At 31.1% G+C, this 72,089-nt stretch overlaps 4 protein-coding genes, 1 long non-coding RNA gene and 1 other non-coding gene across 6 annotated transcripts; 1 reads left to right on the forward strand and 5 right to left on the reverse strand.

The window, feature by feature from the left end:
• Nucleotides 1–6,241: 6,241 nt before the first annotated feature.
• On the reverse strand, nucleotides 6,242–10,128 carry LOC126678587 (uncharacterized). The gene is made up of 3 exons (XR_007640710.2): nucleotides 9,904–10,128; nucleotides 7,111–7,196; nucleotides 6,242–6,495 (listed from the first exon to the last, which is right to left on the reverse strand). It is a non-coding gene; the product is annotated as an uncharacterized LOC126678587 (long non-coding RNA).
• Nucleotides 10,129–21,586: 11,458 nt separating this feature from the next.
• Nucleotides 21,587–24,026, forward strand: LOC126666293 (NAC domain-containing protein 2-like). Its single transcript, XM_050359307.2, has 3 exons — nucleotides 21,587–21,881; nucleotides 22,138–22,424; nucleotides 23,235–24,026. Exons 1-3 carry the CDS (start codon nucleotides 21,710–21,712, stop codon nucleotides 23,820–23,822), a joined length of 1,047 nt encoding a protein of 348 aa, XP_050215264.1. The 5' UTR covers nucleotides 21,587–21,709; the 3' UTR covers nucleotides 23,823–24,026.
• A 21-nt stretch (nucleotides 24,027–24,047) lies between these two features.
• Nucleotides 24,048–28,106, reverse strand: LOC126666294 (syntaxin-72). The gene is made up of 9 exons (XM_050359308.2): nucleotides 27,720–28,106; nucleotides 27,443–27,568; nucleotides 25,711–25,873; nucleotides 25,530–25,615; nucleotides 25,338–25,406; nucleotides 25,202–25,246; nucleotides 25,050–25,112; nucleotides 24,848–24,924; nucleotides 24,048–24,312 (listed from the first exon to the last, which is right to left on the reverse strand). The coding sequence occupies exons 1-9, from the start codon at nucleotides 27,873–27,875 to the stop codon at nucleotides 24,300–24,302; spliced, it is 798 nt and encodes a 265-aa protein (XP_050215265.1). The 5' UTR covers nucleotides 27,876–28,106; the 3' UTR covers nucleotides 24,048–24,299.
• Nucleotides 28,107–31,061: 2,955 nt separating this feature from the next.
• LOC126668763 (protein transport protein Sec61 subunit beta) lies at nucleotides 31,062–31,731 on the reverse strand. Its single transcript, XM_050361962.2, has one exon. It carries the CDS (start codon nucleotides 31,564–31,566, stop codon nucleotides 31,243–31,245), a length of 324 nt encoding a protein of 107 aa, XP_050217919.1. The 5' UTR covers nucleotides 31,567–31,731; the 3' UTR covers nucleotides 31,062–31,242.
• An 8,694-nt stretch (nucleotides 31,732–40,425) lies between these two features.
• On the reverse strand, nucleotides 40,426–49,157 carry LOC126666133 (MLO-like protein 6). The gene is made up of 15 exons (XM_050359086.2): nucleotides 48,792–49,157; nucleotides 48,636–48,693; nucleotides 48,169–48,419; nucleotides 47,239–47,355; nucleotides 46,580–46,640; nucleotides 46,346–46,434; nucleotides 43,333–43,407; nucleotides 43,076–43,170; nucleotides 42,746–42,795; nucleotides 42,543–42,583; nucleotides 42,156–42,329; nucleotides 41,997–42,032; nucleotides 41,708–41,775; nucleotides 41,561–41,621; nucleotides 40,426–41,272 (listed from the first exon to the last, which is right to left on the reverse strand). Exons 1-15 carry the CDS (start codon nucleotides 48,912–48,914, stop codon nucleotides 40,766–40,768), a joined length of 1,806 nt encoding a protein of 601 aa, XP_050215043.1. The 5' UTR covers nucleotides 48,915–49,157; the 3' UTR covers nucleotides 40,426–40,765.
• An 18,931-nt stretch (nucleotides 49,158–68,088) lies between these two features.
• On the reverse strand, nucleotides 68,089–68,160 carry TRNAP-AGG (transfer RNA proline (anticodon AGG)). Its single transcript has one exon. It is a non-coding gene; the product is annotated as a tRNA-Pro (tRNA).
• Between the last annotated feature and the right edge of the window lie 3,929 nt (nucleotides 68,161–72,089).

Below are 72,089 nucleotides of genomic sequence, written 5' to 3' on the forward strand. Positions count from 1 at the left end.
AATCTTTTTAAAAGTTGTAAATTTGTCTAATTTGACCGATTTGCTGAAAATATATTAAATTTCAAAAATGTAACAATTAAATGTATAATTATTTTTTAAATAAATTGAAAAGTTGGCAATTGAAATATTACATTATTCAGATAAATTAATTTTGAAAAAAATTAAACTGATATTGGAAAATTTAATAGATTTCCAGCCAATTAATCAAATTGAAATATATTTACAACTTTTAAAAAGTTTGGATAGATTTAAAAATTAAACTCTAAGAATTCTTGAACTTTCACTTAGTAATAAAATAAGTAATATATTTTGTTTCGTTTCTATTTGGTTGCCGAAGTTGTTATTTCATTTCATCGAAAGATTATATTTCTGAATGTTATTATTTAGTTTTAAGTATAAATCGAAAAGGGTCATCGAACAATAACTATAATCGTTTTTCTACACGAACAAATTCATTTATTTAAATAAAACTCTATTATTTTTATAGTGAAAGATAATGACTATTTTCTATTGTGCGGCTCATAGTTTTTTGAGTCTGCCTCTAACATATACATATCAACAATATTATAATATATTTTTATTTTTAACCAAAATGATAAATATATTCTAAAAATAAATCATGATGATTTGATTTATTAATTTATTAATTTCGTAATTTTTAATAAATATATTCAACTGTCAATTTATTAATACTTTCAGACATATAACCTTCATTTTAAACGCATATAATCCTTCTTAAACTAACATATAACATGAATTGTATAAAATGATTAATTATTTATAAAATAAAAAACTAAATTATAAATATAACAACAAATCAGAAGTACGTTCAAATTTAAAATTTTCTATACTTATCATATATCGCAAAATTGACGGAATATGTTTTTCTTGAGGATTGGGATGCAGCTGCTATATTTTTTAAAATTTTGAATTTTCCTTAATGCAGGCATAATACTAGCTCAATCTTGGGATGCAGCTGGTACAAATCAATAATAGACCTAATGTCCTTCATAATTATATAATTGATTAGCTGAAGCTTGTCTTATATATCCAATAATTAAAAAAAGCTGAAAAAACAAAATGTTTTGATGTGAAAAAATAAAACATGTATAATGGAGAAAGAAAAAGAGAAAAAGGGGAGAAGATCATATCAACATAGATTTGAAAAAGGAGCATGTCATGTGTGTAATAGATCGAGCTAAAGAAAAGTGTTTTGCCTTTACAGGCAGCACCAAAAAGATTTTAATCAATAAGTTTAGGAATGATTATGCCATAATTGCTACAAACACTATACAAATATGAAAGATTCAAAATTGTGAAATAAGAAAAGGAAAAAGATACAATTAGATCCCTGCACTTTTCCACTTTTAGCATTGAATCTCTTTATATTTATATACTCATATTGAATCCCTATTCTTTTTGTCTTTTAGACATCAGGTTCATCCATTACGGAAATAAAGTGTGTGTGTGTGTTAATGCATCTCGAATAAGTTTTTTTATTCTTTTCTATTTAGTCCCTGCATTTTTATCTACGTCGATTTTAAATTTTTAACTTTATTGTTTTCGGTTCGAACTGACATTGTTAAAACTTTTTGTTATGGAATGAGTTAATATCTACAATATTAAAAGTGCAACAAGGGTTTATTTTGCCCCCTTAATTTGATATAAAATATCAATTAAGAACAAGTTCATTACTTTTGACAAAAACACCTACATATTGGTTAACTTGAGTCATTTTACCCTCCAAGTTACGATGTCAAAAATGATTGGAGCATTATATAAAAATTAGAACTGGGCTGGAAAAAACTATTGGACGGGAGCTTAAAAGATAAAACGAGAGAAAATACCAATTTTAAAAATATTTTTGTTCAAAATAATGAATTTGGCCTTCTTTAATATTTTGTACCAAGTTGATATATGTAAAATATTCACGAGGTCGCTTGGATGATCTTGTGCATAAGTATATTAAAAAAAAAGTAAGTTTCAAGGGTTTCAGATAGAATGCCTACCACCCTGATGTTTAATTCTATTAGATTCTTTGATGAAAATAATGAATGTGAATAAATATATATATGGATCTAGAAAAACATTGTCTTTCGAGCGTTTGCTTGGTGGTGTTAATAAACACATGTAAAGTAGTTATTCGCTATATCGTGGTGGAGAAAGTGATTGATGGCTTAAACCCCGTTCACACGTTTTTTTGCGCATTGTGAGGTTTATCATAAGTTCACCAGATGTATGAGTGGTGAAGTTTGCTTAGGCGAGCTATAGGGGGTAAGTTTAAGGCGTTCTCAGGCTCGACCGGGGATCATATATTATTAGTTTAGCATCACAAGTGTGAGATTGATTGTTGATAAATAATGTGAAATATAGGACAAGTAAATGGACCTAAAAATTCTATATGCCATAAGAAAAAGAAAGAAAGATAGATGCAGCGTCCGTGAGTAAGAGAATGGACCCACCAAAGACTCGCAGAGACTGCTAAGCTACCCCACCACACACTCACTACTCAATTCACATTTTCTCTTGAAATTCGGGGTTGCTTTCTCACTCACAATTTCCACATTCTTTTTCTCTTTATTTTCGGATTTTTTTTCACTACCCATTTTATCCTTTTCAATGTATAATTTATTGTTGATATTTTAAGGTTTTGAATTTTTTATATATCTTTTTAGAGAAATTTTTAAGTAGACTCAGTCCATCACGTTATTCGTATACTAAACCAATCATACCTCATTAAAATGAGAGTATTCTTATAATATCATTATTTAAAAGTGTATGTAAATAACAAAAGAAATTACAAAAATACCTTCATTTTAATGAGATGTTATGATATGATTAATTTAGTCTACGGATGACGTGATAAACTGAGTCTACATAAAAAAAATTCTTCTTTTTATTCATCTGAAGAGGACTGATGAGCCGTATGCAATACAAAACAAAGCGTAGACTCATTCACTTATATTAAGGCTAAATAATTAAAAAAAGATCAAATTTTTTAAAATAGTTTTATAAAAGTAATTTTTTTTAATATTTTCCAATTTATTCTAAAACACATAGTTTAATTTCAATAATATCCAACCCTCAATTGACACACGCTTTTACTTATATGGCGCTAATATAGCGTGCCACACAATGTGCCACCATGACAATTACTAGGTTTACATGCAAATAAATTTTTAATGTTTAAAAAACTTACCAATTTTATATTTATAAATTTTTAACACATTCACCATCTTCTCCATTTAAATATCAACAATTAAATAATATTTAAAATTTATATATTTATTAAAACAAATTAAAATTCAGTTAAACTAATCGAAACCTAATTGATGGATACACCACCAGAATTGTACACAAGACCCACACAGGTGGTGTTGGTCACTGACTCAGAGACAAGTCCGAAGTCACTGACTCGGAGACATGTCCGAAGTCACTGACTCAGTACGCAATGTTAGCAGAAGACCAGATAACGCCCTTATCCCGTGAAATCAGGGATAAGGACGGATTTTACCTAATCTTAACAAGAAGATGAACTCAAATCAGTAACAAGACTCATACTACAATGCAATGACTATCTATTATATATTAATGGACCTAGGTCAGGTAAAGGACACTTTTATATTACTCATATTCACTCTAAACTCTTACAATTCAGTCTATCTGACTTAGGCATCGGAGGGTGTTTGAGCCAACACCGGTTCGAATCCTTCTAACCTATCTTTTCTGTGTAGATTGAAGATCACACTCAGACCGGCCACATCAAGACCGGATCCAGCATCACCGGAACCATCATTTGGCGCCGTCTGTGGGAACGATAATTCGTTCTTGAATAAAATTTAATTTTGGTCTCGGTGATAGACAACCATAAAAAAAAGATTGGATTTCACGAGTGAAAATCAACAAATTAGAGCATAGGTGGCTATCAAAAGTAATATATGAAGCTGTCGAATCAAGAAAGTTTAGTTCATCCAAACTTCTTCATCTCTCTATGTCATAGAAGGAACAGTTACCGTGTACTAGACGCAGATACCAGTGCAACATACAAAAACAAACAGATAAGTTTTTCCTTTTATATTACTAGTATTCAAAGTGGAAATCTTATGATGCTTGTTAGATAACGTTTAATTGTATCGATATTGTAGATCTACTCAATTATAGAAATTGAAGTAACGGAATAAAAAAAACATTACTTCATTATATTGCAGTTAAAATTTACTTGTTGAATCATTTTTACTGAAGTTTGCAATGATTGAAATGTTGCTTAATGGAATTTCAGAAGATAAACTATTGTGAAAGATAAACTACTGTGACAGTCGGAAGAGAAACCATTGTGACAGTCAGAAGAGAAACTACTGTGACACTCGGAAAAGAAATAGTTGTACCAGTCATAAAAGGAAAAAATGCACCAATAAAAAGAATTGGAGGACATGTGATCTCAAATGAAGATGTAGATTGACGAATAGTCCCAGGCGCAGACGCAGATCCTAGGCGCAGACGCAAAGATGTTACGAAAAGAACCGACGAACGACTAATCCCAGGCACATATGTAGATTGACGAATAGTCCCAGGCGCAGACGCAGATCCTAGGCGCAAACGCAGATCTTAGGCGCAGACACATAGATGTTATGAAAAGAACCAACAGACGAGTAATCCCAGGCACCAGAAGTAGATTGACAAATAGTCCCCGGCGCAGACACGGATCCTAGGCGCAAACGCAGATCTTAGGCGCAGACGCAGAGATGTTATGAAAAGAACCACCAGACGAGTAATCCCAAGCACAAATGTAGATTGACGAATAGTCCTAGGCGCAGACGCAGATCCTAGGCATAGACGCAAAGATGTTACGAAAAGAACCGACGAACGACTAATCCCAGGCACATATGTAGATTGACGAATAGTCCCAGGCGCAGACGCAGATCCTAGGCGCAAACGCAGATCTTAGGCGCAGACACATAGATGTTATGAAAAGAACCAACAGACGAGTAATCCCAGGCACCAGAAGTAGATTGACAAATAGTCCCCGGCGCAGACACGGATCCTAGACGCAGACGCAGATCTTAGGCGCAGACGCAGAGATGTTATGAAAAGAACCACCAGACGAGTAATCCCAAGCACAAATGTAGATTGACGAATAGTCCTAGGCGCAGACGCAGATCCTAGGCATAGACGCAAAGATATTACGAAAAGAACCGACAAACGAGTAATCCCAGGCACAGATGTAGAATGACAAAGTCCCAGGCGTAGACGCAGATCTTAGGCGCAGACGCAGAGATGTTATGAAAAGAACCAACAGACGAGTAATCCCAGGCACAGATGTAGATGGACGAAGTCCCAGGCGTAGACGCAGATCTTAGGCGCAGACGCAGGGATGTTATGAAAAGAACCAACATACGAGTAATCCCAGGCACAGATGTAGATGGACGAAGTTCCAAGCATAGACGCAGATCCTAGGTGCAGACGCAGATCCCAGCGCAGACGCAGAGATGTTATGAAAAAAACCGACGGACAAGTAATCCCAGAAATAAATGTATATTGACGAAGTCCCAAGCATAGACCCATATCCTAGGCGCAGACGCAGATCCCAGGCGCAGACATAGAGATGTTATGAAAAACCGACGGATAAGTAATCCCAGGAACAGATGTAGATTGACGAAGTCCCAGGCGTAGATGCACAACCCAGATGCGGAAGGACTGAGACTCTTCTCTGCGCCATCTCCACGAGAAGGCTCCATGACAGCGCCAACAAAACCAGAGGAAGGATGTAGACCAACTGATCCGTAAAACATGAAAATTGTTCTGAAAAAAAAAGGGGCCGGTTCTAATTAACATAAGAGCCCCAAAATGAAAGAACAAGAGAATTGTTGTCCCACGAGGCAACACAAAATGTATTCGAAAGCTAGCTAAAAACAACATTTTCCTTTGGTAGGGTCGCTCCCTGTCACGACCCAAAATAGAGGGTCGAGACCGGCGCTAGGGAGTGGGAGTGGTAGCTCCGAAACCCGTAGCAAGCCTAAAAACGAGTAGAAATTTTTCGCAATTCAAACATATATCAATATGTAAAATGTTTTCAGAAAATTTCTTTATACAATACAATTATATAGATTTCAAAATATCTAAATTACTTTCTGAAAACCGATGCGAAACGATATTAGAAATCAGGGTCTTAATAAGCGATATCTCGCATTTAGCATTGCCCTGTTTCAACTTATGCCAATTCATAAAATAATAATCAATTCCATTCATGGATAATTGGTAAAGAAATAACACGAATAAAAAGCGTGATTTATATAAACTATGAACATACATTTATCATCTCAGAGTTAATAGCAAAATATCGTTTGACACAAAATATTATTTTTATACTGACATCTACTGACTACTGCAGCGCTAGGATTTGAAGCATACTTCAATACATATACTTAAAATATTGCAGACTTCCGGAACAAGAATGGAAGTCCTTGCCTTCAAAATACTATCACCTGAAATAAAACACTGTTGGGGGGTCAGACGACGCTGAGTGAGTTCATATAATACTGCAGACAATTAATAAAAACAAAACATATTTTTATGTATCCAAATACGGAACCGAATGAAACCCTAAGTTCATTATGTTTCTTATTCATTACATTTATTATTCATTATGTTCTTCCGATTACGATCATACCGATACAATTCAAAGCTTAGTTATTGGCCCAAGTCCCGAGATAATTCAACCGAGTTAAATGGGAGAGATACAGGTCCCGAGATAGTTCAACCGAGTTACCTTGTATCTCGATTAATGCAGTCCCGAGATAGTTCAACCGAGTTACTAGCATTAATCATTTTCTGATGCAGTCCCGAGATAGTTCAACCGAGTTACTAGCATCAGTCGATATTAAAGGATATTCTTTATGGCTTCATATCTTACTGAATATTCGTTTGTATTTTATGTATATTCAGTTTATTATGACTGGTGTACACACAGTTCTATTGTTGCCCAATAGATAGCTCGTTTCATCGGATCTATATAAAGGTTTTAAAACATTTAAATGCAATAAAACAATTTAAATAAAGCATTTGGTAAAATAATGCAAGTATTAAAAATCGACAGTATTAATATAAACTCACCACTTGCTATTCCTAGTTTCCAAACCGGATAACGCTATGTCACGCTCCTCAAGTTCCAGGTCCCGTCGGTAGTTGCCTCGCCGGGTCTACACAAATACGGTAACTAGACTCGATTAAAATGGATTCTAATCCGAAGGCGTTCTAGCTATATAATACTTAGCGAATAAATTCATTTCTATTGCCTCGGAATTAATCGACAATCTTTTAAAAATATAACTTCGTGTAATAAATAACATTAGTCCAAATGTTATTTATTAGTTATCCAATTTTGCTAAATTAAATTAATTATCGAGATAATCGATAATTAATTTAATAATTCCCTTTTCCATATTTTATAATCAACTTTAACTTAAAATGTCAAATTAATAATCAAATCATTAACGAGTTAACATTTTGTTAACTCAAATCTAGTTTTTCCAAAACTAGCTTAACTAGTCGACTTTGAACTATTAAAACGTTCCCGTAAAATAGCCCAAGTACCAAACAAACTTAACACTCTTATAGTCCGTAATCCCATCTACAATTTTCCTTTAGGTTCTAGACTGAAATAATAGTCCTAAGGTGTTGAAAATTTGTCCCGAAGTTGGTTCCCTAAAACTGTCATATTTGGCCGCAAAACATTCCACCATGGCTGCTGTTTCGGGCTAAGAAACAGAGCACGTAAACTGGTTTTAATCCTAAAAAAATTTAATATTCCTATAGTCCATGACGTCCTTTACAACTTTCATTTAGACCTCGGACTCAAAATCAAACTCGAAGGTGTCGGAAACTAGCTCAGAAGTTGCTTCCCCGAGCTGTTTTATTGACAGCAGAACAGCCCTAAGGGCTGCTGTTTGCAGTCAATTCTGCAGCTGTCTGGCCACTGTTGTGGCAGCGACTGTCCTGCAATTTTGTTCTCGGTTCCGTAACGAACACAACGACACCAAAACCAACTCATTCCGACATTTCGTTAGCTCGCAATCCTCTTTCAAAGTTAGCTCCTCGCTATGTACTAATCCTTATTTTAACTTATAATTTCACTTATATTAAAATTCTAACACTAGACTTAAACACCATTCTTATTATCAAATAACCAACTTAACTTAAATATATATGTTTTGTACATTTTTCTTGCTTTTAAAATTATCTCTTGAAACACCTCAACGCCAACTTAAATCGTCGTAACTATTCGTCGCGAAAGTGTTATTAAAAGCGCTCGCCTGAGCGCCTAAAGCGCTCAGGCGAGGCGCCACAGACCGATGGCGCCTCCAGACCTTCCAGTCGAGGCGCCTTCAGTAAGGCGAGCGCTTTATTTGCTTAAGCGCTCGCCTTGGCTCGCCTTGGAAGATGGAAAAAGCACGCTTTATTGAATTTTTGTTTTTTTACGTTTTTTAGGTGACTTTTACTCTACTCTAGACATTCCTATTTGATAGCCTTAATTAATGCCTTAATTAATGCTTTAAATGGATTTAACTTAGGAAATTTAAAAGTCTTTTAGGAAGTCTAAAAGTCTATTCAAGTCTCTATTTAAGTGTTTAGGTTTAAGTAAAACACAATAACTTCAAATTAAAATATACGTTCAGTAGAAAAAAAAGAGCAGAGCCTTTTATTCTTTTTTCTCACGCCATGGATAGCCAACCTCAACCATGCACTGATGGTTCAACACCCACTGAAAAGAAGAAGGATCCAGGATGGAAATACAACTACTTGATGATGAAGGCACTAATGGTTTGACATGGAGTGATGTAGCTAATGCAGCTGGAATTGGAGAAATGATTAGGAACACAAGAAGTCAAGCAAAATCATCTTCGTTAAGAGCAAGTTCAAGTGCCTCACAATCCCATATGATCAACAATGAAATTGATTCAGATGTGGATGAAATTGAAGGATATGAGAGTGGTGGTGGAGCTGAATTTGATGAAAATGTTGATGGATATTTTAGTGATTGACTTTAATTTCTTATTCTGATTAGTTGTAAGATCGTCTTTTGTTGAAAATTGAAACTCGTTTTGATTTTGGTATTGGATGATAAGTATTTAGGGTTAGGACTACTATTATAGATCTATTAGCTTTATGATTATGGTTTAAATTTAGAAATTTAAGAGTTTTATATTTATGATTTATGATTTATGATTTTTTATTAAATATATATATAAATATATATATTTAATATTTTTAGGTGTTGGCGCCTTACTTCGATAAGGCGAGCGCTTTTTTAGTGCTTCTCGCCTCGGGCGATATATGGCTATCTCGCCTTGAGAGCGCCTTGCGCCTTAAACAACACTGGCGAAACCTTTGAACAAACTCATATTAATCCGAACCAATTACCACTCAAATAGGGGCTGTCTTAGTGTCAAAATTACGCTCCCTACGACGGCCGAGGGCTGCGATTGCAGCCCTCTAAGAGCTTCTCAGCTCTGCTCGCAAGAGCAGAGCTGAATTCTGCTCTTGGCAGAATTCTGCCTTCGGCAGAATTCTGCTTGTGAGCAGAATTTTTTGCTGCTCTTGGTGAGCAGCAATTGCTGCTCTTGGTGAGCAGCAATTGCTGCTCTTGGTGAGCAGCAATTGCTGCTCTTGGTGAGCAGCAATTGCTGCTCACCGGAGCAGTTTCCGGCCGTCGGAGTGGGACTCCGACGTGCTCTCGAGGTCTAGCGAGATTCTTCCATTTACACGCTCCAAATCACAACAATCACAACCCTCAATCTCACCAAAATCAATAACACAACACAATACTAAAACCTACCAAAAACTCTAACATTTTCTATCATCAAATCACCAAAAACAATCAATAATTCCATGAATAGATAGTCTTACCTTTATCTCCCTTCAATTTTTGATGATTTGCCTCCAAACTTGATGAATTTGATTGAAAATTGATGGAGTATGGGGAAGGGTAGGGGTTCGGCTCTTAAGGAGAAAAATGAGGGTTTATGATTTCTTCTTTGGTCTAATGGAGAAGATGCTAGATAAGGATGGCCTAAATATTAAGACATTTAGTGGCAAAAGTGCTATTTTAACTCAAGCACCAAATGCTACTCTTTTTAACTCGATTCGTTATTTATCGTCCAAGCCGATATAAAACAACTTCGTAAATTTACAATGTTTTGACGATAACTCTTCAATAATAAATAACGGACTTCGCCATATTATTTATTCACCCGAGTCCTTTATTTTTATAATTCCCTTTATATTTCCTTTTGATAATTAAAATTCCACTTAATTAAAATCCCTTCGTCCAATTTCTATATAATTTGATCTTAGCTCCTTAATTTATTTTATGAACTTTATCGTAAAATTTATTAACTCGGGATTTATCATTTTTTTTTTAATTCATTGATTTCTTCTTAGTCCCGCTAAAAATCCAATTTATAAAATAATAATATCCACTTAAATTATTATTTTACAATAACTTTTAATAGACCCGCTTCCGTCTAACTTCTTATTTCTCGAACTTAATTCCGATGTCCTTTATTAAATTCTTGCACTTACGCCTCGTAGCATTTTAGTTGGTACTTTAAAAATACGGGGTATTACACTCCCTCCTCTGGACCATCAATATTCTCCTCACGAAGTTTTTCCTTCCTCGAAGGATCGTCAATTTTTCCCTTGGACTCTTCACTTTGGCAGAAGACTGAGCAAACACAAATGCTTGAAGTATACTTGTTTGAAAGGGAGGATGTAATGATGGATATGGTTCAACCATACCAGAAATATCTAAGACCAAGCAGAGTCCTACTCAAACAGGAATTGACGTAACGTACCAGACTCAGTGTATTGTATCAGACTTAGTATGGTGAACCAGACTCAGTGTACTGTATCAGACTCAGTGTAGTGTTGCAGACCTAGTGTACTGTATGGCAAATGCAGATCTCCATGTAGGATTAATGTGGATTGTAAAACATCCCCAGAACATTCACCACAAGAAATTGTGGAAAACAAAACAAATGATTATCCCAAGGGACAAGAACAAAACAAACACGAAGTAAAAAGGCTACGAGCCTAGACGATGTTCTCCTCTGGAAAGGTCGCTCCTTCCTTTGGACTTACAACATCAAACGCATTGGGTTCCTCTTCATCAAGAGAATCTAGAAAGTTTGTCATTTGTCGGTTCGATATCTCTAGTAGAAGCTAGTCGCAGACCTATGACATAGACGCATGACATAGTCAACAGTATGATTCTTTACAGATAAAGAAAAAGCAACACACATTCGTAAAAGCACGCAATTGTTCTCTGAAAGGGGGAGTCTACCACAAAGACCCCCCTAAAGAAAAGTACGAACAAAAGAAGTTCTACCTCACAAGGTAGCACCAAAACAAAGTAAAAGGAAGCTAGCTACATGCGGCCTACATCTTTTCCTCTAGAAGGGTCACTCCCTCCTTTGGACCACCTGAATCTTTCTCTTTAGAAAGTTCCTCGACTGAGTCAGGGACAAGAAAATCATGCTTGAGGACCTCCGAAGTTTCAACCTACAAATAACGGTTGACATTGTCTTGGACGTAGTCAATAGTCCCGAAGGAGGCAAAAGCTCCTTGCCATCTTTGGCAGTAGCATCAGCAAGCTTTTCTTCTCTCCTTGGATTCCATGGTGTTCTTCATGCCATCTCTAGCAGCGTACGAAGGGAGAACTGGAGAAACATGCAACCCATCTTTCTTAAGCTGCAACCTTTGTCGCAGCTCGCTGACCCAGAGCTCGAAAATCAATCGACATAAACTTGTGGATATCATAATCGGGGTAGTCCTCACGAATGATCTTTATCACAGTGGAACAGAAGTAAGTCAAACAGCCGCTTACATACACATTGGGTAACACATGTTTAAACCTGACAATCACAACATCGTCATTATCATCAAAAGAGAGAGAGTCAAGTCATCAAGAAAATTATCACCCATCTTTGCAATAAAGGAGAAAAAAGTAAACAAAATACAACATGAAGAACAAAACAAAGAAATGAAGTGGGCCGAGCCGAGGAAAGCTCGATAAGAAGACACAGCACGAAGAAAGCAACGTTTCAAAATACAAGACAAAAGGTCACAGACACACTCCACATAAACAATGAAACAAACATAAATGCTTGATATAAATGTTCTTGTTAGGAGGGACTAATGATGGATACACCACCAGAATTGTACACAAGACCCACACAAGTGGTGTTGGTCACTGACTCAGAGACAAGCCCGAAGTCACTGACTCAGAGACATGTCCGAAGTCACTGACTCAGTACGCAATGTTAGCAGAAGACCAGATAACGCCCTTATCCCGTGAAATCAGGGATAAGGACGAATTTTACCTAATCTTAACAAGAAGATGAACTCAAATCAGTAACAAGACTCATACTACAATGCAATGACTATCTATTATATATTAATGGACCTATGCCAGGTAAAGAACACTTTTATATTACTCATATTCACTCTAAACTCTTACAATTCAGTCTATCTGACTTAGGCATCGGAGGGTGTTCGAGCCAACACCGGCTCGAATCCTTCTAACCTATCTTTTCTGTGTAGATTGAAGATCACACTCAGACCGGCCACATCAAGACCGGATCCAGCATCACCGGAACCATCACTAATTAAACACTTCGAAATTCGATTAAATCAACCGAACTAATTTAAAATATCAAAATTTTATGCCGCAATTTTTTTTTATTATTTTTTTTGAAAAACGTGAGGAGCTGTTGCTCCTCAGGTGAGGAGCAGATCTGCTCCTCGCCGGAGGAGGAGATCTTCTCTTGCTTTTACGAGAAAAAACAATTTAAAAAAATTTAAAAATAAATTGTCGGAAAAAAAAAGTTTCATCTGCAGGGACGGGGTAGTTTTAAAATAAATTTTATTTTTTTCAATCATATATTTTGACTAAGTCAACTGACGGAAATAACTTACAGAAGAGGGTAAAAGATAATATAGTAAAACGTCAGGAAAATATTTGTTTTTTTTTAAATTATGAAAAAACTAGTAATTATGATTTAATGTCAGAGAAAAATGATAATTATCCTTGGATAAAAAGACACAATAGTAACTTCAAGGCGTAAGTGAGTTGGTAAGGCACTCTCCTAACTTAAGTGAGATTGCGGATTAGTGAGTTGGTAAGGCGCTCTTCTAACTTAAGTGAGATTGCGGATTCGAACCGTACTCATGTATGCAGCCGTTTAAAATTTGAGGCCAGAATTTTGTCTTCCATAAAAGTCCTACCCAATTCGAGTAGAGATTAATTTAAATATGAAAATTTTAAAAATACCGTTTTATGGTTGGAACCCATTCAATAAACCTCGTGGTTATTTAAAAAAAATATGAAATTGGACTCTATATATATACACAGAAAGGTTACCTTAAAGTCAGCTAGAGAATATGATAATTGAAATTTATAGAACTAGTAATAATAATAATAATAATAATAATAATAATAATAAAAAAAAGAAATTAGTTGTTCTTTACTTTTTGGTTCATATAACAATAGAATCGTATAGCTATTCCATAAAAATAAAATTGTCTTTTACCTTTGGCCTAATCACTCTCCCACCTTTAATTCTTTTTGTCAATATACACTAATGTAGAAATTTTTTTATTTTACTTTAATTTGCCTTTTTATGTTTAAATTGTAATCCAAAATATTATATTGATTTCTTTTCACTTAAAAAAAATAAAATAATCCTTCATTTTTAGCCTATATTTCATTTACCCTAATATTATTAATAATATAAAAAATAAAAGATTATTTCAAACTTTTTTACAAATACTGAAAAGATGTCAATTTAACGGTTTGGAGTACAATTAAAACATAAAAGAGCAAACTATGGTAAAATTGGAGAAATTCCTACGTCAGAATATATTTGCAAAAATAGATAAAGATGGGAGGGTTTTGAGTAATTAAGCCTCTACCTTTTGAAAGTAATACGTTTCTATAAAATCTTAAAATAATAATTATATATAGTTACAATTTCCTAACCAAAACAAAATATGATTACTTATACGGTATAATTATTCTATTTCAGACTTATTTTATGAATCAAATATAGTAAATTAGTAATACAATTAGAAAGATTATTGAACCTGTTTATTATTCAGATAGCCGATAAGGACATCCATGGAATTAAAATGAAGTGAAATCTGTAATACAAAATTTTAACACCATAGCAACAAAACATAACCCATTGATGCATCGATTTAAACAAGATTTTAACACCAAATAGATGTTACTCTTTGAACGTATGTATTTATAAGGACAAAATTTAAATTATATATTTGCTGTCTTTATGTCTTAAAATTAGAATATTAACACTTTGTTATCATCGCGCGACTTGATTCTATCAAACTAGCTTGAATAAATAAAATGCTATCTACCAATAATACATAAATACACAAAACAAATATCCCAGGAAAAATAAGACTTTTAATTTCATAGACATCATAACTCATGCTCTAAGCTCTGTTTGGTTCCACTTTTATGGGTAGCTAATAAAAATTAGCTCTGACATTTTATAGTTGTATTGTAGTTGATACATGATATGCATCTGATGAGAACTGATTAGTTATTATTGTTGATTTGTTAAATGATCTAGAATAATATAATTATTTTTAATTTTATAAATAAATTAAACTTTATTTAATAGAAAATTAACTTTTAGTTATTTTTCTAAGAAATCTTCAAATTCTTTTATATAAATATGTGATACAATTCTGATTAGCTTAGAAAATGATTTTTTTTTTATAGCTATTATAATATAAAACATTTAATTTTTATAATTTAAAAATATTTTTTAAACTAAAAATAATATATTATAGTATATAGTTTTGTCAAAATAATTAATAAAATTAAAAATTATTGATAATCGGAAAAATTTCAAAATATTTTTTTTATATCAGCAACCGTTTGGAATTTTAAAAAAATAAACAGCTTTTGATTATATCACTTTATCAAATACGGAAGTAAAAAAAACTATTGTTCGATAATCAAATAATTAAACCAAACATCCACTTAAATACTAATTACTTTTTATTTTTTACTAGTTTCCCCATTTATATAATGAGGATGATTGAAAATATTTAAATCTTTGGCTGAATACATAATTTAATCCTTAAAATATATCAGTTTCTTCTATAACACCTTGTAACTATATTTTTTGAGCAAATTATTGCGAGACACTTCATATATATCATAAGTCACAGTTTGTACCTATTTTTTAAAAATCAAAGAATTTGATATCTCACTTTTAATTTTGCAAACAATTACAACCTTCTCTTAAATCTAGGTACCATTAACGAAATTATAAGTGAGATGTTAAATCATTTGAAAATGAGATATCAAATCGTTTTGATTTACAAACTGATCAAAATGAGGTACCAAGTCGCACATCCAAATTTTTATTTTCTTGCCGATTTAACTTCTAAATAATACAATTACTCAATTCTAATTTGTTTTTAAATGTTTTAAAACGCGTGAAGGATAAACAAAAATTGTATAATTTAACTCATAAACTATACAGTACCCCTAACTATTTTTTCAATTGCATGTCTAAATTATTATTTTTTTATCAATTTGACCTCTCAATAATGCAATTACTTAACATTTAACCATATTGTCTCCAGCGTAAATGCTTAGAAGCACGTGAAAAAAATTTATGCACGCTAACCTAAATTTAAAAAAAAAAAACTTTACTTCAAGCTTTGATTATATTTTTATAATTTGTTGACGATGGTAGAAACTAAAAAAATATAGTAAAAATAATTAAACAATATCTAAAACTAATCAAGTAATTTCATGATGACCATTTATTGTACATGTAAACGTATTTTTTTCTATTGCAACAATGACAAACGGAATTGACTTTTTTTAACGACGGTTATTAAAGAAATAAATTTATTCAACTTTGATGATATTAAACGAATTTTCAACTAAAAATTATATAAAATATATTGCTTCTATTAAAATTAATGCATTGTTTGAGATAGTTTTGGAGTTAAATTTTGATATGTATGTCCACGTCAGCCCGTGTATCATTCAAGCATGCTTTAAAAGATTAATCTGACAAAACTAATGGAGGTTGGTCCAAGTGGTAAGCGGTTTGATATCGTTTAAGCAAGGTCTCAGTTCGAGTCTTGTGAATACAGAAAATCCCCACTGACAAACTCACCCATCATATCAAGTGCGCGACGCAGGTCAGATCCAGATTAGTTAAGGCGAAGCCTTAAAAATCAGATGGACAACAAAAAAAAAACAACAAAAATTAATTTGAAAAAAGAAATTAAATGTGCAATAGAAAAAATAATACAATTAAAAGATCATATAGAAAAACCCCAGAGCGCAGGTGAATTGGTAAGGCGCTCTTTTAACTTAAATGAGGTCGCGGGTTTGGACCGTACTCATGTACAAAGCCGTTTAAAATTTGGGGTTAGAACTTTTCTAAAACATTGTGTTGTTTAAATGTTAAATTATATATAAGCCATTTAGCTTTGGTAAGTTAAATGTTAGCATTAGAAGAAAAAAAATGACTGAAAAATAATACTGATAATTTTGGGAAATTAATGTAGTACGTCTTAATCAGATTAATAATTATTCATGGTCTTCAACTTTTGGGTAACTAAATTCCTTCATATTTAAAAACGATCACTAAATTCTCTGATATTTGTGGTAGCGCTTACTAAACCCTCTGAAATCGGCAATTTAAAAAAAAATAGTAACGTATCAGCGATTTATCAGATACAAACAAAAACCTGCTCCCTGTGTCAGATGTCAGCTGGCCCCTCACCATAAATATAAAATATCTAAAATACCCTAAAAGTTTATTAAAAAAAAAAAATCAACCCAATTAAACCCAACCAAACCACTCAACCCCTAACTGCCAGCCACCATTTTCTGGCCATCCCAACTCACCCATTGCTACCTTTCGGCCTCTGCTCTTCAATAAAAAAACAGGCACACTGGGACTGTTCTTCATTGAAGAACAGTCTGAATTTGTTCTTTAACGAAAAGCAGATCTGAAGTTTGTTCTTCACTAAGAACAAACCTGATACGTTCTTCCTGCAAATAATAGATCGAAGAAAACGCTGGAAAAAAAATTCCAGCCGTGGAGGCGGCGACGGACGGATGGTGGTGGCCAGAAAACGGTGAAACGGTGAGTGGCGGTTAGGAGTTGAGTGGTTTATTGGGTTTAATTAGGTTGGGTTTGATAGGGTTGGATTTTTTAAATTTTTTTAATTAAACTTTAGATACTTGTGTATTTTGAATTTGTGGTGAGGTGTCAGCTGACATCTGATATGAGAGCAAGTTTTTGTTGGTCTCTGACACGAAAAAATCACTGCGGCGTTATTATTTTAAAAAAAATCGTCGATTTTTTATTTTAGGATGTTTGGTGAGCGCCGTCACTAAAATTAGAAAATTTAGTAATAATTTTTAAATATTATGGGGTTTAGTAATCACATACCAAAAAATCAAGAGCCATGGATAATCATTAACCTCTTAATCATTAACCAAGTAAATTCGCATATTGTTGTTTGTCAGGATCTTGTCCCAATCGAGACAGGTAAACGGCCAATTTTGGGAACTAACTGTTGAACGCAACAAGAACCAAGCATATGAAATTTGTATGTAGCTTTCAATTTTACAGGCTAATAATCATCGACGGTGCTCAACTTTTACCCTAAGCTTCCTTAAACCCCCTATACTTTCAAAATCTTCCCTAAACCCCCCAATTTTTGTGGCGGCGCTCATTCACGGTCCTTATAGACAAAAATACCTTTATAAAAAAAAAATTGGCGGCTGGCGGCGCCACGTCATCTAACATATCAGAAAAAATTTAAAAGCCCAAAATACCCTGAAATAAGCCAATCAAACCAAAATCTAACCAAACTAATAAAACCACGCTCAATTTAATCTAACTATTTTCATTCAAACCAACCACGCTCAACCCGATCAACCGCCAGCCCGCCGACCGCCGCCGCCCTCCGCCCGCCGACCGCCGCCGCCCGCTGACCGCCGGTCATCTTCCCCACTGTTCTTGAGAACAGATTTTGGGGATGGTGACCCGGCGGGCGGCGGCGGCGGCGTTGAGCGGGATGGGTTTAATTAAGTGTGCTTGGTTTGAATGAGAATGGTTGGATTTAATTGAGTATGGTTTGATTAGTTTGGTTAGGTTTTGGTTTGATTGGCTTATTTCAGGGGTATTTTAGGCTTTTAAATTTTTTTGAATTTTTTCTGACATGTCAGATGACGTGGCGCCGCCAGCCGCCAATTTTTTCTTTTTTTTGTAAGGGTGTTTTCGTCCATAAAGACCGTGAATGGCACCGTCATAAAATTTGGGGGGTTTAGGGAAGTTTTTGAAAGTATAGGGGGTTTAGGGAAGTTTAGGGTAAAGGTTGAGGACCGTCGATGATTATTAGCTAATTTTACACATACATTAGAAGTTTTAAACATGACTTCATTGTTATTCCAGTTTTTTTTTTTTTTTGAAATAAAAACTTCTATTAATCAAAAGCTGATTGATCAGCCAGTACATAGAATTTGATAATCGGAGGGACATGCCCCAACCAATTAGATAAACTAAAAAAGTCATATGCTACCACATGAGATTTTCTATCGAAATTAAAACAACATATATGCATCTCAATTAAGTTAAAGTAGTCATGTGCTATCAAACTGATAATATTACAAAGCAAAAAGTTGTTGTTGAAGGCATCCATTACAACCTTTAAAATAAAGGGAATTAGATTAGCTTCGCTTGCCATGATAATACTAACTTTAATCGCACGACTGCTACAACTAGCAGCTATAACTTCATCATTAGAGCCCCTAATCACATCTTCAGTGACATATCTCTTCTCTTGAACATTAAAGACATCATATATACTGACGCAAAACATACCGATATTTGGTGAAATCCGTCGTAAGATGGTGGCTATAATTGTTATAGAGATCCAAATCTCTTGCATCGCAAAAAACAATTTCATCTCCAACGATGAAAAAAACTATTCTTAATTTTGATTAGAATAGATCTAATAAAATTAAGATACTAAGATAGAAAATAATTTCTAGATCTAGACCAAAATTGGCCAAGAAAGAAATTTTATTCAAAATTAAAGACAAAAACTATAGAAAAAGGCTAAAAAACTGAATTTGAGAGATTGGGGAGGTGATTTTTGGCCAAGAATGGCCAAAAACCACCTCCCAAATGAACAAAAAGGTAAAACTTATTAGGGTTTGAGAGGTTTCTCAAAAGAGAGAGACGGCTAGGGTTTTTTAAAAATTATTTCTGATTTTAATTGTTAAGATAAAGTCTAATCAACCAATCGTGATTTTGTTATTCCAGTTTTTAGAAGGTATGGTTTCCATTAAAAAAAATGTGATGATCAACAGCATACAAAAGATAGTGTATCTCCATTCGGATTGAATCGTACTAAAATAAATTATAAATTTTATCTTATTTTAAATTAAATTGAATTGGATTTATAAAAAAATAAAGTATTTTAAACAACTAGTTTGATTCATTCCCTCAAAGTTGGCGATCTCACTCCATAAACCCTAAACCTTAAGCCACTTAAAAATTTAGTTGTACATATTCTGATATATCTCCGACTGTGTCGGCATGGCACTACAAAATTTTATTTGATCGGAACATCAAGAAACGTAACCGATTCTACTTGACTAAGGCTCGTGCTAATTCAAGGAGGGAGTTAGTATTCGAACTCCATTTGAGCCGATCAATTAAAAAATGCCGTTAAATTAATTAAATAATAACTAATGTTTCAAAAATCTATGTAAAACTTTAAAAATTTGTAAATTTATTATAATTTGATAATTTCACTGCAAATCTATCTATTTATTTTAGTAAATTTAATTATATCAATCTTTCACCTTAATGCAATATCTATTTGTCTTTTTTATTCATTTTGAGCTTTAATTTTTTTTTACTTCAACTATTGAAAGATTTAAAATTGAAAATTGAGTTTTAGTGTTGTTTCTAAAAAAATAGATTATGCCAACTAAATATGTTAAAATAGAAATTCAGCTATAAATTAGCACAATTAAATTAATTAAAAAAATTGAATAAAAACAAAATTATTAATCTGCAATAGATTTGTGAAGTTTAATAGATTGACCAAATAAAAAAAAAGACCAAACCTTTGAAGAAAGTCTTATAAAAGTCTAAATCTTTCAATTTCATCCAATTTGTACTAAAACGCTGGATTTCGTTTCAATAATATCCAACCCTCAATTGGCACACGCTTTTGCTAATGTGGTGTGCCACATAATATGGCAACATGGCAATTATTAGGTTAAAGCGCAAATAAATTTTTAATGTTTAAAAAATTTATCAATTTTATACTTATAAATTGTTTTAGCACATTTCACCATCTTCTTACTTTAAATTTTAATAATTAGATAATATTTAAAATTAAAATAAATAAAAACTCAAGTAAACCAATTAAATCCCAATTAAATTCTTCGAATTCCGATTAAATCAATCGAACTAATTAATTTCTTTAAAAAATTAAAGTCGTCAAATTAATTTTCTCAAATAATAAAACCTAACTAAGTATAATGAAAATTCAATTAAATAAACCAAATCAAATCCAATTAGAGATTTAATCAAAAAAATTATTTTTTAAATAATAACAAAAAAAGATCTCATTTGGGAAGAACGATATGTTCTTTCAATGTTCTTCCCATTTGGGAAGAACTGTTTTTTCCATAGTCTGAAAAAAATCTTTCGACGGCAGTGTTGACAAGGGCGGCTGGAAAAAATTGAGGCGGCCAAAAAACAGTGTCGGCGGTAGAAATCGCAGAACTGCGATAAAAATATTAAAAAACGATTGAATTATTTTTAATAAAATTATTTAGATTTGATTGAGTTATTTTTTTAATTAAATTTTAAAAATTAATTGAAACGATTTAAAGTTAAGGGTGTAAATATTCTTTTTAAAATATTTAAGATTTATTTGCACTTTTCACCTATTAATTGTCATGGTGGCATATGTGCGACATGCCTCGTCAGCACCTCATAAGCGCCACATGTGCAAAATCGATTGCCAATTGAGGGTTGGACATTATTAAACGAAATCCTGCGTTACAGGATCAATTGGATGAAATTGAAAAGTTCGGACTTTTGTAAAATTTTAATGAAATGTTTGACCTTTTTTAGGCATTTGGCCTAAAAGCTTTAATCAAATATACAAAAAGTCAAAAAAAGTTTTAACTTTTTATAAATCATTAAGCCTTAAAATAAATAAAATAAGATGAGGATTCACTCGTTCAAATCAATGATTTGTAAAATTAGCCAGCAAAAAATCTTAACAAAATATACGTACTAGAGCTGGTGTAAAATGTAGGTAGTACAATTTTTCTTATACATGTACTAGAATCTACCTAAAGAGAGTAAGGTGTTAATTAATTATTCGAATCAAGGACGCTCTAATGCCAATACCACAATATAAAAGACGGCATATAAGTCGCTTTCTAGTGTGTTTCTTTCTTTAAACAAATACGTAAATCTAACCGGCTTTTTCCTGTCTATTTATCTCAAATGCTGTCCGTATCTGCATGAAATTTCACTATATATTCTCTGCACACTGCACTACTCTTACACTTTACAACTACATTCTCAATCGTTAAAAAGGCTTATTATCAATGGAAAATGAAACAAGTTTAAATTTCCAGTTTCCACCAGGATTCAGGTTTCATCCATCTGATGAGGAGCTGATCGTCCATTACTTGCGAAACAAAGTTGATTCGCGTCCATTGCCAGCGTCCATAATCGCTGAAATCGATCTATACAAGCACAATCCATGGGAACTACCGAGTCTGTATCCTAAGATTACGCCTTCCATTTTTTGCTTTTATTATTTAGATTTAATTACAATCATCCCCTGATGTTAGATCAAAATTACTCTACTTTCTCGTTTTTTAATTGAAACGCGGAGGATTTCAGGTATCTAATACTTAAATATCTGGGAAAACAACAATTTTGACCTAATCTCAAAGGAGTAATAGTAATGATCCTAATTATGAACTTAACATTTTGTCTTGTTTTTTCTTTTCTTTTTTTGGAACTACAGAGAAGGCTTTGTTTGGAGAAGATGAATGGTACTTCTTCAGTCTAAGGAAGAGAAAATACCCGAATGGAGCTAGGCCAAACAGAGCTGCCGGATCAGGTTATTGGAAGGCTACGGGTACTGATAGACCTATTCTTACTTGTTCTGAATCAAAGAACATTGGAGTCAAAAAAGCTCTAGTTTTCTACAAAGGTCGTCCTCTTAAAGGGATCAAGACAGCCTGGATGATGGATGAGTATAGACTGCTCGACAGGACGACGAAACCGTCCCGGACGAAAGGATCCATGAGGGTATCTGATATTATTCTATACTGCTTCTCTCTAATCACCAATCTGTAGTTTCTCTAAAACACTTATGTAGAAGTTCTTTCTAATCTGGTAACTTTTTAAGTTTTTTTAGACACTAATTTATACACAAGAAATAATCATAAGCAGATGATAACACACGAGTAATTCTTCATACAGGATTAACCTTCAATACACTAACTAGTCCTAAACAGCCAAGAAAAGGACCTGTATAACATGGCAGGAACAAGACATAAACCGAGTAAAATTTTCGATTTCTAATACGTATTATTTCTATAATAAATAAATTCTTTTTTCAATACTTAAGCTGAGGGCCAACTAAGACATTTTTCCAGAAAATAAATTCTTATGTTGCACGGAAACTTTCTGAGCCTTACATTTCCTTGATCCGTTTCTGTTTCCGGAAACTCTTCTGAAATTCTCAAAACTCCATATTTATAACCTATTTCTGAAAAATATATTATTTTTCTGTTCTCTGTTCCAAAATTTCGACTTCTGTGCTGCATAGTATTATTCTGGCTTGCTTCTATGGATATGGAACCTAAGAAATATAAACAGAATATATGTGGTAGAGGACATTCAGGAAAGGTGAAAACCTATGGGATATAAGAAGGCTCCTACAATCAAAGGACAAACATTTGAATCCAATAAAACCAAGATGGCACATGAATCAGCTTTTAAATTTGAGTATAAGAATTGTCAAAAATGGCCCTAATCTGCTCTGTTCTGTGTATTTATTCTCTACAATATTAGCCAACCCTAATTTATGAAAACGTAAATTCCTATTTTTTACAGTTAGATGACTGGGTGCTATGCCGAGTTAGACAGAGAGGAAGCACGACAAAGAACACAACTGAAGGTCAAGACAGCCAAAATAGAGACTCGGCTTGGTTCATACCGGATATGGAGGAAACCTGTCGTACATACATAAGCTACAAAACTGATATGATCACTAATTGTTTGAATCAAGATTGCCAGGTTTTAGCTTCCATACTAGCTGGGCAAGCTTTACCTCCTATTGAAACCGTCTCAGGCGTTAGCAATCAAGGGAGCAATAAGGACAACAGTTTTACCTATCTGGAAGAAGGTAGCGAAAAATTGAATTCCTCAATAACAATTTTCTCTTCCGACAGTTCTAGTACCCTGAAAAGGAAACCTAATGAAGATGTCGGATTTAACAAACTTCTGTTATCTGACAAGAAGTTTAGCAACATCAATAGATATGAGCATCTTCTACCTAGAGACACAATACTACGCTGTGATGAGAACTATTATGGCCAAAACCAGTCTCACGACAGCTTCTGCACTCCTAACACGTTTGATCACGTCACCGGATTCCTTGAGCTTAATGAATTATCCTTTAGCAGTAAATATTTACCGTGAGAAAAACTTTGTAAAATTCAGACTGTACAGCACATTGTATATATAGGGGCCAAGATGGATATGCTTCAAGGAGTGGACAATAAATCAACATATATAGTCCATAGCTAATTGCACATCAAAGCACTAGCATGTAGTTAAAAATCTAAAAATGCAGTTTACTACAATTTGCATCTTAGATAATGCAAACAAATAAATGTTCATGCAGATTTGTGGAAATTCTCAAGCTAATTAAAATGCTCCTTGGATAAAAAATAATATTTGTATGACATGCAGTCAAGTATACAACAAAGTCTGATAGGGGACAAATCTGTGACATAAATAATAACACAATTTTATCGATGTTCCTATACACAATGCCGAAATGATTTAACATACGCCAAAGTTATCAATAAATATGTAAAGCCCCAAAATAATGAAAATTATTTTACCAGACGACATTATAAGCAAACAGCAGGAAAACAAGCCCTTGGAGTCCATTCACTTCAAAACACTGCAAGAAATTTAGCCAGAATTCATCAACCAAATTTCCAAGTAAAAATTTAAAGAAGTCAAAAAACAGTCATAATATGATAAAAAAATTGATTATTTATTCTCTGTGGAGACATCAAGTAATATATAAAAAGGGACCATCTTTTTTTATGTCATAACACATGAAATTTTAAACAAATGTGGGAAAAAGCTACAGATTGTTTCTTCGTAAATGCATGAATGTGAACTTGGAAATCTGGTCTTTGTATTCCATTAAAAGAAGTAAAAAAGCTAAGAGCATGATTATTGCATACTGGTAATTCTAACTCTTTAGTACCCTATAACTTAGATATTGTAGCCCTTTTATAAATAAGTTGCAGCTTGAGTATGTGCAGACAGACGTAACAAGGCCTACATTTATTTCTCCAATAGTCATAACCATTCCACATAAGAATTGAAAATGTTATCAAGCCAAGAAACTGAAAATGTAAAATCAAGTAAACAATTATGACAGAGACTAAAGAAATCAATAAAAATAAGATAAAAGAGGAACTTACTTGTATAAATATGAAGCCACTCCTAAGATTACACAAAGCAGAATAATGTCAATGCAGAAGTTTCTGCTCGACCTTATCTGTGAGGAAAAAGAAAAAGAAAAAAACTAGTTAGAGGATGCAAATTAAAGAAAAAATTGTGATGGCTTGAAGACTGTATAGCAAGATAAATAAAATTTGAAACATCCATATCCATAACACATACTTGGATCAGTGTTTGCTTGAGCCTAACATTTGTATTTTTAAGATCTGAAGTTGCCTTATCCACCTATAAACGCACAAAAAAAATTAACATTTACCAAAGTCTTTCCATAAATTTTACCTGCGTGATAATGAATTATAAAGAGCAATCCTCACCTTTGTATCAATTTCATCAATTAGCGGAACTTGCCGATCCATTTCCTATATATATTAAAACAAGAATTAAACACTGCCTTCTTTTCCTTTTCCAATTCTATAGCACCATTAAAAAGTCAAATGGCATGTAACCAACCTCATTCATATCATGAGCCAAATTTTTCAACATATCGAGTCCGTCTGATATCACATCAAGACCTTCATCCTGTATAAACAAGAAGGCAAAGGAAAATATGACGAAGCGTAGAACCCTAGTCAAATAATATTGCTAAAATCCTTCAGTACGGGATAGATATAGCAAACATAATATATCAGGAATCTTACATGCCTGTTTTAACTTCCGCATTTCATACTCTTGTCTAAATTGACTTGACTCTTCGCTTTGCTGAAAAAAAGCACCATGAAGGTGTTCATCTGTTTGTCACCAGAAGTATTATTAGATTAGTGATTCGTAAAAGCCCGCATTTTTTAAGGTATACATAATAAATGGCATTGTCAAAGCTAATCACCTGATGAGTCAAACTTGATATTTTGCTGAGCTGATGATCCTCCCCATCCTCCTGTTTGTTTAGGTCCTACTGTTGACCCATCTGGTACAGCTTGAATCCTTTCTATTACTCCAAGAACCAGGTCAGGACGAACAGCTAGTTCCTCTGCTGACATTCCTTTGACCTGTAATAACACAAATCCAATGCTATCATGGCAAGTTAGACATCACATGATATGCCTAAAGGAAGTACTATGGCAGGAGATGGATCAAAGTGAAGGGGCGAATTAAAGAACCCAAAGGCAAGACTCCATTACTATACACATGAAAGTCATTCATCCATCGCTTGTAATTAACTACATAGAAAAGTAAAAAAGAGCGTGTGTGAATACGATAGATCTCATGGATCCGCATGCATACAGAATTATGCCTAGCACCAAATTGCATCTGAGATTATAGTCCCACTACAGGTGGCAACGGAATTGCAGATTGATCAACAAACTTGCTCTCTTTTACGCTTTTGGAATGCAAATGATCACCATAACTTACTATCCAACATCCCATTAAACATGGCCTTTCTAAATCTTCTTATCTTGACCTTTGTCATGATCAAGTAACAGCATTAAAATTAATATTTTGAAGTCTCTTATTTGATGGAAACATTATTCAGGCATGGAAGAATCTATTACATAGGTTATTAACACTTTAATTCAACAAATGACAGCATAATGCAACCAGTGTTATAATTAATAACACAATCTACAAAAACACTGGCCTAGATGCAGATCATGACAAGCTTGTTCGCATGTATGAAATCTGCAAAGATTCCCCCAAAAAGGTTTAAAAAAAAAATCTTTGGCAGGACAATCTTTCATGGCATATGAGTAGGAGAAGCTGGGATGTGCTAGAATCAAAATTCAAGAGTGAGAGCGGAAAACATTAAAAAGAGTTAAAATCAGAAGGGAAAAGTGGTATATCAGTTAAGAAAAGCTCTGTGAATAGCAATCATTGAAGTTATGAAGCCTTATATCTGATATGCGACAACTATAAGCTGATTGCACTGCAATAATTCAGAAAATAATTCCAATTTGATAAAAACTAAAATGTGTAACTTCCCCCATTATCTAACTTTCATTTCTAGCAAACATAAGTTGACAAATGAAAATTTGAGCTTTTTCTTGTAAATTTCATAGCACTGTATCTGCTGCTTAGGACAATTTGTGCCTAGGATAGAAACACAGACTATGTCGAGAATAACCAATTGAAGTACTAGGCATTGATTTATAAGGTCACTGATCTTGTTTTTTCCCTTAGTGTTCATTTATATTCGTTTGTCTGCATCCATTTGTCTTTACATCAACTGATGGTGAAACTCACTTGTGGACTCTTTCATCCATCAAATGATTTTTCAGTTCTAATGATTGAGTATAAGAGCTCTTATAACCCCATATAATCCATTTTCATCAATATCAATTACTAAATTCATAATTATTTACTACTACTTATTAGTAGTTTTTTGAGAAACATTATACACAACTAAACACTATAGTAATTTGCAAATGAGACAAACACACAATATTTAAAAATTATCACTCATTTTATAACAAATTCTGATGCTATTATACCAAGTGTTACAAAAATTCGTCGAGATTAAATTTTCTGCTAATGAAATCTTATTTAAAATTAAATAAACATACATATATACATAAAATTGAGAAAGCATTAAACAGAAGTGAAATTAAATGAAAACTGACCTTCTTGTTAGCCAATTTCTGAAGCTTAAAAACTTCTTCAGCCAATCGAGCTTTAGTCCTACGAACCTCTGCATTCATGGCAACCATTGCAGCTCTATTACTTTCCGCCGCTGCCAGCTCAGATTTCTGCACACAAAACAAACAACCTTATCAATTTCTTCCAATTAGAATCTCAAATCTATTCAAAATCAAAAATAAAACCGTTCGCCTCATACTTATTTAAATTTCAACAAATTAAAAAGCAAAAACAAAAAAAGAACAAGAATTAGAGGCAAACATGGAGAGCGACTGCAATGTCGGACTCAATAGAAGCGTAGAGACGAGCGAAGGGGTCGTCGCCGTAAGAACTGAGGTCACGCTGTTTGTCAATGTCATACTTCTCGTATTTCTTGCAGATGTCATCGACTCTGAACAGAATGGCTATCACGCTCATCTTCTTCTTCGTTTGATTTCGATATGTGTTGAAGATGATGCAGAAGGGAAAAAGAGAGAGCAAAAAGAGGATTGGAGAGTTTCTCGCTCTGGTTTTTCCATGGTTTTCCAGCGGTGGTGAAGGCAAACGAGGCGTAGAGCGTGAAAAGCGATTTTGGATTAACAAAAGTAACCGCTTCTTTTGGCGGGCACATCTTGAAGGCAAATTCTCGAGTTAGTTTTTCTTTATTTTTTTCTTAATTATTGTTTTCTTGAAGTGTATGAAAAATAGATGTTTTTTTGACAGAAGATGAAGAGTTAAAGATTAAACCGAAATTGAACCAGGGTTCAATCGGAGGTTGAAAATAATAATATATTTAATATTTATTTATGTTATTATATAAGAAACAAATATTTTATGTAATAAATTTACTAAAAATAATAATTATATATTACATAAATTATAACAAATTATTAAAATAATAAATTATATATATATATATATATATATATATATATATATATATATATATATATATATATCTTTTAAATTCCGTTATTCAATTTTTAAATTTGAAATGAAAAAAATTAAATTAAGTTAAATCAAATAAAAGAAATTGTAAAACCCATTGAATTCAAACATGGGTTTTCAGGTCGAAGGAGTTTCAACTGGTTTACTAGCTAAAATGGGTTTTACGGCAACAATGATTATAATTCTTTATTTGTATTTTTATATCTTTTTAATGAATTAATAAAAAAAATAAAAAATATAACAATAAATGATTTTTTATATTTTAAATTGACGAATACTATAAAATAAAAATATTTATTTATTTCTACACAGAAAAAGTATATGAAAAATGCTATTTAACCCACTATTTTAGACCACCTTTAATGTCCCTTTTTATATAGCATTACTTCATTCGTCTAATTTCCTTTCAAAAATATATATCTCAAAAAACAACTTTTAATGCATCTATTCTTTTATTGCCACATCAGATGAATTAAATAAGGTGAGTTAAAATAAAGGGTTATATAGCATTATTCTATGTAATTTCCAGAAAATATAGTTCTCGAGAAGTTAATTATTAAATAAATTAGTAGGAGGAGATTAATATTTTTATTACTTGTTTCACTTAATAATTTTCCGGAAAGTTGTATTCTATTTTCAATTAATTTAAATTTAAAGATATTATTATTCTTAATAACTAAATTGGCTAATTAAATATAAAGATATAATTGTATTTTGATAAATTTAATTAGAAAAATAGAATTCACCTAGATTTTATTAGAGAAGTTATTTTTCTAGTTAAAGGGAAGTCAACTCTTCGACTTTCCGGAAAATAGATTAATAAAAATGAATCAAATAAGAAAAAAGAAACTATTTTTTAAAAATTAGACTTTTTTTTAAGGACTTTACTTCCAACCAAATGATGGTTAAGTATATTTTTGAGTATTGCATTCATATCAACTTGAAAGGTGGACTAAGTAATAATTGTGGAGTAATGGTTCAATCTATTCTATGAATTTATTAACTCACGAATCAATTAATTCATTAATAATTATTTTAATCATTTAAAAATATTTTTTATTTTAGACTAATTCAATAATATTTGTATTTTTAAATTAATTAAAAATAAAATTGAATCATTTTAATTTTTATATTTGTTCATATTATAAAATTGTATCTTTTATATCTTTAGTTTAGCTAACAGTATAAAAGATCGTCCCTGAATTACAAATCCAGCGACTAAATTAATTCTTTATTCATTAATTATTTAAAGGCTTAATTTCTTAAGATACCCTCACCTTGCACTTTTTTTCGTTTATACCTTAACCTTGTAAAAACACCATTTGTACCCAATTTTGAGTTTTTATGTTTCATCCCTACCCAAAAGTATTAAATTGTACTCTTTTTATTTGAAAAAGGGTTTAAAACATACTTTTTTTTTATTTTAAAAAATACAAATAAATCCTTAAATTTAAAAAATAATCAAATACATCCAAATAATTAATTAATTTTTTTAATTTTATAAAATAATAAAAAAATTATTAGTATTTTTAATTTTTTTGTCGGAAATATTTTTTAAAAAATTAAAAAAAATGATTATTATTTTTAATTTTTTGAAGATGGTATTTTTGTACTATTAATAACATAAATATCTAATTAATATATAAATTAAAAATGAAGAATTGTTTTAAACTTTTTTTCAAATGAAAAGAGTACAATTTAATGCTTTTGGGTAGAGATGAAACATAAAAACCCAAAATTGGGTACAAATGGTGTTTTTACAAGATCAGAGTATAAATAAAAAAAATGCAAGGTGGGAGTTTTTTTAAAAATTAAGCCTTATTTAAACCCCTGAAACTTGGTCATTATTACTCATTTACCACTCAATTATTAATAGTAATTTACTTGTTTATAAAATTTTTATTTGATTAGTTTTTTTATAACTGAAACATCTCAATAAATTATAATCTTATCATTTAAATTTTTTAATAAACATTTATTAAAAAAATAGGCGGAAGGTATAAAAAAAACCCTTCAAATTATCAAAAAAAGTACATAAGCTATTTTAGTTTTATCTTGGCCACTTGATTTTGCCGGGAAGAAAGTTATCTTCATTAAAAATAAAAGCTTAAATTATCTTTTCAAAAACGTAGAGGACTTTTTTGCGATGTTTAGAAATGTTGGGGGGTCTAAATGGCTGATGACAAATAAAGAAAGCCTATGTTCTCTTTATTAAAAACTTGAAGGGTTTTTTTGCCTTTAGCTAAAAAATAAATAGCTTAAACATAAATACCAAAAAGTCATTCACTTTTAAGAAATGAATCATCAAACAGTAAATATGCATCAGCTTTACCAACCCTAAGAACCATACATAGAGCTCAACAAACCAAACTAATCTTGAAAATTAAAATGCAGTCTCAACAACCTATCCATAATTGGATTTACATCAATTGGATTGAACATATTATAAAGCAAAAAAATTGCCTTGCAATTTCATCAAACAAAACCTTTTCCCGAATATATCTTAATTTTGGACTGCAATAATCATAAATCATCTCAAATTTTTAATCAGAAATCAACATTATATTTATGAATAAAAGCCACAAACTTGGTCTGGCAAAGCTAATAATCAAACTCATATTACTCTAATTAATGTTACTAATTATTCCATCAGCTAATAATAATCAAGAACCAAAATTATTAAACCAATTTGAAATAAAAAAAAGATTCCATTTAACAATAAATTACTCATCAAGATCTCGCTAGTGTTTACATAGCAACACGGAGAAGAAACAAAAAAAAAAGCGCCTAACAGTTACCGGTCAACGATCTGAAACAGAGAGAGCATATCCGGTTCGGGTTTCGGGAACCCGAATTATTAGGCTCCGGGAGCCACCTTACTGCGGTAGAGCTTACCAAACACGTGAAGAGCGGTGACAAATCCGATGAAGCAGAGACTCATAACGAGAACAACAGTAGGTGAGATCTTGAGTCCAGGCGCATCATCGGTGTAGAATCGGAGCATATTAGAGCTACCGGTGCTGATTCCACCTGCGGAAGCGGATCCGGAACCAGCGGCGGAGGATCCGAGACGGCGTCTTCGCATGCCGGCTGTGGCAGCGGCGGAGCCGCGTGGAGCGACGACTCCTGGACGGGAAGTGGTGGAGGAGGAGCTTTGAGACTGAGAAGTACCTCTCGCCATTATTTTTGATGAAAGCTAAGAAATTGATGAAAAGAGAAAGTAAAGGAAAAGAAAGTAAAACAAAAAAAAAAACTAAAATGGCAGGCGGAAGGGTATAGGTGTAAATATTTGGAAATGGAGTGGTAATAGTTATTTCAGTTCTCTTGGGAGGTATTTAATGAAGAGGATGGTTCTGATTGATCTTCGTAAAAGGATGCTGATCTGCGATCATAATGGATAAAGGGTAATAGTTATCGGAAAAAGGGTAATTTATGCCTCTAAAGTTTAACTTTAGGATTAAATAAGCCCTTAATGTATAGAAAAGTTCAAATATGCTCCTAACGTCTTAAAAAAAGAACAATCAGGTCCCTGATTTGGACAATCAAACCCCTAACGTCTCATTTATGCGTCAAAATTAGGGGTCTCATTGTTAATATTTTAAGACGTTGGGGGCAGATTTGAACGTTTCTGGACATTGAGGGCTTAATTGATCCTGAAAATAAATTATAGTGGCATAAATAACCCTTTTTCCTTTTATATAACTATATTTATTTGAAAAAATTAGACTACGTACGGGCTTGGACCCTTTTATTGTGAATAGAGAAAATTAGGAAAAATACTCTATTTTTGAAAATAATATGATTTCCTACCTCAACAAATAAAAGATAGAGAAAATACCTCACTATTTTAATATATTTATTTTTTTACTCTAACACCTATTTATATTATAATTATACCTACTCTTTATTATTATTTTACTCTAACTATATTATTGGTGATTCATAAGTGATAACTGTCACTTTTTTCCTATTTCTCTCTCTTTTTCTCTTTCTTCTCCATGGCTTTCTTCTTCTTCTCTGTTCTTTTTTCCGCCATTCTTTTTCTTCATTTCCTTCTTCTTCTTCTTTTTTTCTTTATTTCTTGTTCATTTTTATTCTCTTCTTCATCATCGTTAATTCATCGCTCCGTCGTCGTTCCGCCATCATCCCGCCGTCGCTCCGCCGTTTTTCATATTTGATTTTAGCGATTTTCCTCAACTCGTGGTGATTAATACGATTTCTTTCAACTTTCAGATTTAAATAAATTACTCTTGAATTTTTCCAATTCTAAATCTAAAAATCTGTATTAAAAACGATTTTCTGCACAAAAAATGATTTTCTGCAAAAAAACAGCTTCTGATTATCATATAAGTATCATCACTGCATTATCATGTAAGTATCATAACACTGCTGAGAAAATTGATTTTTTTACTAAAAAAACAGTGTCTGATTATCATATGATTAACACTGTATTAACATATCGTTATCATAACATTATATGATTATGATAAGGTTATGATAATCCAAATGTACGATAATGATAATAGTATGATAATGTTTTTATGATAATATAATGATAAGCTTATAACAGTATGATAATATGATCCTTATATGGAAAAAAATTACAGAAATAGTGTCATATGATAATGTTTTATCATATGATAACGAGATGATAATATTTATGGTACATATATGATAATATCTATGATAATGTATGTGTTACGACCCATTTTCATGAATCGCGACCGGCGCTAGGGTATGGGTAATGTAGTACCAAATCCCGTAGCTAGCCTTTCAATTAACAAATAAACACAATAACCTGCAGAAAACCAATGCTCGGGGGCAACCGAGACTTCAGCCTAAATCTAGCAGTTATAATAATCAACAATTGTCGGAAACACACTGAAATTTACGGGGTATTACAGTATGATAAAATAGTGTCTGATTATCATGTCGTTATCATAACACTAGAGTATGATAATTAGATGATAATGAATTATGATAAGGTTATGATAACGTACGTGAAAATAAATTTACAAAAGATTCATGACACCAGTATGATAACCTGATGATAATAAAATAATAAAATTATGATAATAGTATGATAATATGATACCTATATGTAAAAAGATTACAGAAAAATTATAATAATAAGATGATAATGTAAAGATAATAGTATGATAATATGATACATGTATGAAAAAATTAATTACAAAAGAATTAATGATAACGAGATGATAATGTGAAGATAATAGTATGATAATATGATACATGTATGAAAAACAATTACAAAAAATTTATGATAATAAGGTGATAAGGTGAAGATAATAGTATGATAATATGACTTTATTATACTTTATTATCATACTATTTTCTTCACATTATCATCTCGTTATTATAATTTTTATGTAATTCTTTTCATATAGGTATCATATTATCATATTGTTATCATAATTTTATTATTATGTCGTTGTCATAACATTATCATTTAGGTACAATAATACATTATCATCTCGGTATCATATGATTATATTATGATAACGAGATGATAATACAGTGATAACAACATGAAAATCAATTTTTCTTTTGTAGAAAATATTTCTTTATACAGTGTTATGATAACAACATGATAATACAGTGATACTCATATGATAATCAGAGACTGTTTTTTTTTTTTTATAAAAAATCATTTTTTCTGCAGTGTTATAATAATCATATGATAATCAGATGCTGTTTTTTTGCAGAAAATCGTTTTTTGTGTAGAAAGCCGTTTTTTCATCATAACATCGTTTTATGCAGATTTTTATATCTAAACTTGAAAAAAAAATCAAGAGTAATTTATTTAGATCTGAATGTTATAAAAATCGCAATAATCACACGAATTAAAGAAAAGTTTGTTAAAATAAAATATGAAAGAATAATGCAGTGATGGTGGAGCGATGGAGAAACGGCGGCGGAACGATGGAAGAACGAAGAAGAAAGAAAGAAAATGGAGAAGAGAAGAAATAAAGAAGAAGAAAAAAATTGTCGAAGAAAAAAAGAAATATAGAAGAAGAAGAAGAAGAAGAAGAAGAAGAAGAGAGAAATAAAAAAAAAAGTCATATAAAAATGACAGCTATTATATGCTAAGAGTAAAAAATTAAAGAAAATGAGGTATAATTATAATATAAACATGCTTTAGAGTAAAAAAATAAAAGCATTAAAATGATGAGGTATTTTCTTTATGTTTTCCTTATTGAGGTAAGAAATCAAATTATTTTAGAAAATAGAGTATTATCCTAATCTTCCCTTGTGAATATTACGGCTACAAAAGTCCACTTTTGCGGTACCAATAATCTAATTTGAATTTGAGAAAATTACGCCAAATCACCCAAAAATTCAAAACTTTGTATAAATCACCCAATTTTTTTTTTTTTATAAAAATTCCACAATTTTAAAAGATTCTTTTCATCTCTACCTTTTTATTGTTGTGATTACTATTTTATTCATATGGTGTATTTTACCTATTGTGTTTCCATTACACCTAATAATTTCTCTTTTATGGTGTATTTTACACATTGTGTGTTTATTGCACTCAATAATTTCTCTCCATTTTACATAGACCGGAGACTTCTAACCGAACCATCACCGGTTGGACCACCGCCGGCCAACGACCGGACCACTTTCGGTCAACGATCGGAACACCGTCGGTTAACGCCAATCAACGGCCGGACCACCTCCGGTCAACACCGGTTAACGGCAGGTCAACGGCGGTCGGACCATTATTGGTCGGACCAACAGTAGTTTGTAGTCTAACCATTTTTAATGGTTTATCCAATATTGGTTAAATGATAAAAATTAAATAAAACACCATTTTATGGTTAAAGGGACTTGCAGTTGCTTCTTTAAATAAAATCATCAGTAGTAAATCCTAAATATTAATGATACCTTATTGATTTTCCATTTTATTCCTCTACTTCGCAAGAATTAAAGAAAACAGAGTATATAAAGCTACAACATTCATTTCATACAATCCTATAAAGAAAAAAAGTCACAATTGAATTGATCCATTAATTCTTGTCAATCTTCTTCTTCATATGCACATGCAACAACAATAATGAAAGAACAATACAGAGATTATCATCTGAGCCATAAAATAAACCCTATAGCAATGAAACATTGCCGATGATCATATTCTTGGTCAGTACTAACCAAGACGACGAGCACTAAAAAATCTCAGCATTATCATCAATATAGCGAGCTATACCAACAATCACAAGAACCATTCCTAAACAGAGCACTGCATAACACTGTCTGCTTAACCTCCCAAAAAATGCCTGAAGTATCTCCATTTTTGATGTTATTAAGCAGAGAAAAGAAAAGGGGTTGTGTATATAAAGAAGATGAGCAGTGGGTGTAGTTTAGAAAACAGTAAACAGTGGGCTTTTAGTGGAACAGGAAATGGCCGCACCTGGAAATGCAGCAAAACAGGGGAGGGGGAGGGGTTGTTTTTAAGGCAGCAGTTGTCGTTTTGTAGATTGTTTCAGCTTTTTGTTAGAGCTTTTGATGTGCTTTTAACACGACTGCATACTTCCGTTTGTTGCAGTTTAACACTTTTCTTTTTATGGAAATTTGTTTTGTTACGTCATCGAATCAGAAAATAAGAGTTTGTGCCACTGTTTTTTCAGAAATTAGTATATGGAATTGAAGAAGAAAAAGAAATGATTAGTGTTGTATATAATGATATAAAAGGATAAAATCAAGGCCTAATTATTTAAAAACCATTCACATTAAATTTATTTTTCGTTTAGACGCTGATTTAGAAAAAAAAATTCATTTATACTCTTTTTTGGATTTTTATATTTTATCTCTACCCCGAACTAGGGTACAAAAAATGGTTTAATTAGTTTAAGGAGCAAAACACCAAAAACAACTAAATAAAAAAAATTATATCATATTTTGTTTGCATTTAAAGAACATAAAAAAATCTTCAACTTTAAAAATATTCAAATAAATTTTAATAACTGATTATTCTTTAAAATTTTATTTAAAAAATTAAATAAATTAAAAAGATTCTTCCAAACGACTATCGTTCACCGTACTCCTCCAATTTATAAATCCATTACCGTCTGTCGAAATCTAATTATTTTTTCAAATTTAAAAAATCAATTCAGGCCTGTTCATTTTCTCTGGTGAGAAAATGAGCAGACCTGAAGATGAGCAGATCTGCTCATCTTCTCAAAAGAAGATGAATGAGCAGACGCTCATCTTTTCAGGTATGTTTATCTTCTCTAACGAGGAGGAGTTCTTCTTCTTCTCCTGAAAATTTTAAAAAAGGATTAAAAGAAAAATTAATTTTGCTTAAAAAAAATTACATTTTTCAATTTCAAAAATTATTATCAGTTAATTATTAAAATATTTATTGAATTTAGAGAATAATAAATTTTTTTGTATAATTAATAATATTAAAATTTAATTAGAATATAGATTAAAATTAAAGGATTATTTTATTTTATTTTTTAAATTAAAGATATTTGAGAAAATTACGAAAGAATTGAAAAAGCGGTATAACTTTACTCAAATGCCAACATTCCGTGAACTTTTCTCTTCTACCAGATGTGTTTGACATTTAATACCCAAGCTAAGTTACTTATTACTTTTTATAACCATTTCTTCTCAAGCTGCCACCTGTTTCATAAAAGCACGAGTTCTTCCTTCTTTTTTTATACAATTTCTCATTCAATCTCAACCAACTTCTTAAATTCAAAATCTTCTTCTTAATTTCTTCTTTATCATCATAACAAATTCTTGTTTTTTTAATTAAGAAATAATATGGTAGCTTCTCAAGGTGTCGTCTTAACTACAGTTATGGTAGTTTCTATCATTGCTCTGTTTTTTGCTTTCCCCAAAAATAAATCATAATCATCATCTATTTGATATCTTTGTTCTTGCTTATTAATTTCATGTATGAAACTGATTTGTTTCTTAATTATTTAATAATATGTCTCATCTGTTCCAAATTTCAAATGGATTTGCATGCATAATGACCCACTTGTTTTTTTTTTTGATGAATGACCCACTTGTTTAAACTCATCAAGATCATTTTTTTATGTTTTTATGTCTGGGAATTACTTCTACTTTGTGATTATCATATGGGAAGCTTGTGATTTTTTCTCTGCACATCCATTTAATCCTGCCACACATTCATCAAGCAAACAAAACATTGCAATCCCTAATAAAAACTTTTGAAGAATCAATTAACAAGAGACAATAATTGGATTTTGTAACTCAAACAAGTCTTACGATACATAGCAGATACATTGATGATACATGTTTAAATTTTTTAGATTATTTTAACGAAATAAATTTTAAAATTACCGATACAATATCGATAAATCGTAATATATTACCGATACATCATAAATACACCATCGATACATTATGGATATAGAGGAGAAAATTAATAATAAAATTTTAATATATTACCGATGTATCATCTATCTCTTACAATACACATTATAAATACATGGCCGATACATAATAAATACATTATAAATATAAAAGAAAAAATTGAGCTAAAAGGCAAAATGGAAAAATAAAAGGACGGAGCAAGCATCAAATATTTAATAGAAAGACACGTTTTTTAAATACATATATCGAATACATATTAGAAGCAATTTATATATAAAATAAATATATGATAGATACATATATTTTTAATACATAATATATAATATATATACTTTTTTTGTAACGTAATTTATGCGTTTTTAAAGCATGTGATACATATATCTTTGAATTTAAAATATATTATACATATACACATAAATAGTACATAAAATAATATGTGAGCGTGTCTATATATACACACATATATATTTATTTTTGTTTTTAAAATATGAGAAAATAAATCAGTTACACATCCAGATACATAGCTGATACATAACTGATACATATTTAAATTTTTTGGATTATTTTAACGAAATAAATTTTAAAATGACCGATATATCTTTGATACATCATAAATACACCATCAATACATCATAAATATAGAGGAGAAAAATTAATAATAAAATTTTAATACATTACCAATGTATCATCCATATCTTACAATACACTGTAAATACATTGTATATACATCGTAAATACATTATAAATATAAACAATAAATTGAGCTAAAAAGCAAAACCTCGTGCAACATGATAAAAAATAAAAGGACGGAGCAAACATCAAATATTTAATAGAAAGACATATTTTTTAAATACATATATTGAATACATATCATAAACAATTTATATATATAATTTATATATGATAGATACATATATTTTAATACATAATATATAATATATATGCTTTTTTGTAACGTAATTTATGCGTTTTTAAAGCATGTGATACATATATCTTTGAATTTAAAATATATTATACATACACCTCATATACACATAAATAGTACATTAAATAATATGTGTGTATATATATATATATATATATATATATATATATATATATATATATTTATTTGTTTATTTGTTTTTAAAAATATGAGAAAGTGAATCAGTGACACATTCAGATACATAGCATATACATATCAGATACATAGACGATACAGTTTTTATTTTTTTTAAATACTGACACGCGCTGACGCGTGACTGACGCGCGTGTCAGACGCATGGCAGACGCACGTCAGACGCGGTTCTGACGCGTTTTTGACTATTTTTAACACGTTTTTGACTCTCTTTTTTTGGTTTTGTGTGTGCCATGTGTCTCTTATTTAGTGGTTGGGTAGAAAATGTAAAGTTTTTCCTTATTTTGTCATGAATGTAAATTTTTGATTTGGTGTGTATTTTTATAAATTCTTATTTAAATAGTAATATTTTTGTGGTTTTCTCTTGATATTTTGGGAAAGAGGTGAAACATAAAAATCCAAACAAAAGGTACAAATAAACTTTTTCCTAATTCAGGGTATAAACGAAAAAAAATTCAACATGTGTGGTTTTTAAGTAATTAGGTTTAATTTAAATAACCCATAGACTTGATATTTTACCCTTCAATTTTTTATACGCTTTATTGAAAACTGCTTAATTTATTCAAAATAATACCAAAAATATGGCTTAATTATTTTTATTGGAATAAACATTTTCTAATCTATCTTAATAACTCTAACACGTGAGTTTCAAAATATTTACAACCAACATGTTATGTTTTTTTACTAATTATAGAAAGCAAGGTTGCGCCACGTCGTCATTCGTGCAACAAACTAATGAAGCGTTAGCCATGTGCAAATGTTTAATAATAAAAAAAATAAGAAATAAATAAAAAATTTCTATCGTAAATGTTTATTGGCTTGTTGTAAAATTAACGTGGCACATTCGTTATGTTGGATAAACACTCTTTTTTTTTCACTTCAAATTAATAAAAAAACCACCACATTCTGCTCCTCCTTTTTATGTCTCCGCTGGCATTCTTCATAAAAGGCCCCGTTCTCCGGTAAAAATAAAAAATAAAACCATCTGAATCCGACGCTTTTTTTTCACCACAAGAAGAAAGAGCACTAAAAAATCTCTATTTCTTCGAACGGCTCAATAAAAGGTTCTGCCTGTTGAACCGAAATCTGCTTAAAACCATCACATAAATGTCAAACTGAGCATTTTCTTGCTGGCTATAAAAGGCTCTATAAAAATTTCTAATGTGAAATCTAATATCCTCACGATCCGTAAAGAAAGTATCATCCATTTGGATGGAAGTGATAGTGCTTTTATGCTCTACTATGGAAAATTTCTATGTTTTTGTCACCCGTCATATTCCATGGAAGCCTCGATTTCTAAACCCACAAGAAATCCTGCTTCGCAAAGCTCTCTTTCTGAGATTAGACAACTCAAGCTTCTCCTCCTTTGAAATCAGCCCCGAGTCTACAGAACATTCTTGGCAACAATCACTTCAGATAATTCCTTGATTTCTTTTAATTGATCACCAAAAACATCCATGTCCCAAAGCTCTCCTCTAAGAACAATAAATTTTTATGCAATTTTTTTCTCTCTTTAATTCAAATAATGAAATTTTAGTTACCTAACACAATGCATTTTCTTTTTACACCAATAAATTGCTCAAAAACATATAACAAAAATAATACAAACTTTTTCTACACTTCTAGAACTTTTCCTACAACATTTTCCAAGAGAAAAAAATAAATAAAAGAACTCTATGTTTGACAATTGTCCATGTACTCGGGTTTCCATCCACATCAAGTTATATGTAGAACTATTTACATAGCGTTCGGCTTAGTTCCGCAATCAGTCTATCTAATTTGATGCAAATAATATTTTGATATCATAATCCTACATGCCGAACTCAATTCATATAAAAAAATTTCCTTGAAGCAGCTTCAACCTGAGAAAATATGTAGCTTTACGACCTTTGAGTTATACATCTAATCTTCTATCGAATGAGAATTCCTTTGGTGCCACCATGTTAATTTCTTGTTGGGTTCGTACCGGTTCAGAGACCGGCACCACTTGACTTGAACCCGGCTCGTTCTCATCCTTATCATATTCCACATAACCTAACTCGATTTGTTGTTGATACTGATGATGAAATGGGGACGAACCGTTACCATGCTTAGGAGTTTGAGACGATGAACCATTTTCATGATTAGGGTTATGAGACGAGGAACCATTTTCAAGATTAGGGTGAGAAGGAGAATCGGTTTCCCAACCAAAATTTGATCGTCTAGGTGAGTCCATTTCGCTCCGATAGTGGCGGAGTAGGTGCACCGGAGACATAGGATGTGTTGGTGTGGCGGGTCTACTCGATATGGGGGTTACAGACCCTTTATTATGTTTAATGTGTTTCTTGGCAGTTTGGTGCCAATTTCTTAGAGCTGTTGCTACTCTTTCATTGAATATTGTTGGTCTCATTGATGAACCCATCTGTTAATATCAAAATCAAAGGAAAAATGCATTCAAATTTTAATTTTTAAAATTATTTGTGTAAAATTACAAAAATAAAACGAAATTTAAAATATATGCATTTATAAGTTTTCATTATTCATTATTTAAATACTAAAATAAATATATGTCAACTAGTGAAATTGGACTGAAATTACTGTTAATTTTTTAAAATTGGACTAAAATTAATGAAATTAAATGTTTTGGTTAGATTTGTAAAAAGGATAAATAAATTTGGACTTTTTGAACTATTAGACCTATCGTTATTACCTGGGTGACAAGGGCATAGAGAGGAAGGGTGACATAGCTGCACAATATTTGGATAAGGACCCTGAAAATGGTCAACAGTATATTTAATCAAATTTATTAAGATTATAACTGAGTAATTAGTAAATAATTAAGATAAAAAAAAATTACCCCATTGAAATTCTGATGATTATATCCTCCAAATGTTCATGGAAACATGATTTGAGCCCAAATTCTTTCTGTCAAAAGTAGAAAAAAATGAACTTCATTAGTAATGTCACTGAATCAAAATCAAAGTCAATTTAAACGTTATATTTGATTTTTTAGTTCGATTTGGTTTTCTTAATTAAAAACTTAAATAGACTAGACCAAAATCAATCATATTATATAACCAATTAAAATAATTCAATCTTAATAGAAGAAATGACATTAAATCTAAATAAAAGGTTTAAAATCTCACCCAACTCCAAGCAAAGAATGCAAGCTGAAAAGCATTCTGCAATAACACAACAAAACAAAATCACGCGAGTTCACCGAATAATCATAGAAATAAATAAGAATCAAATTGAAGTTAATAATATAAAAACGAATGTATAGATTGAGAAAAATTTAAAAGGACCTGAAAAAGAACGAAATTGATAAGATAAAGAATAAGACGAGGACGGTTGAACCAAAAGAGGTCGTCACCGGGCTGAACTACTGGTACTCCCTTCACAACCTCTCCTCTTTCTTGTATTCGAAGCGCCATTTTTGTTATGATCACTTGTAGCATTGTTCCCACCAACAAAATTATCTATTCAAGCATCAATTAATGTTATAGATCTGTTCATCGGCCCCATTTGAATTGATCTTGTTTTGATTAGTTATGGATTAAATTGTCAAAATAAATCAAGTTTAATTTACATGAGGTCGCCTCATAAATTCAAGGATCAGAATGACCTTTTACTCATATATAAATTAAACATTTAAATGTGCTGGCTCAGTGGCTTGGATAAATAATACTTACAATTAGCGGAATGAAGGGAAGCCATAGATAAGAATACCAGCCTGTGCATAGATAGTCAAACAAATTTAGCCACAAATTAATTCTTTTATTTTATTTAATTATTTTGATGAAAATTCTCTTTTATTAATTAATCTTTTACATATTCTCGATTCTCCATAAAGTTTGATGCCATAAAAATAAAATTACTGCATAATTTAACTTACCATGAGTATTGAAGAGTAAGAAAAGAACAGCAAAGAACCAGATCGGTGGGCTGCAAATAGAAAACACAAAAATTATCATTGGTCTAAGATCATGCATATATCATACGTACAGTTGAATTTAAAATAAAAACTTACATGAATAAATTGTAAAAATATGTTATCCATTGTTGAATTTGATCAAACATCTCTAATAGTTGTCAACACTAATTATAAAATAACAGTTGAACCAAACAGACATATATGATATAAACTAAAATACTATAAATGTGTCTAAAATAAATAAATTATATTAGGATTAAATTGAATTAATTTAAAACATTGGAGACTAACCTTATTCCTACAACAACCTTGAAATCCTCTTCTAATGACCTATTAATATATTTTTGGAAATCGAATTTCATGTGGCTTTGAGGTGCCAAATGTGCCTATTAAAAATAAAAAACAAGAGAAAATTATTATGCACTCACAATATTTAAATAATTATATTTTGAACACTTCTTATAATAATAATAATAATAATAATAATAATAATAAGTAAATAATTGTTTTTATATATGTCATAATGAGTTTTAGAGTGGGCAAATTACCATGATAAAACCATGTCTCAATGTTAAATAATCAACCTTAGGAACCGATCTCACAAATTGCCTAAAGAAACAAACCTGCAAGGCACAATATAATAACTATGTAAATGAAATGGCCCAAGATAAAGCATAATCTAATCATTGAGTTAAATTTAGAAATTTATTATTATTATCGGAAAAAACAATTCCATATATCTTTGTTTTCACCAAATTAATAAATATATCTTTCCAAGTGATACACAATAATATAATCTATCAATTTACCAAAAAAATATAATCTATCAAAATTATAATTTATAACAAATATATCCAACTCTCATTTTAAAATAATTTTACATAAATAACCCTCATTTTAAATTTCATAACTCTTTTTAAATAAATTCAACGTCGCTTATTTTTGCATTGTGATTTTATCCGTTTAATTTGGTATGGTGTAACTCGAAAAATTATATTATCTTGGAAAATCCCTTTTTCTATGAATTATTTTTAATCCGATTGAGTTGATTTCAAATTGTGCCTATAGTAATATATGGACAACTTTGTAGATTATTATTCTTTGGGAAGTTTGGAAAAGCAAAAAATAATTGTCGTTTTTTTGTAAATTATATTATTTTCTATTGTTCTATGAAGGCTGCTTTTTTTTCTTTAAATGTATTAACCCGAATTTTTTTTATTCGGATCCAGTTTTTTTTATAAATTAGGATTGTATGTTTAACTTGATTTATTCCTCCTTCTTAGAATCATAACCTCTAGTATGCATCTAGTGTGCCACTTTTTGTGCGAAAGTGCTTGACCCGGAATTTTTTGCCAGCAATCGTTCATTAAAAAAATTGACTAAATAAGGTAATTATTATAAAAATAAATTTAATTATCAATTAATACATCTTTAAAATAGTTTTAAAATAAAGATTATATATATATATATATATATATATATATATATATATATATATATATACATATATATATCATAAATTATAAAATTGGTGGATCATATTACTATTCCAATTTTTTTTTAATTATATCTACTATATTAGTTAAAAATATAAATGTACAAAATATTTTTTCATATTTTTATTGGTAATTATAAAATATAAATGTATAAAATATAAATGTATAAATTACAAAATTGGTCATTTTCAAGATTAGCATCGTAAGACCGCTACCGACTTTTTAATACCAATAACAATAGAGACATTTCCATTTTTGATTAACTGGCAGAAACATCTTTATATTTCTAGTATGAATTACGTTTGCTGTACTTTCATTCGACTTAACAACATTTTTTAATTGTTTTAACTGCAAAGTGATGTCTAATTAATCCTAATTAGTAATTCAATACCATAGTTTTTCTAGATGAAACCAATATCATAATTTTAAAATCTAGTTCAAAAAATATGTATTTTATAAATCTAATCAAAATCAATTGTAATTCATCTTAACTTTATTTTTATAATTTGACAAACATATTTCAAAATTAAAAATATTAATGATTCATGTCATGTATTAAATTAATAAATTTTTAAATTGAATGAATATATTATCAATTTTTTAAAATTTGGATATTATAAAAATTGAATTTTTAATTATATTTAAAAGGTAAAAAATTTAATTTTTATATCCATTAACCTAATTTAATTAAAGGTAAAAGTAAGAAATGTTTAAAAATTGAGCGAACCAACCATTGGTTCAACCAATTATGTATACTAAATATAAAAAAACTAACATGATTAATGGTATAATCAGTTGAACTGCTGGATCAACCGAGTCAACCATCAGTTAATCAATTCAGCTGGACTAGACTTTTAGCTTTTAAATTCAGAATGGATTAGGTAATTGGCCGGTTCGGTCCAATTCTTTAATCAACAACTAAAATTAAAATTTCGAACTCATAAGTTTGTGTTAGGTATGGTGAGTTTTAAATGTGCACCTCTTCAACTATTCTGAATTTATACATTCTCAAGATTAAATTTCTGTCCAGTATCACTAGACTTTTTCTTCTTTATCTTTTTTTAATTTAAAAAATATTAGAAATTAGAATGCAGAATGAATATACTATTTTATCAATGTCTTTAAAATCGAATCAATTCAAATAAACCAGCCGAGTCACTGTAATTTAAAACAATATGATTGAAAACTCCAATTTGAAAATATTATTTGATCTTTGTGCTGTGTGTGGTTATTTGATTTAAGTTTAAACGGATTAAAAAAAAACATTTTATAAATAAAACCACTAAAATGTTCCTTTTAGATGCAAATCTGGAAAATTTGTAAACCTTGTCCTACGTCATTTTATTTTGGGGTTCTAGAAGACATTTTAATTGCTATGACAACTTGAGGACACGTATTTAAACAAACTGATTCAATTCAATGATTTAGGATATACAACTAACTGAAGGGACCAAAAGAGAAAAAAGTTCAAACTTTAGGTTTAATTAAGAAAACCACTGGCCAATTGTGCATTTTCAAAATCATTCATTCAATTATTAGAAAAAAATAAATCATTCATTCCTAAAAGATCTCACAATCATTTAGATTTAATATATTGGTAATTATAAAAAATCACAGTCTATTTTATAAATATGTTATGAGTAAAGGATTAATCGGGTTTCTGAATATATAATTTAGGGTCAAATAACCCACTTTTACTTTTAACAATACTCTCAATTATTGAATTAAGAATAATACTCCATGGTTTTAGGTCAATTAATAATAAAATTGGATCAATCCGATTCATGAACTAGTTCATCTTATGTAATTGATCCAAAGAATAAAGTATTGTGTTTACTTGATCAAAATAACAAAAAAATATTTGAATCTCAAATTTAGGACTGAATTGATCCATTATTCAATATTTTATTGAGGTTTCAGAATTTAAAGTTTTATATAATTATATTTAATTTTATATTTTATGATTAATATTAAAAAAACTCTCTATTGTTTAGCTCATGATTCATTAAATTTAATATGTATTCAAAAAATAAAAATAATTGCAAACGAAGAAAAAGATTCTTACGATCCACATAAGGGCGGGTGTCTTGGTCCAGAAGATCAAATGCCTTCTTCCAAATGATGTTTCTCTAGCAAATCTGAATCTTTCTGGATCTGTAATATATTATCAAATAAAACAAAATTATTATAAGTGTGAATAATTTTATTAATATACAGCTCAAAAAGTAAACTCAAATTATAAATTTAAGCTAAAAAAACACATAAGTACTGTAATTAGAGAGTTGGAGTAATTGCGTACCGTGTGAGAATTGGTACTCAGCTGTTCGTGTTTCCTTTTCCCATGATTTCCAACTCCTCATCTGCAATTCAGCAATAGAGTCGGTGACTTTTTATTTCGAAATAAAAAATAAATAAATTAGAAGTTCGTATTCAAAATTAGGCTGAATCATAAAAAGGTATTCCATTTTTCGGCTTTTGGGTTTATATTTTAATTTTTTAATATTGTAATTTTTATCCTATTTTTTAATTTTTTGTTTTAATTATACCACTTTTTTAAATTAGAGTTAATCTATTTGGAAAAAGTTTAAATGTCTATACTTTCAGTTTTTAATATTTTTGAAAATAATAAAGATTTATTTAAATTATATATTAAATATGAAAAATATATTTAATTTTTTTTCGAATAGTAAAAATTAATTTTGAAATACGTGTTAAATATCAAGAACACATTTGAACTTTTTTTAGAATAATAAAACTGTAAAGTCGATTTTAAGAAAATGGGACATTTGATACAGAAAAATTGAAAAATAAAATAAATTTGATAATTTTAAATGTTTAAAATATAAATAATTTTTTTTTAAAAAACAGGTTATTTTTTAATAACTATATTTTAATTATAAAATACACTAAAATTTATAATTTATTTTACACTTATTAATTATGTGATTAGAGCAATACCTTGGCTCTACCCAAAACCATTGTGAGAGCACAGTACAGCACGTGAAAAACAGCCAACACGAATATGAAAATATGGAGTTGATGAATTCCATCCGATGACACAAATGGGACTTTACCCTGTACCCAAGAAAAAAAAAATATAAATTGGCAGAATCAAAAATTTTAAGAGGAGGCGAAAGTAGAAAAATGAGATAATTAAAAAATTGTTATAACAATTTTTCGTCAGAAATTCATTGTAAAATTTTGTGACATAAATTTCCGTTGTAAATTTATCCGTCACAAGCTGAAAATTTCTTTTGAATTGGATAAATTAAAACAGTAATACTACTTTATAAGCCACCAATTTAAGACATTTTTTATAATCGTTCTTACGTGACAAGATTTCATTCATTCAGTTCCATCCAAAAGTGTATAGCACAAAAAATTTAAGTTTATACATCCACATTTCAATGAAACGATTCAAAAAAAGTGGATTAAAGGAGATTACTCAATTAGAAATAACTGGTTACTAGCGGATAAGGACGTCCGCCACCTGCCACCTTCCTTCCGCCTTACAGTCAATTAAAGATTTTATTTGAATTTTTTTGTTTATTTAGAACACTGAAATCAAACAGCACGGCAGAAATTAAGTTCCGTTTTCATGCATATTTTTATTTTTCTTGGTCAAGAAAATCAAATATGCTACACATACATGTTGACACTCAAGAAAATTTCTATAAGTTGATTGCCTGCTGAATTTGCTTTTCTATTTTTTGTTACAAATCAAAACCCAATTTCCACAGTTTCACTCTCTATGTCCACATTAGATAAATTAAATTTGCTTTGAAAAACTATATAACATTATTAAATTAATAATTTATTATATATATATTTTTTACATAGTTGTTTTCAAAATTCAAGTTGACAAACTTACAAACTAACTAAAATCACCTGATCAGCACATTTATCAGTAGTTGCAGCACCGGCCAAGAATCGCCGGAACCTTAAATCGGAATCGGAAATACTCAGAAGCTTCCTCCGATTTTCGTCATTTATAAATTGTTCAGATTTAAGTATTGCTTGCTCTTGCTTCTTGCTACATGGATGCCACGTCGCTCCAACACTTTCTGGTATGCATATAGCCGATATTGGTCCTTGACCTATAGTTAGGAGCAATGATATAAACCCTAATAGCATAAGCTCTGCACACCAAAAACAATAAAAATTAGATTATTTTCGTATTGTATATAAAAAGAAAATCAAATTTTACGTTTTTCGTTTCTGAAAACGCTTTTGAAACCCATAAATTCTATATTTATAATTAACTTTAATATGTAAAATATAATTTGTCCATTTTTCATTTCCGCATTTATCGTTTCGTCATTTTCGTTTCCGCGCAGCATATAATTTGGTTATACCTGATTTAATTTTTTCAAGGGCTTCATAAAGAGCTCTCTTGTGTCTCTTCTTTAACCACTGCAAAAAGGTGAAAATATATCGAAATCATTTTAAATTAGTACAAAATATTCATGTATATCAAAGTATATAATATATATACAAAAATAAGAATTTACCTTTCCGATGAGATGAATGATGTATTCAATGATTATAGAAATCAAGACTAAAACAAAACAAACTATAGCGACGGCCCATGTCGGCGTTTGCTCCAAGGACCTTCCTCCACCACCTCCGGCCATGGATTAAACCTTCGGCTGTTCTTGATTACAGGAAAAGAATCAAGAACACCCTTGAATTTTTCTATAAATAATCAAGAAGGACTATAGTGCAAAAAGAAAAACTTAACTTTCACCTCAAGATATAAATTAGAAAGACAGTTTAGTTTGCAGAGTTTAGTTGAATAGAGACTGAGAAATACGTCTGGAAGTAAGGTTACGTAGAATACTTAGATAAAACAGAGAATGAGAGGAAATAGTAAGGAAATTTCAAATCATTTCATAGATATATAGAAAACGAGTGTGTGAACTTAAATGAGAAAATTCATCAAAAAAAAACTTAAATGAGAAAAAGAAAGAAGTGGATTTTTTTTTATTTCTATTTGAAAAAGAATTAAAATGTAAGATTTTAAATTTAATAAAAGATTTTAAGTGGCAATTTGCCCCCTCAACTTGTAAATAATGGGCAATTAACACATAAATTAATTATGTAGGCAAATTAGTCATGAACTTGATAGTTATGGGCAATTAACTCCAATATTAGCTTACAAGTTGAGGTGATAAATTGCCAATTTCGAGGACAATTAGCTTACAAGTTAAAGGGATAAATTGCCAAAATGGGGTTATCTGTAGGGCTGTGCAAAAACCGAACCAAACCGAACCGTTTCACCGAACCGAACCGAAATTACAATTACGGTTCGGTTATTTGGTGACTATGGTTCGGTTCGGTTTGTAATTAGGTAAAAATTTGGTGTCCGGTTTTCGGTTCGGTTTGAGCATTTTAAAAACCGAAAAAACCGAAAAACCGAACAATTAATAAAAAAATAAAAATATATATATTAATATATATAAATTTATATTTTTTTGGTTTAATATTTTAATTATAGTTGATATATAAGTTAATAAACTTCATATAACATATAATTATGCTAATAACTATATAAAAATATTTATTAGATACTTATTATTTAATATTAGAATTTATTTTATGATAAAAAAAATTAAAAAATGAAGAAAGTAAAAAATTTCGGTTTTTCACCGAACCGAACCGAACCAAACCGAACTTTTCGGTTCGGTTTGGTGTAAGCCAAAATTAGAATTCGGTCCGGTTCGGTTTGTGATTTTTAACAAATTTCGGTGTTCGGTTTGTTCGGTTCGGTGACCGAACCGACCGAACTAACCGAACGCACAGCCCTAGTTATCTGTTCATAGTCAACAAATTTGTGACTAATTTGTCCACAAAATTAATTTATATGTTAATTGGTTATTGCTTACAAGTTGAAGGAGTAAATTGCCAGTTATGTTTTTAATGAAACAAAAAATTATATCAAATGTGTATATATTGAATCATTAATACCTATTTAATAATTTTTATATTTATTTATAAAAAGTGGTTTTCTTATTTTCTTATTTAAATTTTAATAAAAAAGTGAAGTGAATTATAAATAGAAGTCAATGATAGTTTAAAATAAAATTCTTGATTCTGTGTAAGATGAATCTTAATTTTAATTTTATTAAATGTCATTTAGTTCAACACTTTCACTTTCGAGACGTTAATTTAAATATTATACAACTATTTAAATATTTATTATATTTATTATTTATAAATAAGAAGGAACGAATAGGGTGGGTGACTTTGACTTTAGCTTTGGGGAGAGAGAGATGAAGTGGTTACTTGACTTGATCAAATAATTCAAAGGCACAGATTTATTTGACTAATTTATAAAAATCAATTTGTAGGGTCATTTACTTGCATGATCATTCTTTAATCACCGTTGATTTGCTATTCCTACCAAGTCAACTCCACCTTGCCATTCTAAAAACAATGTTATCACTAATTAAAATATCCATAATCAAATTTCATATTGAAGATAAATTAGTTAAATTTAAAAAAATTATCTTAAAATCTTTCTACATTATGGTAAAAACAAATTACAGATAATCACTTTTATCATTTGTTTGGTGTTTGTAGGATGCAATTCATTTCAAATTTTAAGAACATTAAATTTTCACAATCACTATTTTTTTTATTTTTCTCATATTAATAAAATATTAATTTATCTTACTTTAGATACTTAATTTTAAAGTTAGAAAATACCAGATTTTTTAATCATTTCAAGTTAAATTTAAGTCTACCGGGTCTTGTCACTTTGTAATTTTTTCTTATATTTTTACGGTCACTAATCTTTTAATTTCTTTTATTTTGTTATAATTTTTTGATTGTCATATGATGTGGCGAGATCCGATTGTCATTTATAATAAATTGATCTAAAATCATTATAAAGCTCTACGTTGTTTGAAATTTTGAAATTTTATACTTAGATTACAATAAATTAAAATTTTGCAAATAAAATAATACTATATAATAATTTTTTTTTAAATAAAGCATATTAAAAAAAAGCATTGGACTGCATCGTAAAACAACTGATAACAAATATAAAAAAAACAATTAAGCCTAATAATCGGTCAACTAAAGAAAACTAAATGAAAATTTAAAACTAATTAAAATGGTAATTGATAAACATGAAAAATTCAAGAATTAGGATTCTCAAGTTAATTGAATATGATCTATCATGTTCAGTCAATCTACACTATTCATTATAAAATGAATGATGTAGATTAACTTGATATATTTTACACTTTTTCAATTTACATCATTCATTTTATAATGAATGATGTAGATTGATCAAATAGGTCTTATTCAATCAATTTGAGAGGATCATAATTCAAATGGTAAGAATTTTTTAATATCATCTGTTCTTTTAGAGCTATTATTTTCAGCATATTCCATTTCATATATATTTCAAACGATCTAAATAGAATGTTAAATCTAAAATCTAAACAAACGCTACGAACGATTTTGGTTTTGATGAATACAACCAAATATTATATATATACTTCCGAACAATTAATGATTTTTTGCGAGGTCATTTAGAAAACCACTTTGATGAAGCTTTCTCTCTCTCGAACTCTCACATTCCCTTTCTATGATTTCGCTACTCATTCTAAGAGAAAAACACTGCTCGGTTCATGCCAAATTATTAAAACATATTTGGCTCCAATAAAAATGTAATCTTCCTCAAAATTTTAAGAACTAATATTTTATTCCTGTTCAATCAACTATTTTGTACAAATTTCATTTCATTAGAAGAAAGTATACTAATATATTAAAGTTTTGAGATTGATTAAAAAAATCTCATATTGCCACTTTAAGGGAAATGGAACTTGACTTGACCGGCTAAGTACAGGATATCATACGATGATTGAATAATTATAAACAACTGATCATCCGATCGTGTTGGATGCTAATTGAATATTAAATGTGCAATTCTAATATTTTCATGACTTGGTCTACGCCTAAAACCCTGGCTTTTCCCTCTTATAACAAAACAAATAAATGAGACCATTAATATATAACCATGTTGAATGATGTTTTTTTTTATCATAGGCTAAATTTCCATTAATAATAATGAAAATACAATAAATGAACAATTCTTCAACAGATTGAAAGAACTATTCTACAATAATGATGGGTGCTGTAAATACAATCATCGATTAGGGCTTTTCAAACCATCAAATGGGTCACCCAATACATTTATGGTTCCAATTAAAAATACGATCTTTAAGCCGCTCTATCCGTGAAACTTCAAACCTTATCTTCAACATGAATCCACAAATTAGATCTAATAAAACACAAACACAACACTTAAAAAATATTAAAAAAAAAAAAACCATAAAGACTTTATTTTTCAAGTTGAAGATTAAGATCCGATCAAAAAAGTTTTAAACTTTTATGATTCGAGTAAAAATCCGTCAAATCGACTAAAAAAAAAGAAGAAAAATTTCATTAATAGATTTTTGAAAAAAACCACTAGTTAAAATGAGAAGGTGGTTTTCCGGCCACCAAAACCACCTTCAAACTATAGTTCTTCATCCATCTATAATAAAAGGATCTTCTTTATTCAACAATCACTAAATATCACTAAAAAGGAGAGCGTAAAAGGATAGAGGAGGTGGTTAATTATTATAGTATACCATAGTTATTAATTATTATGGTATGCCATGAAAGCTTTTGATGAGGTTCGGGTTCACCATAACAAAAAACAATGATATTAAAAAAAAAAAGAGATTGCTCTTGTAATTCGGAAGATTTTAAGGACTGTTTGGTTGGTCTTAAAATATAGGAAAATGGAAATGAGAATGAGTGATTTTTATTATTTGTGTTTGTTTTGTCAAAATATACTAAAAAATAATAATATGATTATCTCATATTCTCCATTCCCCCCTCATCCATGGAGTGAACTTTTCATTTTTAGTAGGAATCAAAGTTTATTTAAAATAATAAAAAATATATTTTATTAAAAAATAAAATTTTTAAAAAATAAAAAAATAAAACTTTAAATAATTAAAAAATAAAAAAAAGAAAAAAAAACAAATAAAAAAGAAAAAAGAAAAAAAAAATTATAAAAAAATTTAATAAATTATTTTTTTAACAAATAATAAATATTTTTTTTGTAAAATTCTACTCATTCTTATTTCTATACTAATTTACTGAACTAAAAAACAAATGAAAACAATCATTTTTATTGCCATTCTTTCTCATTCTGATTTCCATTCCGATTTCGATTCCAAACCTTTAACCAAACAGCCCCTTAATGTGATACTTCAACAACTAAATTATAGGTAAAACTAGAGACAAATTCACAAAGATATACAATTTTAATTTTTATATACCCGGTTTCAAATTGCGTGATACACACGTGGCTTTTAATATGACTCGTCAATTTATATATTAATTAAAGTCATCATAATTATATTAATTTATTTTAATTATAATTAGCATTAGCATTAAATTAATTAGAATTTTTATTAATTTTTAAAATTAATTGACGTAAATACCATTTATTTATAATTTATATTTTAGTTGGGTCAGAAATCTTTTATGAGTTTAATTAGGATGATTATTAATGATGGAAACACGTTTTATCAAGAACATAATAACGAACCGAGTCATGTAAGGGTTTGGCCAATGACGTCTACCTCATGATTCGCCCAGACGTATGCGATATGTATCGGCACGGCCGAATCCTAAGAAATTCGCATGCCTAAGAGCATGCTCATATAGACTTCGCCCAAATAAGATATGACCTAAATTCTCAAGGAATCGGCCAAGCTTAATAGCCCGAACTATAAAGATATAATTTTGCTAAAAAATCGAGTCCAAAATCAACTGATACAATAATTACAGGGAGATTATAGTAGATAAGATCTTCTAAATATATCGAAGATTATCTCTTTAACGAGATTAAATACTAAATCAGGAAAACATTTATATTTAGGACTTTTTCCTAAATAAGGCAAGATAGAAGATCATACTACAAAGTAGGAATCCCTTTCTTACTTTGATTCTACTTCCTAAAGAAATTCAATTTCTTCTCGGACTCAAACATGTCAGATCTCACTACTATAAAAGAGCTGAGGTATGCCCATAAATACCCACATTCAATAATACTACTTCTCCCTCTAAAGTCTAAACTGACTTAAGTATTGGAGAATTAATCGGTCAACCACTGCCCGATTAACCATATACCTTATTTTACAGGTCATCAGCCGGAGCTCACAATCCATCAAATCGCCGTCTGTAGAAAATTCTTAAACAAACTTCATTTAAGAAGTTTTTCTGTGAACCAAACAAAATTTGTTCATCAAGATGACTATCAACAAAACTGATTTGTGAAATAAACAAACGCTTGAACCAAATGACAAGCAACCTATGGATCCTAAAGAAATAGACATCATCACCCCCACCTCTAAATCTCTCTGTCGGGCACTAATAGAAAACAGCCGATTAGCGACAAAATTTAGTGACAGGCTAAAATTTTGTCGCTAAATTGAGCTTTTGCGACGGACTTGGCGACGGAAGTAGTGTCCGTCGCCAAATCTATCGAAAAGTATGGTGGGAGACTCCCCGCCACATTTAACGACGGACAGTCCACCGCTAAATGTGGCATTCCATTGTAGAATGTGGCGGGGAAACTCCCGCCATATAATGCCATCAAATATTTATGACGAAAATTGTTAATTCGTCGCTAATATTTGCAATAGGCCCAAACGCTGCGACGGACTGACAAATCCGTCGCCAAACTTAGCGTCGGATTTGAACGTTCGTCGCAAAAATGGAGTGAAATTCTGCGTTTGATTTATTTACTGATTTTAGCGAGGAATATAAATTTCGTCGCTAAAATCAATAAATAAATCAAACGCAGATCCTTCCCCTTTCTTCTCTTCTCTGCGTTATTTCTTCTCTTCTCCGCCGTTTCCTTCCCCTCCGCCGCCGAAACCACCGCTTACTCTTCCGCCGGCTCCTCTCCTCTCCACTGCTCAACTCCGGCTCCGTCCACAGCCCCCTACAGCCGTCCACAGCCTCCTACCGCCGTCCACATCCACCATGGTAAGTTATTTTAATTATAATTTATTATTTATAATAGTTTCAGATTAGTTGTATATTAGGTTTAAATTAGATTTTAAATTATGTGTTAGGGTTAATTTAATCAAATTTTATATTAGGTTTAAATTAGATTTTAAACTAGGGTTTGAGGGGTAAATTAGATTTTAAATTAGGGTTTGAGGGCTAGTTTAAATTATTTTTCAGATTTTATATTAGGTTTAAATTGAGTTTAAATTAGATTTTAAATTAGGGTTTTAAGGTTAATTTAAATATTTAGGGTTAGGTTAAATATTTAGGTATAGGTTAGATATTTAAAATTAATTTTGTGTTTGTAAAATTTTATTTGAAATTATGGTAAGTAATTATTATTACATATATTATCTTTTTAATTTGTGAAATTATAGTTAAATAATCGTTTAATTGTGAAAGTAGTTATTAATTACGATAATTGGTTCAAGCGATCGAAAGAAAAATATCATCGAAAACAAGCCTATAGTAATAGGTGTTTATCAGTTTTTTAGAACACTATAAATAAACTAATTCAAAGTTTAACTTTTTCTAAACTAATTGTTGTTATATATTTCTTAAAAATCCGACAGTATTTTCTCTATAAATAAGCATCACCAATTTTTCATGGAAATCCTGCAGGAAACAATACATGTTCTAAAATAATCAACAAATCAATTCGTCTCAAACTAACCTTATTCGATAATTTAAAAAATATTTTGCTTCATTTTACATATTAACTTCATTTCAAAATTAAATCTAATTAACCTAATTAAAACAATAATTAGCAATTAATTAACCTAATTAGCACTTATACGTTAACATATATATAATTAACCTACTTTAATTCAACATATATCTAATTAACCTATATTAATCAATTAATTAACCGATTTTTTAATCAAATAATTAAATAAATTTACTAATTACACAATTAAACAATAATTATAAAATAATTAGTTGGTATAAATTAACTACTTTTAATCTATTTTAACCTAACAATTGACCTAACTACTATCAATCTCGTACACACATACATACATATATATATATATATATATATACATATATATATATATATATATATATATATATATATATATATATATATCTAATCTAACAAACTAAATTAACTTAATTAAATTAACTAAAATCTAGTTATTTCTAATATGACAATCAACAAAATAACTAAAATTAAACGATTACTAATCAGAGGAGCAACGGAGGAGATCGAACCTGGAGCAGTTAAGCGGCGATGGAGGCCAGCGGAGGACAACAGAAAAAAACCCAAAAAAGACAAAAACAATTGGGAAACGAAGCTAATAACTAAAGAAAGTGAAAATACGAAGGAGGGGCAGCGTCGGGGCTTCAACGTGGTCGAAAATGGCAGAAAAGAGGGGTGTGGCGTCGAGTTTCTTTTAGTCGCCAATCTTTTAGCTAAAACGGAGCGTTTCAATTTTAGCCAAACTTTTTTTTTGATGAATAAATGTATATTAAAGGCCACGAGGAGTGGCAAAAAGACCTTAACTCTTAAGCTTTCGCACAAGAAGTGGCACACTCAGGGTGGCACACTAGAGGCTACGACTCAGAGAAAGGCCAAAGAAAACAAAGTCATCTGTCAGAGAACAGGATACAGAAAGGATTTCTAAAAAAATCCAACCCCGAGTAACTGAAATCTCTATTACAACATTTAAAAATAAAAGCTGCCTTCGTAAAACAGATAAAAATCACTGTTTCCTTGCTTGATTCTTTATGCTGAAAGACTCTAATGTTCCTGCACTTCCAAATTTCCCATAAAACAAAGAACGTAAAAGCTTGCCAGAGTTTCCAATACGGCCCTTTTGGAGTAATATTCAACCACTGAACCATAAAATCCCCAAACAAGTTTGGAAAAGACCATGAAATATCAAGTTTTTGGAGAACGCCACACCAAATACTCTGAGCAAAAGTACAGTGAATGAGGATATGATCTTGAGTCTCCACCAGACCACAGAGTGAACATAAGGAGTTATCAGTCGAAACTATAGAGCGGATAGCTAAAAACCTCCAGAGAAGGAATCCTACCGTGCAAGGCGAGCCAAATAAAGAATTTGACTTTAGGAGGCGCACAAGATTTCCACAATGACACAAACAAAAGATGAATCCCATCTGAGTCATGCTGTAAATCATAAGCTACATCAGAGAGGAAATGATCGGCTGGATTATTCATCGCAGCAGGACCCCGATCACCATTTATAAATGCAGCAGATTGCTGGTCTCCATTAACAGCAACTGAAGCATCATCAAAGCGACGAAAATCATGGGAAGCGGCAGTTGAGTGGCGATGATCAATAGCAGGTCGGATATGAGCAGCAGGTCTTGAAGTAGTAGAAGCAGCAGGTCTTAAGGAAACAACATCAGCAGGTATTGAGGAAATAACAGCAGCAGAAGGTCTTGAAGGATCAGCAGGTCTTAAAGAAGCAACAGCAGCAGGTCTTGAAGAAATAACAGAAACAGCAGGTCTTGAGGAATCAGCAGCAGCAGACGGGTTTAAAGAAGCATCAGCAGGTCTGTTTAAGAAGGAAACAGCACCAGCGCGGACATTGACTGAACCAGACACCGAACCAAGATCAACCAGAGCAGTAGCAGCTACAACTGAAACCCGGCTTAAAGAATTATGAAATAAATGAATAAAAGAAGCTGAGGTATAAATTTTAGAATTAGAATTCCAAAAGACCATATCGTGCAATCCCATTGTTGCATTCACAGCATTAAAGCGAGTTTGAAGCTCTCCCAAAATCAAATTTTCAGCTCCTCTTAAACGACGTCTCCAACGCCAACCCGTATCCCAAACATCGCAAATGTTAGCATTTTTCTGATTCGAAAGCTTGTAAAGCTGCGGAAACAAATGAAGCGCCGAACCATTCCCAAGCCAATTGTCATTCCATAAAGAAATACTTGCTCCATCACCAATGGAATATTTTAAATTGTTGATAAAAATACCCCAAACCTTGATATCATTGCAACAAGATTTTTTAATGCCCTTCCAAATGAATGACAATTTTTTCACATCTCCATGAACTAGAAAGTTCCAGTCAACAACCGAAGAACAATTAGACACCACCTTAAACCATAAAGAGCTATCATTATTAATTCTCAAGTTCCAAATCCATTTTAAAAGGAGGCTTTGATTTCGAAGATTAAGATTAGAAATACCCAAACCCCCATTAGCAAAGTCCTGACAAATAACCTTCCAAGCAACCTTACAGAGAGATCTAGCAAACCCATCACCTTTCCAAAGAAAACGCATCATATAAGTCTCTAACTGTTTCTGGACATGAATGTGCATGCTAAAAATGGACATGTAGTAGACCGGAACGCTAAACAGAACTGACTTAATAAGAACTAACCGTCCTGCAGGAGAAAGCAGAGATCCCTTCCAGAGAGCCAATCTTGACTTAAAACGCTCAACCACACTGTCCCAAGAATTGATAGAAAGCTTTCTATTGGTAAGAGGAAGACCAAGGTACTTCAAAGGGAAAGAATCAACCTTACAGCCGACCGTCTGAGCAGCCATTAATAAATCAATCTCATTCACGTTAACTCCCGAGATAGAGCTTTTGTGAAAATTTATCGTCAAACCAGAGATCAATTCAAAACAACGAAGGATGCGAGTCAAATTTCTAAGCTTTTCAATATCAAAAGGCATGAAAAGGATTGTGTCATCCGCAAACTGGAGCAGAGAGATAGGATCATGATTCGCCGAGTAACAATAACCCTGAGTGAGACCCAAACCACAAGCACGGACCAAAATCTGCTTTAATCCTTCAACAGCAATAACAAACAGATAAGGGGAGATTGGATCTCCCTGACGAACTCTTCTTTTGAGAGGAAAAGGATCAATCGGACTGCCATTGACCAGAACAGAAGTATTAGCCGAGGAGAAACAAGTATTCATCCAATCTATCCAATTACCAGGAAAATTCATACAACGAAGCACAGAAATCAGATAATCCCAATCAATGCTGTCAAAAGCTTTGTGAAAATCAAGCTTTAGAACAAGCAATTTTTCCTTCCTCTGAGAAGCAGAATGGACAAGCTCATTAGCAATCATAGAGCACTCTAGAATACTTCTCCCTTTTAAGAAAGCATGCTGGCTATCAGAAATTAAATTAGCAAGCAGCGGTGCTAGCCTTCGAGAGAGAACCTTCGAAAGAAGCTTGAAGAGGCCATGAACCAAACTGATAGGTCTGTAATCCTTGATATTAGAGGACCCTGCTACTTTCGGAATTAGAACCATGAAGGAGGAGTTGATACCTTTAGGCAAGATGTTGAATCTAAAAAAACCCGAGAAAAAATCAACAATTGCATCCTTCATAACAGGCCAAGCTCTCCGGTAAAAAAAGAAATTGAAACCATCAGGCCCAGGTGCCTTTTTTTCGCCACAAGAACAAAGAGCGCCAAAAATCTCAGTCTCCGTAAAAGGTCTAATCAGAAAATCAGCCTGTGTATCCGTGAGATTGGAAAAATTCAAACCCGATAAGTCATAAGCTATTCTGTCTCTCTGACTGTAAAGAGAACTAAAGAAAACCCTGATGTGGAATCTGATATCCTTAGGCTCAATATAAGTAACGTCATCCACTTGAATGGAAGAAATGTGGTTGTTTCTATAATGCGTAGAAGCCACACTATGAAAAAACTTAGTATTTCTGTCCCCCTCTATGTTCCATTTCAATCTGGACTTCTGAACCCATAAGGAATCGACTCTTCTCTCCGCAGTCCATAAATCAGATTTGAGCTTGCTCATCACCTCCTTATCAGCCTCAGTAAGTAACCCTGATTCTGCCAGAATCTCTTTGGCAAGAATCTCTTGTGAAAGCTCCTTAATGCGTAAATTCTGGTCACCATAAACCTCAGAATTCCAATTTTTAATTTTTTGTCTCAATTCTCTTAACCTCTGAGTGAGATTTTGAGAATTCTGACAAGCTGAATCCCAACTTTCTGCAACAAAATTGCTGAATTCCTCATGATCCCCCAAGAATCAATGGATCGAAAAGGTTTAGGTCCCCAGTCAAAAGTATTAGCACTGCGAAAATGAATAGGAACGTGATCAGACTGACCTCTAGGCAAAGCAGAAAACGACATATGGGGCCAAATGGGACCGGCAGTAGCAGATACCAAACATCTGTCTATACGTGACTTTGAGAGTGAATTTCGCCAAGTAAAAAGCCTTCCCTGAAGTGGGAGATCCAGCAACTCTGAAGTGTTGACAAAATCGCGAAAAGCCAACATGGAAGGAGTAAATCCAGTGCTATTCCACCTATCCTCAGGAAAGAGGGTCTCATTAAAGTCCCCACTAATAAGAATAGTTCCTATGAAGCCCATGAGTTGAGAGAGCTCATGCCAAAGTAACAATCTCTCAGAAGAAACATTACTTGCATAGACAAGGATATGTCGATAACGAGTAAGCCCAAAGACGAAGTCAATAGCAATCCATCTAGATCCCTTCGTAATCGTGGCGTTACTAATCAAGACAGAGTTCCAGATAAGAACTAGACCACCAGAGGCACCCACAGACGGAATCCAATCAAAATCAAAATCCAAATGAGGCCATAACTTGCTGATGAGAAAATTATCAACAATTTCTTTCTTGGACTCCACCAAACCAATAAACAATAAATCGTGCGTAGAAACCATTCGACGGATAAACTTCTGTTTTCTACTATTGAATAACCCACCTCTGCAATTCCAGGAAACAAAAGATAGGGGCAAAGAAATGGACAGGAAAAAAAACCTCGAAAGGAAAAATAACCTTAAATATGCTGAGTTCCAGTAGTAGAACCCATTCTTTGCGCTAATTTGCGCAAAGTTGCTGATCTGGTTTCACGTGGTAAGATACCCAGATCATGCCCGATTTGCCATGTTTTGCTGACCTCATCTTCTTGTGTTGGTACGTCTGAAAATTCTCTATTGACACCATTAATTCGATTCATATTCACAATATTAGCATCTGATAAATCCTCTCCACTAGTAGTCTCTTTGGTAGAGCATGATACAATATCTCCCATACCATTAATTTTCTTTTTCTGACGTTTGCTAGAAGCTGCAGTCTTACCACCAAGTCCCTCCCCGCTTCTTTCAATAACCTGCTGTGTCGCAACAGCAAATAAAGCTCCATGTTGACCTTCTTTGTCTAAATTAATTGTGTCATCCTCCACCGCATTATAACCCCTGCATAAGACCTGTACTGGATTTATTTTATCACTCAAAACCTGCTGTACAGGTTCTAATATCTGCTGAATTTCCACACTTGACTGATCCTGCTGCATGTTGTCTTCTCTACTCGAATTCTGCTGCCCCTGTATAATAACTTCACTCAAAATCTGATGCACAGGTGCAGTTTCCTCATCGCACAACTGATTTTCAAAACCCATGGACGGCTGTAAAATGTGTTCTCCATCTGAATTCAGCTGTTCATCATACAATTGATTTGCAAAATCCACGGACGGCTGTAAAATTTCTTCACCATCTGAATACGGCTGTTGTTCATTACCCAAAATCTGTCGATCACGAACCAATACCTGCTGTACAGCTCCCAACCCCTGCTGATCCACGTCGAAAATCTGTTGTGCAGAAATTTCATTGTTCGAAAGCTGCTGCACCTGACGATTTAATAAACTGTCCGTCACATATATTAACGGACTGTTATCAACCTGTGAATCCAATCTCTGAACAATGGTTTCAGTAATTAAATCCACGTTATCCTTCCTCCAATAAATAGATGCACATCTCGCTTCCCTTTCCGAAATAGGTAAAGGTTCCTCAAAATTCAAGGAACAGTTACCCTCACCAACACGATCAACAAGGGCACCGCCAAGCATGTGATCATGAAACGACTCATCACGTACGACAAATGTTGCAGCAACTTCCGAATTAAAAGAGTCAAGCAAATTAATGCTCGGAATAGTAGATTGCTCTTCACTCATAAATGGGGAAGTAGAATGCTCTCCATGTTCAATAAAATCAATCAGTTTCTCAATTTCCTTTATAAATACGGCATATGATTTTTCACCACAAATCACCTCCATCGACTGATTAATGTGCCGGCAGGAAGTCGAAATAAGAACGCAACCCATATCAATCCGCTTTCTATTTGTAATGTCTGGATCAATCAAGACCGTCTCCCCTAACATATTACCTATTTCCTCAAACAAAACAGGCGACCAAAGGAAAATAGGTAGCCCATATATTGAAATCCACACTAGTCGGTTAAGGACGGTATCAAAATTCTTTGCCCAAACAAACGATTGAAAGTAGTCCTTAAGAGAGCCATCAACAATCTGCATAAAATTGTTAGCAATAATAACAGAATTAAATGTTATTAGCAAAAGGTTACCTCCCATGAATGACAACTTTTCCACATCAATATTATGATTTGAAAGAAAAAGTTTCGCCTCTCGAATAGATTCGATGTTGTTTGCCCTAGCCACAATAGACATTTGAATCCATTCCACATCCGCTGCCACTTCCTCTATGATCTGTTTTGACAGCCGTAATTTCGTATCAAACGAAACAACTTCCTTACTCGTAGAGGCATCAGATATCAAACCCTTTGTGAAAGCGTCACGGTAAGATCTTGTATCACGCAGCGCCGGTGATAAAATAGGTCTGTTTTGATGCATAACAGCTTTTCCTTCCCTTACTTGTGGTTGCGTCGTCTGCTTTGCTGGAAATTTCGCGAGAAACGCACGAAGCTTAAAACGTCCAATACAGATTAGATTGAGCTGTTCAAGAATCCCAACTGTTGATCTATCTGAATCCGGTCTGAAGAAACCAAAGCTAACGTTCCGTTTCATGAGTTTCGTAGCTAAAGAAAATCTACCCTTTACACCATACCTTGCAAAAACCTTCTCTAGATCATGATATCTCCAAGTTTTGGGATAATTCTCAAAATAAATAACCCTAGGTTCATCTTGAAAAACAGGAAAGCTCCGTTGTTGCTGCGATGTCCTGATTGTTGCATGGATTGCATGGTTGGGGGCTTGAAAGGGGTTAGGGTTAGGGTTTTTGGTGGGGTTTGGGAGGAGAGAGGGGAGAGACATCGTGTTTTTTAATTTTAGCCAAACTTAACGGCGGAATTTGACATCTGTCGCTATTGCTGAAATAATTTTCCCTCCAAGGTCTCGCCATATTAGCAACGGATTGGTGACGGATAATTGGTCGCCAAATTGGCAGGCTCAATCTCTCCAGAACCTTTGACACAATAGCGACAAAATTGAGTTATATCGCTAAGCATGTCGCTATTATGTGATTTTAGCGACGAATTTAGCGTCTATCGCTAAAACATGATTTTCTAATAGTATATATATATATATATATAAAGATTTTGAGATTATTTTTTGACATTGATAAAATCTTATATTTTAAATTATGCTTAAAATATGCACTCATTTTTTATGTAAAGCAGTCCAATTTGCCAGTTCAAAAATCTTGTCTCGAAGAATGGGACCTCTCAATAGAAGGAAGAGAAGGGAGTCTATTGCTATTCCTAAAAATAAGAGAAGAGTACAAAGTGAAACTCGACTAATGGCATATATAGGCGCGCAGACAAAAAGATGAAATAGCGGGTGGAAACTCATCCCCCGAAGCCGGAATATAGGCTTCATAAGAAGCTGCAGGATGACCCGAAAGAGAAACAGAATCCGGAAAGGAAGTGACTATTAGCAAGTAAAATCTTATTTTTAAAATAGTTAATATTGATTATATAATAAATAATTGGTTGTATTTTAATAATAAAATTAATTAATTATTATATTAAATTTCTTTTAGTTTTTAATTAAAAGATTAGATGCACTTTTAAATTTTCATAAAAGTATTATCAATAACCTTAAATATTAATGCGGTGCAAGCAACTTGACTCTTAAATCTATAAAATCTGTTCAAATTAATTATTTAGTCTAGTTTAATTTATTTATTTTATTAGAAAAAATTATTTTATACTGATTTTATAATTTTGAAAATTAAATTTTCTCAAAAGATTGAAAAATATAAATAGTTTTTCATTAAAGGTTGAAAAGCGTATCTAAACGTTCGGTCGAAATTGTATGAATAAGACTACATTAGTGAAAGTCAAGGTAATAACGTGCATGGGTTATTGCAAGTTGAGAGTCAGACATTATATTCAGACAATAGGTTGACTTGATACATGTGAACTTGGTTATAAGAACAAATCATTTATCTAATCGATTCAAACTATTTAGGCTAAACCCATCTAGAGGCCCTTGTACTATATCATTTTTGTTTAAAAAACTCTTGTACTATTTTTTTATTCTTCAGGTCCCTCTACTTACATAGTTTTTGATTTTCAGGTCTTTTTTTAGTTTTCCTTAGTCCCTATACTTACAATTTTTTTGTTCCTCCAGTCCCTCAAAAGGACCTGAAAATCTAAATTTTGCCAAGTACAGAGACCTGAAGAACAAAAAAATAGTACAAGGGCTTTTTGAACAAAAATAATATAGTACAAGGGCCTCTAGATAGGTTTAGCCAACTATTTATGCATAGTTGCTCACTTGCTCCTATAGTTAAATAAATTTAGTTTTCTTATTAATATAAATCTAAGTTTCAATTAGATATTGTGCATCCTTTTTCTCTTTAAAAATTCTTAAACAAACATTTGTTTATTATTTAGAGTAACATTATTAAGTAGTAATCGCAAAACAAATTATAATGTTTTAACTTTATAATTATTTAATTTTATTGTTCAAAACGTTACAAAACAAATTATAACATTTTCTATTTTAACATTTTGTAGCCCAAATTTATTTTCCGGCAATTTTGTCTCTTTTTTTAGGTTACATATTGCGAAAATGAAAAAAATTATAATTTATTTAATATTTTTTTAAAATATTGAAATTTAATATGCTAATACATGAATCTAATATGGCTGTCACGTATGTAAAAAGTTGCTGGAAAAAAGTTTGAGCTACAAAATGCAAAAAATAAAGAAGTTATGATTTATTTTGTAATGTTTTGAACCATGAGATTAAATTGCCATAAAATTGATACCCTAGAATTTATTTTGCAAATATTTTCCATTATTAATCCGTAATATGAATTATTTAAATATTTTCCATCACTCTTCATATTTATGTTTTTTCCTTAGTTTATATTTAGGAGTTTTCTTTTTATTTATATCAACTTGCATGTATAGATCTTTAGTTCGATTAAAATATACAGAACTGTTTCTGGACTTGTATGTTAAAAAAAATAATTAATCCAAAATTTTAAAGTTTAGTTGACGAAGATACAAAAATGGAGAATTAGTAACATATGGAGGTTTTAGGCTAATAATGATCCATGGCCCCTGATTTTTGAGGGTCCGTACACAAAATCCCCTGATATTTAATAACAGGCTGGAAAATTCCCGATTTTTGTGGCGGCGATATTCACGGTCCTTATAGATAAAAGTACCCCTGACGCCGTCTTTTTTTGGTGGTTGTCTTTAAAAACAAAATAAAAATTGACAGCACCGTATGTCAGTTGACACGTCATCAAAAGACAAAAAGAATTAAAATACTCAAAACAAAACACCGCTAAATATAATATTTGATTAATTAAAAAACTCAACCCAAAATCCAACTAGCCGTTCAAATCCAAACCACCCCCATCCAACCACCACCGCCATCCCTCCACAAATGGAACATTTTCCAATCGTCTTCTCCGAGTGAATGATGACAGAAAAATTTTCCGGTCATTCCAAGCTCGATGTGGATCTGTCCTTGGAGCAGATCCACGCAAGGATCTATTCCATGAACAGATCCACGATGGATATGTTTTTAGAACAGAAGAACATATCTATGAGGATCTGTTCTTGAAGCAGATCCACCATGGATCTGTTTCAAGAACAGATCAAAAGCTTTGATGACAGTAAAATTTTCCGTCATCATTCATTCGGAGAAGATGACTGGAAAATCTTCCGGCAGTGGTTTGGGCAGCTGCGGTGGTTGGGTGGTGTTGGTGGTTGGATTGGTTGTTATGGTTAATCAAATGGTTTAGATTAGATTGAGTTGTTTTGTTCTTTTTTTGTCTTTTTCTAAATTAAATTAGAGGTACTTTCGGTGTTTGGAATTTTCAAGGTATTTTGCTGACTTGGCAGCTGATGTAGCGCCGTCAGTTTTTTTAAGACTGACAGCTGACTGAAAAAGACGGCGCCAGGGATATTTTGGTCATATTTGGGGTTTAGGGGATTTTGTGAGCGCCCCACAAAAATCAGGGGATTTTGTGCCTGTTTTTAAACATCAGGGGTTTTTATGCACGTACCCTCAAAAGTCAGGTGCCATGGGTGATTAATAGCCGTTTTAAGATGGCAAACCGGCAAAACAAATTTTAAAGTTAATAAATAGTAGGGTATCCAAACTATTTCTATATTTTATTTTAATGTTGAAACTTCAAATTTTTTTATTTCAGTTACTAAACTTTAAATGCTTTTTAATTTGGTTAATAATTTTTTTTTTAATTTGACTACCAAATTTGAAATATTTTTCAATTTGATTATAAAATTCGGTTGCCATGTAATCCTTTTGACCTTGAAACCTATAATTTTAAAGTTTAATGAGCAAATGAAAAAAAAACGATCACCAAAATAAAATACAACAATAGTTTGGGTACCTCCAATTAATGTCTATTACCCCAAATTCTAACGTTTTAATTTTATAGCATAATCACATTGTTCAAAACGTTATAACGAAAATCCTAATCTTTTAATTTTTTTGCGTTTTATAGTCTAAATTCATTCTCAGCAAATTTGTACATACGTACCGTCTACCTTCTTCACCCGCACTACCACCTAATCACGACACTAATCTATTATGTCATATGTATAAACAATATTTTAGATTTTTTTAGATTTTTTATATCTGTAATAAAATTGATGTTTTTACACAATAATACATATTGTATGAATTATTAATAAGTTTTTTATCTAATTTTTTTATTGCGTGTTGCCTATTTTATTTTAACAGGTTTTAGTTTGAATTGACGGAAAAAGTGAAATAAGCCAGAAAGCGGAAAAAATTCGTTGCAAATTTTTTGAATTTACCGTCAGATCGATTAAGCAATATTAGCGACATATTGCTTGCCATCTCTAACTTTGCGATAGAATATTCTTATTGCTAATTCCTCAAAATACCGACCGATTAATTTGTCGTTAATCCGTCTTTATTTAATGACGGATTAACAACAAATTATTCCTTTGCTAAATTAGATGCGGGCAAATTCATCGCTAAAACCTGGGCCAGCCGTTACCAAATCATCGCTAAAACGTGACATATTTACCGACAACCTCTTGTTTTGGTGAAGGATTTGTTCGTAAAGTTTATGCGTCGCTATTTATTTAGTGATGCAATTTTTACCGACGCATGATAATGCGTTGCTAACTGTGTTTAGCGACAGAAAAATTTATCGCTAAACATTTCTATGTATATAAATTTAAATAAAACTTATTTTAGTTTTTAAAAATGATCATTAATAGTTAATTTTAATTAGATTTAAATTAAATTAAGTGTTTATTTATTATTTCATCAATCGTAAAATATTATATTTTAACTATTATTTATATAAATTTATTTTAAAAAATAATAATTATTAGATAAATTATGTCAAATGCATGAAGTTACAACTGTTAGTGAAAAATCTTGAAGACCCAATAAGCAAAAAATAATCCAATTAATACCAACAACCAAGATTAATAAATTAAAAATATAAAATGGGGCATTCCGAGAATTGAACTCGGGACCTCTTGCACCCTAAGCAAGAATCATGCCACTAGACCAAATGCCCTTTTTTTTGTTTATTCGATATTAGTATTTATATTTGTCTTTATGACAATGATATAATCATTATCCATTTAGATATATTCTTTTCACAGGCTATATATAATTTCATTAAATATAAATATTTTTATTTTTCTAATATTGATAAATAGATAAACTGACGTTTATTTTATAAAATATAAATAATCATAAAAGATATATTCCATTATTTACTTAAAATGCCATTTGTTTTATTATAAGGAAGAAATGGCAAAATCGAATCAGAAACTCTCACATTGAATTATAATGTTTTATGTTTAAACCAATGTTTTTAAAATCGGACCGGAGATCGAACCGGCTTCATCGGGGGTTCACGGTTCAACCGGATTTTTGAATTATAATAAATATAAATTATTTAAATTGAAAATACATGTATTATAAATAAAAAAACATGATATAATATTTAAATTAAATTATCTATTAAATTTTTTTACATAAAATATAATTATAAATGATAAATTTTTAAGAATATATAGAATAATTTCTCTAAATGAAGAAAATAGTTTTTTATTTTAATAATAATTATTATTAAATTAAAATTATACAATTAAAGTTTATAAATAAAAAATATGATGAAATATTTAAATAAAATTAAAGTCTATAAATAAAAATATGAGGAATATTTAAATAGAATTAATTACTAAACGTGTGAAATACAATTATAATTGATAAACATAGTGTATATAGAATAATCATATTTTATGAGAAAGAAAAAATATAACTTTTAATTTAACATGTCATCATATTTTTATTTAAAATAATTTAATATAAAAAATATAATTATAATTTATAAATAATAATATTCAAGAATATATACAAGAATTATTTTATATGAAAGAGATAATTTTTTTTTAATTTAATAATTATTAACTTATAAATATGATATAACATTTTATAAATAAAAAAATATGATAATATATTACAAAAAATTATAATTTATTTTTTGTAAAATATAATTATAAATAATTAATATTTAAGAATATATAATAGTATTAGAAAGAGTGTAGTTATATTTTTTGAGTAAAAATATTTATTAATAAAAATTAAAATGTCATATGAGAGAGAATTAATATGTGTAAGAATAATTAATGTGTGTAAAAATTTATATGAGAGAGAATAAAAGGCACATGGGAGAGAGAAAAACAAAAACACATGGGAGAGAGAAAAACAAAGACACATGGTAGGGACCATCAAATATTTTTTCTATAAAAAAAGAGTGCTTTTTGACCAATTTTTAAAAAACCGGATTTGGCCGGTTTTTATGCTAAACCCGGTTTTTCCGGTTAAATCCAGTTTTTGACCGCTTTTGACCGGTTTTTAAACTATCCAATTTTAACAAGAAATCGGACCGGATACAGAGCCGGTTCTCGGTTAACCCGGTCCGACCGGCCGGTCCGGTTTTCAAAACATTGGTTTAAACTATGCATACGAGGACAATAAGACTTGCCAATCAAGAAAATGATTATGTGAAACCTTTAGAGACAAGTCACATTCAGAAGAAAATCACATCGTTTAATTATAATTGATAATGTGATATTACTTGTTTGAATACTTTTGATAGGGCTTAATACATAGTTTGACCCCTGAACTTGTACCCTTTTATCCATCTAACCTCTAAACTTAACGTCTCACCTATCGAACCTCTGAACTTGTTAAATAATCCGATTTAACCTCTAAACTTGATAAATACGTAAATATTGAACCCCTCCGTGCCACCTGTCACTTGAAATATTCTAGAAGAAATTGTGTACGGAGGGGTTCAATGTTTACGTTTTTATCAAGTTCAGGAGTCAAATCAGATTATTTAACAAATTCAGAGGTTCGATAGGTGAGACGTTAAGTTTAGAGGTTAGATGGGAAAAAGGATAAAAGTCCAGGGGTCAAACTATGTATTCAGCCCTTTTGATAGTAACCCATGAGAAATGCACTCTAACATGTTCCCTGAAAGGTCAATAAAGAGCGCGTCCCCTCCACACTAAACCGAATCGTACTGAATATGAACTTATTGTACGACGTTCTGAATCCAACTCATGTATCATTTGAATGGCCGAACAATCACAACCTTGTAACATTTTGCACAGTCTTAAGTGGTGAAGAATCGACATTAAAATATTAAATCTTTCCGTTCAATTTGATATCCTTAAAATAAGTTTTATCCATTGAGAGACCGCTAGTTCGTTGAACACTACTGGACCACTGAGTCTCATTTGGAGATCACCCTTATATAAGTGAATTCCACAATTAAAAAGACCTAATAATTTAGATATATTTAACGTTTTTTAAAAAAATTCAATTATATGTTTTTTTAAAAACATTAATTTTGACCTAATTCGTTACTAGCCAACAAGACATATTCATTACAAAAACTTTAATTTTTTCTATTATTTTAATTTACGACCAAACCTAACAATCACTAAATTAAAACATTTGGTCATAAATTAAAATGTTCTTATCGATATCAAGTTAAAATTAATGTCTTAAACTTTTTTGACTATAAATAAAAATAATCGAGAAAATTGAATATCTTTAAGTGATTAGACCGTTAAAAACTTTTATAAGATAAATCACCGGGTCTGCATAAAAATTAATGTAATACATTACATGCGTTCCCAAACTCTAAACTTAACTATTTCTTTGTAGTTTTCTATAGTAGATGATCATGGTTAAATGCCAATTAAATAATTTTAGAGATGACCCTGTGAATAATCATATATATGAAATTCTTTGAAGCCATCAAAATCTAGGCTGTTTTTTTCAACAAACCTTGAATAATATACTATTGTTGTCTTATATATCTACTTCCCAAACAAGTCCAGCCCAGTTAAGTTCTATACATTTTGAAAATTTAAATCTGCAGCCTGCAGGTAGCTTTCTAAGCATTCAATTATAGAGGGTCCAACTATTCTTATTTTCTAGCAGAAAAGGACAGGTTACTTTTGCACTGAAATTAATATTTTAATTATTGTAAGTTATTTGTAATATACATTTGAAGCATAATAACTTTCCTTAAATAAGTATCAATTTTTTTTAGGCTTAATTACTTAAAAACCACTCACCTTAAACTTTTTTTTCGTTTATACCATGACCTAGGAAAAAATTCATTTATACCCTGACGTATGTATTTATGTTTCACCTCTACCCGGAAGCATTAAATTAACCTCTTTTTATTAAGAAAAAAGTTTAAAATAGTTCTTCATTTTTAACCTAAACTAATTAGAGTTTAATTAGAAATAAATTTTTCTTTAAATGAAGGACTATTTTAAACTTTTTTTTAAATGAAAAGAGGTTAATTTAATGCCTCGGGGTAGAGGTGAAACATAAACACATACGTCAGGGTTTAAATGAATTTTTTCCTAGATCATGGTATAAACGAAAAAAAAGTTCAAGGTGGGCGGTTTTTAAGTAATTAAGCCTTTTTTTTTTATTAATAAGGAGCGATGAATACAGTTTATAACAGATAAATTAAATTTCAATGGGTTTTAAATAATATATATATTTATCCTCAAGTCTGCATCAATAATATTGACTAAACAATTATATACAAATTATTAATTATTAATTTCATTTTTGTAGTGTTCATGTGAGACGTGATTTTATTCTGGAGTGTTGCCATCCTGCCTCGCGTGATATGAATTTACCTCCTGCTTTAATTTATTGGGAATTAGGGACATGAAATAGTGTGTTCAAATTGTTAACTTTTAATATCATAAGTAAAATATCACTTGAAGATACTTTTAATATTTTAAATGATGTTTTCATAAAATGTTGTTAAAACAATGTATGTCATTTTTGCTGAAGTGTTTATTCCATGGCCCTTGCAGGCCCTAACGTTGGCTCGCTTCTAAAACTTATAACACAATAACAGTGTTTTTCTCATTAAGCAATGATGAGATTACA

The sequence above is a fragment of the Mercurialis annua genome, linkage group LG1-X (assembly GCF_937616625.2).
Source record: "Mercurialis annua linkage group LG1-X, ddMerAnnu1.2, whole genome shotgun sequence".
Lineage (NCBI taxonomy): Eukaryota > Viridiplantae > Streptophyta > Magnoliopsida > Malpighiales > Euphorbiaceae > Mercurialis > Mercurialis annua.

What these genes read in the sequence shown, in the direction of transcription:
- LOC126666293 (XM_050359307.2), top strand. Translation starts at nt 21,710, where the DNA reads ATGGAAAATGAAACAAGTTTAAATTTCCAGTTTCCACCAGGATTCAGG. An exon ending in CAATCCATGGGAACTACCGA is followed by an intron (nt 21,882 to 22,137) that starts GTCTGTATCCTA and finishes TTGGAACTACAG; the next exon opens with AGAAGGCTTTGTTTGGAGAA. An exon ending in GGACGAAAGGATCCATGAGG is followed by an intron (nt 22,425 to 23,234) that starts GTATCTGATATT and finishes TATTTTTTACAG; the next exon opens with TTAGATGACTGGGTGCTATG.
- LOC126666294 (XM_050359308.2), bottom strand. Translation starts at nt 27,875, where the DNA reads ATGAGCGTGATAGCCATTCTGTTCAGAGTCGATGACATCTGCAAGAAA. An exon ending in TATCAAGTTTGACTCATCAG is followed by an intron (nt 25,616 to 25,710) that starts GTGATTAGCTTT and finishes GGTGACAAACAG; the next exon opens with ATGAACACCTTCATGGTGCT. An exon ending in AAATGCGGAAGTTAAAACAG is followed by an intron (nt 25,407 to 25,529) that starts GCATGTAAGATT and finishes TTGTTTATACAG; the next exon opens with GATGAAGGTCTTGATGTGAT.
- LOC126668763 (XM_050361962.2), bottom strand. Translation starts at nt 31,566, where the DNA reads ATGGCGAGAGGTACTTCTCAGTCTCAAAGCTCCTCCTCCACCACTTCC.
- LOC126666133 (XM_050359086.2), bottom strand. Translation starts at nt 48,914, where the DNA reads ATGGCCGGAGGTGGTGGAGGAAGGTCCTTGGAGCAAACGCCGACATGG. An exon ending in CATTCTTTGCTTGGAGTTGG is followed by an intron (nt 41,776 to 41,996) that starts GTGAGATTTTAA and finishes TACTTTTGACAG; the next exon opens with AAAGAATTTGGGCTCAAATC. An exon ending in TCTATGCCCTTGTCACCCAG is followed by an intron (nt 41,273 to 41,560) that starts GTAATAACGATA and finishes TGATATTAACAG; the next exon opens with ATGGGTTCATCAATGAGACC.